The sequence below is a fragment of the Silene latifolia genome, unplaced genomic scaffold (assembly GCF_048544455.1).
Source record: "Silene latifolia isolate original U9 population unplaced genomic scaffold, ASM4854445v1 scaffold_269, whole genome shotgun sequence".
Classification (NCBI taxonomy): domain Eukaryota; kingdom Viridiplantae; phylum Streptophyta; class Magnoliopsida; order Caryophyllales; family Caryophyllaceae; genus Silene; species Silene latifolia.
In genome coordinates, this window is record NW_027413211.1 from 71,677 (window position 1) to 143,765 (window position 72,089).

At 39.1% G+C, this 72,089-nt stretch overlaps 2 protein-coding genes and 1 non-coding gene across 3 annotated transcripts; 1 reads left to right on the top strand and 2 right to left on the bottom strand.

Moving 5' to 3' along the window:
• Window positions 1-15,523: 15,523 nt before the first annotated feature.
• Window positions 15,524-17,075, top strand: LOC141639068 (peptidyl-prolyl cis-trans isomerase FKBP17-2, chloroplastic-like). Its single transcript, XM_074448257.1, has 3 exons — window positions 15,524-15,958; window positions 16,086-16,130; window positions 16,481-17,075. The coding sequence occupies exons 1-3, from the start codon at window positions 15,600-15,602 to the stop codon at window positions 16,833-16,835; spliced, it is 759 nt and encodes a 252-aa protein (XP_074304358.1). The 5' UTR covers window positions 15,524-15,599; the 3' UTR covers window positions 16,836-17,075.
• A 3,025-nt stretch (window positions 17,076-20,100) lies between these two features.
• Window positions 20,101-23,316, bottom strand: LOC141639069 (uncharacterized). The gene is made up of 4 exons (XM_074448258.1): window positions 23,139-23,316; window positions 21,153-21,337; window positions 20,908-21,051; window positions 20,101-20,787 (listed from the first exon to the last, which is right to left on the bottom strand). The coding sequence occupies exons 1-4, from the start codon at window positions 23,314-23,316 to the stop codon at window positions 20,101-20,103; spliced, it is 1,194 nt and encodes a 397-aa protein (XP_074304359.1).
• Window positions 23,317-50,767: 27,451 nt separating this feature from the next.
• Window positions 50,768-50,874, bottom strand: LOC141639073 (small nucleolar RNA R71). Its single transcript, XR_012542360.1, has one exon. It is a non-coding gene; the product is annotated as a small nucleolar RNA R71 (small nucleolar RNA).
• Window positions 50,875-72,089: the final 21,215 nt, after the last annotated feature.

Below are 72,089 nucleotides of genomic sequence, written 5' to 3' on the forward strand. Positions count from 1 at the left end.
AGATTTGTTTCTAAGCAAGAAACGATTTTGTAAACACAAGTTTTTTCTGAAATTTCTTAGATGATTTTATTCAAGCAAATGAAGGCATTATATAGCCCCCATTGAGCCGTGCAAAAGGCTAGCAAAGTGAAGAGTTAGTCATTCACTCTTCACTTAATTACAATCATTAAAACTCCTAGTTCAATGAACTTAGACAACCATAACTTAAGCTAATCATTTTATTGTAAAACATAATCTGAAATGTCAAGCTAAAAACGTCTTGTGGACTGTCCTCCTTGGAATGCGTGCCTCTCCCATCAGCTCCTCTATTCCACACTTAGCAAATTAACAAAGGAAGGATAATTGTAGTTCCTAGGCTGAAAATTACGAGCCAACATCAGACCGTCACCTTGAGTGTTCACAACTAACTTGTCCAGCTCATTACCCAACTCCAAGTCATGGTCCTTAGCTTGGTTCGCATCATCCCCTCCCCCTTGAAAAGGAATTGACCTCAATTCAGCTAGGCCATCGTCATCCAAGTAAGGAGAGAGATCACCAACATTAAAAGTGGCGTGAACACCATAATCACCGGGAAGTTCAACCTTGTAAGCATTGTTGTTGACTCGACCCACAATCTTGTAAGGACCTTCCGCTCTAGGCATGATTTTATTCTTTCGTTTGCTTGGAAATCGCTCATTTCTCAAATGCACCCAAACCAAGTCTCCAACCTCGAACACCCTTGGCTTCTTATTCTTGCTTGACTTGCATTTATAGGCTGCATTCACGGCTTCAATTCTGGCCCGGACTTGCTCATGGAGCTTCAACATTGCTTTCAACTTGGACTCGGCATCCTTATGCACCAATTCATCTTTAGGCAACGGAATTAAATCCAAAGGAAGATAAGGATTAATACCGTACACAATTTCAAACGGTGAATGACCCGTGGCATGAGTAGGCGACCTGTTATAAGCAAATTCGGCATGAGAAAGCTTGAGATCCCAATCCTTCTGTGTCTTGCTCACAAGCCCACGCAACAAGGTACCCAAAGTTCGATTTGTGACTTCGGTTTGCCCATCCGTTTGAGGATGGTGAGAGGTACTAAACAGCAACTTGGTACCCACTTTCCTCCATAATGTATTCCAAAAGTAGCTCAAGAATTTAGAATCCCGATCCGACACAATAGTCTTTGGAATGCCATGTAACCTCACAATTTCCCGATAGTATAAATCAGCCACATTAGAAGCATCATCGGTTTTATGGCAAGCAACAAAATGAGCCATCTTGGAAAAACAATCAACCACCACCATGATAGCATCCTTACCACGTTGAGTGCGTGGCAAAGCAACAATGAAATCCATTGAAACATCATCCCAAGGTCTGACCGGAATTGGTAAAGGGGTATACTCACCCGGTTTGAACTTACTCTTCGACACTTGACAAGTAACACACTTACCCACGATATTGTGAACATATTTTTGCAACCGTGGCCATAAGAAATGCTCTTGCAAGATATCCACGGTCTTTACCACCCCGAAATGGCCAGCAAACCCTCCACCGTGAGCCTCCCTTACAAGTAGTTCCCGGATAGGATGCTTAGGAACACAAAGTCGATTTCCCTTAAAAAGGAAACCATCTTGAATCAAATACTCTCCCTTAGTTCCTGATTTGCACTCAAGGTATATTGCACCAAAGTCTCCATCTTCCACATAGTAATCTTTCAAAGTTTCAAAGCCCAAAAGACGAACATCAAGTGTGGACAGCAAGGTATAACGACGAGATAAAGCATCGGCTACAACATTACTCTTCCCATCTTTGTATTTGGATGAAAAGTAAAATGATTGTAAGAATTCAACCCATTTCGCATGCCTATGATTCAACTTCTGCGGCCCATTAATATACTTCAAGGATTCATGATCGGAATGCAATATAAAATGGTTAGGACGGAGATAGTGACTCCAATGATCAAGAGCCCGAACAATAGCATAAAATTCCTTATCGTAAGTGCAATAATTCAATCGAGCTCCACCCAATTTCTCCGAAAAATAGGCTATAGGTCTTTTCCCTTGGATCAAAACAACACCTATACCTACGCCACTAGCATCGCACTCAACCTCGAATGGTTGAGAAAAATCTGGTAACGCCAAGATAGGAGCGGTACATAACCGTTCCTTAATCAATTCAAAGGCCTGTTTAGCAGCCACGCCCCATTCAAACACGCCCTTCTTTAAACACTCCGTAATAGGGCTGGTTATGGTGCTAAAATTACGAATGAATCGTCGATAAAAGGAAGCAAGCCCATGAAAAGATCGTACCTCACTAACTGTTTTAGGCTCCGGCCATGATCGAATTGCTTCGATTTTTGATTAATCAACCGAGACACCATCCTTGGACATCACGTATCCCAAGAACACCACGCTCTCCACAAGAAAAGAGCACTTCTCTCGCTTCCAATAAAGTTTCTGATTTCGCAAGGTTTCGAACACTTGCCTCAAATGTTCAAAATGCTCATCAATACTCCTGCTATACACCAAAATATCGTCAAGATAAACCACAACAAATTTGCCCAAGAAGGATTTTAGTACCTCATTCATCAATCTCATGAAGGTACCCGGAGCATTAGTAAGACCGAATGGCATGACGGTCCATTCATACAATCCATGCTTCGTTTTAAAAGCCGTCTTCCATTCATCACCCTCACGCATCCGAATCTGATGGTAACCACTTCTAAGGTCGATTTTTGAGAAGACAACCAAACCATGAAGCTCGTCAATCATATCATCAAGTCTCGGTATTGGAAAACGATATTTGATGGTTATGTTGTTTACAGCCTGGCTATCAACACACATACGCCATGAACCATCTTTCTTTGGCACGAGTAACACCGGAACAGCACAAGGATTCATACTTTCACGCACATAACCCCTCTCCATTAACTCATCAATTTGCCTTTGAAGTTCTTTTGTTTCCTCCGGATTACATCGATAAGCAGCCTTGTTTGGAAGAGTTGAGCCCGGAATAAGATCAATTTGATGTTCAATGCCTCGAATAGGAGGCAAACCAGCGGGTAATTAATCGGGAAACACATCCCCAAACTCCTCAAGCAAATCGTCAATTGGGTTATGTTCCTGCAAAACAACATTAGCACTCGAATTTTCTTTAGCAACAAGCAAATAAACTTGCTCTCCATGATCAATGGCACGCTCCACATCCCGTTCTCCAATCAACATAGCAGCATGGGCTTTTGCTTTCGGTTTTGAACCCAAAGCACGGACAGCTTGAGGTGACATTGGTTTAAGCACAATTCGTTTCCCTTTGTCTTTCAACTCATACTCATTACTCCTCCCTCTATGCAATACATCCCGGTCATATTGCCATGGTCGTCCCAACAAAATATGACAAGCATCCATGGGAATAACGTCACACAACACCTCGTCGACATAGGAACCCATAACCAAACCAACCCGGGCCTGTTTTGTCACCTTAACGCTGCTACCGTCATCTAACCAATGCAACTCATATGGGTGTGGGTGTTTAGTAGTCACAAGACCCAATTTTGATACCATTTCAGTAGAGGCCGCGTTGGTACAACTACCCCCATCGATAATTAGACTACACCACTTATCATTTACCCGACACTTGGTATGAAACAATTGATTTCTTTGTTCTGAATCAGTAGGTATAGTCTTTACTTGCAAGGTTCGCAAAACCAGATTTGTGTCATAAATTGGTGCCTCATAGTCCTCTACTAACTCATCCTCTTCCTCACCTTCATTGAAATTAAACAGTTCACCCAATTGTTCTTCCTCGGCCAACAACTCAACGGAAAAATGGGTAAAACTCAACGGAACTAGCAATATTATAATTCAATCCACGCAAAAATCTCGACATTTTCTGCTCTTCTACTTCCTCTAATTCACCCATCAAACATAAGTTTTCAAATTCATCAATATATTCACTAACACTTAATTTTCCTTGTCTCAAATCAGCAATCTTACGATATGTAGCTAACCTATGGGTCGTTGGCACATACCTTTTACGAAGTTTACGTTTCAGAGACTCCCAAGAATCTATCTTTTCCTTCCCCGCGTGCACCCTCTTGGCCTTCAACCCTTCAAACCAAAGAGATGCTCCCTTGCTTAATTTCAGAATTGCATACTTGCACCTTTTCTCATCATCCAATTCCTTGAAATCAAACATACGATCTATCTTCCGTTCCCACTCCAAATAGGCCTCGGGATCAGCCCCTCCAACGAACTCAGGTAGTTCGTTAACTTTGAACGGTTCAGCCACCCTTTCAAAATGCCTTGGCTGCCACCTATCATCCCTTTCTTGCACGTTTCTCAAGGCTTCACGGAGTTGCTGCAAAAAGTTAGGGTTATCAAAATCCATAGATAAATAAGGATCAAGAGCCGAAGCTCTGATACCACAAATGATACGAATTGAGCAGCGGAATTAAGGACGTTTTGGACAGTACTAAGGACTGTTCGTACAAGGTACGCGCAGACCTGGAATTGTTTGATTAAGACAACAAGAACTATTAAAATGACGGGCTGTTTTTGGCGAACCGAACGTACTAGGTACGACCAGTTCTTATTTTTGTATAAAAGGGATAGTGTTTTGAACAAGTAAGACCTATTACTTGATCAAAGTGAGTGAGACCAAGACCTATTGATCAACAACTCGAGAATTTTAATTAGAACCGCGTCCTAATCAAAACCAGTTTTGTTTCTAAGCAAGAAACGATTTTGTAAACACAAGTTTTTTCTGAAATTTCTTAGATGATTTTATTCAAGCAAATGAAGGCATTATATAGCCCCATTGAGTCGTGCAAAAGGCTAGCAAAGTGAAGAGTTAGTCATTCACTCTTCACTTAATTACAATCATTAAAACTCCTAGTTCAATGAACTTAGACAACCATAACTTAAGCTAATCATTTTATTGTAAAACATAATCTGAAATGTCAAGCTAAAAACGTCTTGTGGACCGTCCTCCTGGGAATGCGTGCCTCTCCCATCAGCTCCTCTATTCCACACTTAGCAAATTAACAAAGGAAGGATAATTGTAGTTCCTAGGCTGAAAATTACGAGCCAACATCTGACCGTCATCTTGAGTGTTCACAATTAACTCGTCCAGCTCATTACCCAACTCCAAGTAATGGTCCTTAGCTTGGTTCGCATCACCCTATATTGGTGAACACTCTTTGGGGGCGCTCAACTCTCTTGGCGGTTGGCTCGAGGAGGTTGACCTCGTCAATTTTGTTCGTTTGACCATAAGGGCGGGATCCGGTTGAGGTAGATCCCTGGTAGCCTCTACCACTGGTTTTGGCCAGAACACCCTTTCGGAGGTCGTCTTTGATGCGTGTTCCGAGGATTTGCAGATCCTGGAACATCTTGATGTTTTGGTACCTTAGTAAGTTGGCATATACCGGGTGGAGATTGTTGACAAATTTTTCCACCAAAGTTGACTCACTTGGCTTGCTGACCAACTGAGTGCTTACTCTCCTCCAACGGGTTAGGAATTCGGTGAATCCCTCCTTATCATTTTGAGTTAGGACCTCAAGAGTACAGGTATTGGCTTGGATTTCGACATTGTCGGCATATTGCTTAGCAAATTCAGCTGCAACCTCATCCCAGGTAGTGAGATTCTTCGAGTCAAGGGAGTAGTACCATTGGCGAGGGATCGGTTCCAAGGATGATGGGAAGATCCGGGTGAAGAGTTCCTGTTTAATCCCTTTTATGGCCATGTAGTCTTTGAAGGCTCGAATGTGGTTGAGTGGGTCCTCCACTCCCTTGAATTTGGGCACATCAGTCAAGGTAAAGTTGTCGGGTAGTTGATCCCCGACAGGTTCAAATCTTCGATTGTTCTCGAGGTGGATGTTGTTACCCCGGGCTAGGAGTTGTTCTTCCAGGAGCTTAAGCCTTTTCTCAGTTTCAGTCAAGGGTGGAGTGTTGTGCTCTCCAGTTTCCTTATTTTCCAAGGTGTCGATACGGGTCTCGACACGGTCCAGGGTGACCTTAAGAGCAGTGAGCAGGCTGGCTAGCTGAGCAGTTGTGACATCTCTGTTGTTATCGTTGTTGTTGATAGACGAAGTTAAAGACGGGGCCATGGTTCTGAGGCAGAGAAACGGCTCACATTACAACTCAATCCGACACGGTTCAAAGACTGAACGCAGACAACACGATGGACGGGACAGAGATCAGACTCAACAAGACGAGGATGACCGTGTGTGGTACCTCAGTGCTGACTCGATTTATAACGTGGCGGTGTTGACCGGACTTTGACTCGTGTCCAACATGGTGGTGTGACGCCGTTGGACGAGTCTCGTGGTGAGACGACTCATAAGTAAAGAGCCATAAGTACATTTGCTTTGACTCGATAGACACGAGGCGGAATTGGAATGGTGGACTGAAATTTTCAAAAATAGAAATTTTCAAAAAGATTCGTTTGTCGCTTTATGGACGGCTTCCGAAGATAGGGATCTCCGCAAGTCGGTCAGTTGAAAGGTTGTCTTAAGTTTGTTTGCAAAATACGGTTTGAGTTTGAGTCGGCTCGGAAAACGAAGCATCGTTTTCCAAGACGTTTTTTTTTAAATTCAAAATTGTATGTTTTGAAAATCGAGTTTGAAATGTTTGAAAAGGTCGCGGGGACGGTGCATGGTCCTCGGGATCTCGAAAGTGTCTCGAGAAAAGGGTGTGTGCTCCTCTCGGGTTTTTGAAAGAGCCCTTGTCGGCGCGAGACGGGTTAAAATCCGTGTCTTGACGCGGCGATTATAACGTCGTAAAAAAGGTGTTTTGAAATGGTTGTAAAAATCGAGTTTGAAAATCGTCATTACGACGGCCTGGAAAGGCGTGTTGAAATGATTGTAGAAAACCGGGTTTGAAAATCGTCATTACGACGGCCTAGAAAGGCGTGTTGAAATGGTTATAGAAAACCGGGTTTGGAAATCGTCATTACGACGGCCTAGAAAGGCGTGTTGAAGTGGTTATAGAAAACCGGGTTTGAAAATCGTCATTACGACGGCCTAGAAAGGCGTGTTGAAATGCAACGGTCGGCGAAAGATCGAGGTTTGAAATGGTCATTATAGCAGCGCGAAAAGGTGTTTTTGAAAGTTCGAAAAATGACACGGAAGGACTTATGATCACATAGCACATAAGTACTCACAGTTTCATTATATTATGCATAATGCTGACACGGGTTTTGGCTTAAAGGGTAGGTTACACACCAAGCAATCAAACCCCGATTTGCGAGAGAGATACCAATCCAAACAAAATGTGTAAGGAGGGTGCCCTAGCCTCGTGCTCGAAGGTGATGAAAGCTCTTTGACGAAACAGAAATGTGTAACGTCAACGGTATGCTTGACAAAATCGGGATTCGAAACGCGGGGATGAGAAAACTCACGCCGATGAGACGAGCCAATTGGTCGAGAAGGGTTAGGTTATGGGCCCGGACAAGGAACCCGACCATGACCGTAATATCAATTAATGCATTCCAACCAAGACCTCGTTCGAGTCTCACTATCTAGGGATCACAAAGGCACAAGTGTCCTAGTTCTCCCCAGCTGAGTCGCCAATCTGTGGACATAGCGACCTGCACACCAAGTCAATCTGTGGACATGCAGCGGTCTCTTGAAAGCCACGCTCGGCGGCGTAAAAATTCTTTCGACCGGATCGTTTTAGATCGGCCGGTTTTGTCTGGGTAAGGGTCTCGAAACGATTAGAGATGTTCGGAGTCACCACCAAGCATTTGTGGGGTGCTTGGAACCCGTTCAAATCCACTTTATTTCTCGGTCAAACGAAGCACAAAGCAGTGTTTGACATAGGTACTAAAGATAAGGAATCGTCCCTCTTTTGCATCCTATCTCTAGAATGACTCTCGTACGCCCTGGATAAGGTCGTCCACTATCCAAAGTTTCTGAGTATGAGGTGAAGGTACGTATTGGGAAGCCCTTTAATCAGACACCCAATCCCGCCCGCGGTAGCGGCCTCTACTGATCGATCTTGGTTGGTTGAATGCAAAAGCTGATAAAACGGTTTAAATGCATGAATGCGCATCCATTGGTTTAAACCTAACATGTGAGAGATTTCTAAGTCGGTTGATTTAATCCAAGTATCAAGTATAAGATGTCAAGTTGGATTTAATGTTGATTTGCATGCAAGACGGAAATTAAACATCCATTTACCAAATTAGGTTCATGATGCATAACGTGATCCATTTGTCTTAGTAAGGCGTTTTGTAAATGTGGTGTTTGAATGAGCAAACTAGTCATCTGATCCATCCTGTATTCGGGTTAACCGAAATCAGGATCGTCCTAGACTAGTGCAGGAAAGGGAACATGCCCTATATCAGGCAGCGAGAAGAGGCGCGAGCCTATTGGCGTAGAAGAGGGTCCCCCCTGGTTTGAAAACGGAAAAAGGAATGGCCTGTTTAGGTGTGGGTCAGTCAATGATGGAAGACGTGTTCTGACCATAGAAAAATGTTTATAAAACGTGTTGAAAAATGGGTATTTGAACCCGTTTTGGTTTGAAAGGGGCGTTTAGACCTCTTTTGTGTTGATTTGAAGAACGAGACTTGAATAATAGTCATTGTTTTAGCGATACTCGATGTCGGGTTCGACTTTACAAACTTGACATGAATAGTTTTGAAAAATAATTATGAACTAATTGTTTTAAGTTCATTTGAATATAATTTAGTCGACATTCATCATCGTACTCGGGTTGAAATCCGACATGGTATATGGAACCAAGGATGACTTTGTGTTGGTGACTAATACATTTGTTTTTGAAAATGTAAAGAAGTGATGGAAGGCTTTAAAATACCTCTCAAAATGTAAAGAAATGAAATAAAAGGCTTTAAGATACCTTTTAAAATGTAATTAACCAAATATTATCACCGAAACACGGATTAAACCGTCATGGTATTAGGAACCAAGGGTGAAAAATTGTTTATGGTTAAAAACTTGTAAAAATGACTTGGAAGTACTTGAAATGGTAAAAACCGGTTACAAATATGAAAATGAAAATAAAGGAGATGAAGAGACCAAATACGGTTTGGACTTAAGGGTGAGGCAGGCTGCTTTAGGCGCGAGCCTATTTGCTACGTAAGTAGCCTCTGCCTCAACCAAAAATCCGGTTTTGGCTCATTCTTCCCATGTTTTGGACCATGTTGTGTATGATTTAGCATGTTATAGTCATGACACAAATGAAAACATGATAAAAGAAGATTTTTACACCCTCATACTTACATGCTTGGCTTATGGCGAGAAACCGACGTAAGTGTATCAACTCGTTTGGTCGGAAAAAGCTCGGTTTAAAACCGTTTTGGTAAGTAAAAGAGTGTTTGTTAAGTTTAGTGATGGTGTAGTGGTCGAGATGGTCGGCAAGTGATTTAATGCACGATGACGGTACCAAACAATGTGTAAGGCTTGTGTTTACGATCGGTAGGTCGTAAACACGTGTCGGATTGTGACTTAGGAAGTCGAGTCAAGAATTTTAAGGGAGAAAAGAGGGGGCGGACGCTCGCGTGACCTTCAAATGGTTGCATTTGAGGGGTATTTATAGGAAAATGAGTGGTTGTGTGAGTTTTGAGCGATGTGGCCACCTGGACTACTCAAAGAGGCGCAAGCCATGTCGCACGTCTTCGAGATGTCTTGTCACTATCACACGAAGAAATCATTATTTGTTCTATCCTAGAATTTGGATGAACATGTTTGGTACTTGACTATGTAAGATTTTGGGAAATCTTAACATAGAAGCATTTTAATGGTTTTGTTTTTTGTGTTTGACTCGTTGTTGGAGTCGGGATTTGAATTTTGAGTCGGTTTCTGGTCCGGCGTCGGTTTTGACTCTAGTTAGTGTCATTGCGACCCCATCGTCATGCATTAAACACTCCAGGTACTTTTGAAAAGTTTTGAAATGTTTTATTTTCGAAATCGTTTTAAGTTTTTCGACGTAAAGTTGTACACAAACTGTCGATCAAACGCCGCGATTCCAAAGCATGTTGTAGTCCGATAATCATCGGGTGGTTGTTGGAGACTCGACAGATACTGGGTATCTACAAACTTTGACTTAGAAAATATTTCTTTCCAGGATAAAGATTAAGCACCTTTTCTAATTCTCATTCTTGTGTAACAAACACATTTATCCACACAAACTAATTTAAATCTAACAACAATGGAAGTAAAGGCAATTTTCAACATCGGCTATGATAATAATGTCAGTACTTATGAGCTGATGAGTGCGTCACTGAAACAGAAAACTTACCATATGAAATTTTCGACCAAGACGAAGACTTACCAGACGGGCTGTATTTCTCTTTACTAGACATAACCTTTGATCTAGATGTTGGTTATCAACTGACAGAGCCTTTGTTCCTAACCATGTCCGACCATGACTTCTTAAGGTATTACTCCCTTGGTCCTACCTTAGTATCTGGCCATGTTTTGAATCCTAAACCCGCGTCTGAAAACCCGCTGATTGATTATATTTCACTCAACAATTCTCAAACTAAGGACGCTGCGATGTTTGAGAAAAATGGGAGAGCGAAAGAGGAGAACGAGGGAGAAGAATGAAAGGGAAGAGGAGGAGGAGGGAGGACAAAGGCGAGTAGTACGAGGAGAAAGGGGAGAAGGAGGAATAGAGGTAATAGGAAGTGAAGTGATTATAATAAAAAGATAAAAACATTATAAAAGATCTAAACTAAAAAATAAAAATTTATTAAACGATACTTATCGAACTTCCTTTTCGTTGACAAGCAACGACACCTTCCACGTGCTTATGATAATGTCAAGGAGGCCTTTCGCGTGCTTTAACCATGAACTATATTGCGAGGCGTTAGGGTAGAATGAGATTAAGCATTACTAAGCGCGTTATGCTTTCGTTCACCAGTGTACATCTTGTCTTCTTATATTGTTATTAGGTTCTTTAGATTTGTTTGCCAAAAAAAATTTGTTTATGCCTTAATGGCACTGTCATTTCACTATCTATTTCTCGGGAATTGTTCCCTATTTAGTTAGAATTAAAAATCGTGTCTTCAAGAATTGTCGCTAGCGCTACCGGGAGGCAACCCGATTTTATTCGCATTTTATTTAATTTCGGTTGAATTTTGCCGATCGAAAAAAAAAAAAAAAAAAAATTTTTACTCGATCGACCGTTTTTCTACTCGATCGACCACTATTCCTCTCGATCGAGCCGTTTTGGACGCCCATTGCTTTGTGTGACAAATACTATGCTTAATTTATGTTTGCATTGTTGTTTATTTTTGTTGCAAATTACAAAATATGTTGAATCATGTCCATTTATGTTAATATAATTCTGATTTAATTATGCTTAGCATTTCGATAAATTGGGGCACCGCGCCCGATAGGGTGCGGTGCAACAACTATTGATAATCAAAACCCAATAACCATCGAAGTTTGTGGCATTAATAAATTGGCATAATCCATAGCAAAGTAAGGTACTTTTCCTTAACGATTTTTCTTATTTTTTCCGATATTTTGTAAATTAATTTAAAAATATTTTAAATACTATGGGACTTTCTTTTTAAAAAATAATTAAAATATCTAATTTTTAAGTAGTACTCCCTCTTATTCACTACATTCTTCCTATTTCCTTATTCGGATTATTCGGATTTTCTTCCCTATTTCCTTTTTTGGGTTGATTTATGTGGTCCAAATTAAATTGCATATGGGGTACGTGCATTTTATATAGTCTTTTATGCACGTAGGTGTTTTGTGTGGTCCAAATTCACTTTGGTTTTCTTATTTCTTGTGCGTTTAGCAAAAGGAAATTTGGGGAGAATAGCTATTTTGGGATGCGCGAAGAAGAAAGAATAGGAGGGAGTAATATGTAATACTACACTGAATCGAAGATGTACTTCGGTTGAGATATTCCCTTGAAGAGGTCCATTGATAGTACAATTAGCTTAAAAGTTTTGACTAGTTTAGACCTAACTTGACTTAGAGAGGGGATTGAAATTATTACTCACATCAATAAAAATTACTTTTTCAATTTTATTAGTCTTTTATAATGTTATCCATGTGAAATAACTCCAGGGGATCCATAATTTGAAGGGAGCGTGATTAATGCTTGGTATTGTCGAGAGTAGTCTTAGGATGGGTGACCTCTTGGAAAGGTTCTCGGGATGCGCACGAGTGAGGACAAAATGCGCTAGCAAGAACCAATTTTCAACCTTGCGCCAATTTTAAAATTCAAATTTCAGTCCATTGAAACTCAAAATACATCTTATCCATATATTAAAAGTAAAAAAAATAATTTATTACTTAAAATTTAAAATTTATATTTTCAAAATACTGTTTTAATATGCTCAGAATATGGTTATTTATCGAAACAGACAAATAGTGGACAAAAATATTTTGATACAATACTGATGGCACTACTAATTAAATTAATTTAGTGCAGTGCCAGGGATCAAACACGGGTTCGAATTAGTGATAGCTGATACAATTAGGAGTAGTTAGGACGGAATAAAACTAATTAAAAGATTAGATTTCATTAGTTAGATTATTATCTTTTAGTTATCAGATTAATTTATTGTTTTCTATTTCATTTAGGAGTCTTTTATTGTTAGAAAATTAGGGCTATTTAAGCTAATTACAAAATATGTTGAATCATGTCCGTTATTCTAAATCATTGAAACTTAATAAAAATTCAACAACTATTGAAAAATCGATCAAGGTTGATCATAGCAAAGAAACTTTTTCATTTTGATTTAAAAATATTTCAAATCTTTGATTTAAGTTAAATAGGTCTTTAACTTAAGCACCCATTGTTCGAGATATAGGTCTATTTGGGTTGAGCAAATATCTCATTGACTCAAAGTTATTTCTTGTCAAAAAGGGTAGGACTTCTAGTCAAATATCCCTACTTGAAGGAATCAAACTTGTCTCTCGGTCTTACGTGAGTCGAGAGTAGTCTTAGGATGGGTGAGTTCGATCCCTAGCATAAAAATCGTCTTTTTATTTTATTCGAAACTCAAAATACATCTTATCCATTAAAAGTAAAAAAATAATTTATCATAAAAAGACGATTTTTGTGCTAGTTATTTATCGAAACAGAGATCAAAAGATACTCGATGGCACTACTAATTAAATTAATTTAGTGCGGTGCGAGGATCAAACACGGGTTCGAATTAGTGATAGGCGATACAATTAGGAGTAGTTAGGACGGAATAAAACTAATTAAAAGATTAGATTTCATTAGTTAGAGACAAGTTTGATTGTTAGAAAATTAGGGCTATAGGGATACGTTATTCTAAATCATTGAAACTTAATTTGACTAGAAGTCAACCGATTTGAGAGACTTCAAATCTTTGAGTTAATGGGACTTATTTGCATTTGAGCAGAAATAGACTATATCTCGAATCGAACAATGGGTTGCTTAAAAAGTCTTTTTAAAGATAAAAAGATTTAACTTAAATCAAAGATTTGAAGATATTTGACTAGAAGTCAACCTCAGAGTTAAAATTTCTGAAATATATCAATGGGTGATCTATTTAACTTAAATCAAAGATTTGATCGGTCTCAAATTTCGATCTTGATCGTTTTTCTTGAATTTTTATTAACTTTCAATGATTTAGAATAACGCAACTCTAGCTTAAATAGCCCTAATTTGCTAACAATAAAAACTCCTAAATGAAATAGAAAACAATAAATTAATCTGACAACTAAAAGATAATAATCTAACTAATGAAATCTAATCTTTTGATTAGTTTTATTCCGTCCTAACTAAATTAATTTAATTAGTAGTGCCATCAGAATTGTATCATATTTGGTCTTCGTCACAAATTAACAATATACAATAGTTATTTCAGACTCATATTAAAGAAAGGAGAATGATGAATAGGGTATTAGCTATTGAAAATATAAGGGGTGAGTTAAAAGCTGAGGTGCCAGATATAGAGGAAGCATTCCTAGAATATTACACTCATTTATATTAAAGGGCATGACTGGATGTCTTACTCACCTTCACCAAATTCTAGTTAGGCATGGAGACAGAAATGCAAGATCAAGGAGATGGTTAAAGCTGGATGTAATCAGGGGTAATGGTGTTCTCCTAATGGTAGGTACTCTACTACTGTTATGATTGACTTCTGGGATCTGAACCTAAAGTCAGTTGGTACCCAGTTGTGTGAAACTCTCTTAATTTACCAAAATATAGTTTCATAGTGTGGCTGTATGCTGTGAACAGACTACAAAGGTTTCACTCCTTCAATTTGGCATGGATTTGGGTGTTCAATGTGATATGTGTATGGAACTGACAGAAAGCTGCGATCATCTGTTCTTTCAATGTAAATATAGCACGGCTTGTGTGCAGTTGCTGAATACTTGGCTGGGGATTACACTGCCTCTGTCTCATCCTTTGCAATGGTGTGTTCAATTTAGGTGTAGGTCACTCATGAAAAAGAATATTATATGCCTGGCTGTTTGTGGCCTGATTTACAAGATTTGGTGGGCGCTTAATATATGCAGGATTAATGCTTATCTCCCTACTCCTGCAGCTTTGTTGTTGAGGGTACAAGTAGATATTAGAGCTCATATTCAGAACAGGGTATGGGCGGTTAAACATAGAGTGTCAGATGATTGGCTAAAGAGAATTGGTGTGTGATTAGACGAGGGTTTCTATGGACTATGCTGTAGCATGTTTGTAGATTTGTACTGAGTCTGTAATGTAGCTAAAGTATGGTTGTAAAGTGTTTGTATGTGCTGTGTTCCTTTGATTATCAATATATTTTACATTCCACCAAAAAAAAAAATATATACAACAATTAACTATCTCAATTTGAAATCTCTAACTATAACGACAAGGTTCGTACAAATATTCTTTGAATAGTAAACGTTACATTCTGAAACTAATTCTTACTCGTATGCTCAGAACTACCATCCAAGTCGACTTAACAATCATCGACACTCAATACCACATTTTATCACTTTCGTCTCATTGTAATGTCGTTAATCAATCAATAATACGTTATAATGTCGTTTAAATGAACCATAATCGCGTTTTAACTTCTTTAGTAGTACGTTTTAAAACTGTCGCATCATCCTTTAAAACGTTATTGAAGTTATCATGTTATTAAATGTAAGCCACCGTCAAGAGCCGCATTCAACCACCGTGAGATTATATTTTATCTTGAAAAAAAAAATGACAAATATTTTTTATCAAATTTATTAACAAAAAAATTACAAGTAAATTGAGATTATTTTTAAAACAATTACCCGACTATGGGTCCGGTCGTGTCTAGGTCGAGTTGAAATAATCAAGGTCGAGTTACAGCTCAGTTCTATTCAGTTCGGGTCAGGTGCAGTTTGTGGTGAATTGGGTTTCTTGTCGTTTTGGGTCGAGTCACAAGTCAGCCGGGCATATCATTTTGGGTTCTCTCGGTTTATCAGTTGAACTTGGGTTTCGGTTCAACATATTTTTGGGTTCTATCGGGTGAATTTTTGGATAAGTCGGGTTAGTACTTCGGGCCGGGTCAAATTTTGCGAGCTCAATCGTACTTTTTTAAGTAAAGAGATAAGGTGGATTTCAGCTATATCGTCATTTATCCAACTAAACTGCCATATCTATCAACACCCGCCAGTTTTCAATCTAGTCTAGAAAAACATGGCTTCTTCATCCTTTACAACACAGCCATTCCTCTCCTTGCCACCCTCAAGAACACATCCAGTCTCACGATGCTCAAACACACCACCGCCGCAGCCATCACCGTCCCAAACTCCAAAACTAAGTTCTGGTTCCATGGAGAATCCGGCAACACCTGTTGAACTAAACAACAGTGGTAATAATGTCAGATACCCAAGTAAACCTAAAACTGTTGATAGCACAGATTGGGTAGCTTCATCATTGACGCGGCGGTTTGGGCTTGGTGCTGGGCTTGCTTGGGCTGGCTTCCTGGCCGTGGGTGTGCTATCTGAGCAGATTAAGACTCGACTTGAAGTTTCTCAGCAGCAAGCTAATACTAGGTATTTCATGCATCATTTCTTACGTTCTGATCAATTTTGACTGCTGTAGATTTTAACACCGTATAAGTATGGTATTTTAAATACGGATTAATAGAGAAATGGTCCTCAAGTTTTGTATATGTTCCAGGGATCTAGAAAAGGAGGAGGAAGTTATATTGCCAAATGGGATAAGGTACATCTCCTCCTTCGTAATCATTTATCATCTCTTGATACTCAAATGGGATCCACACACTAATCAACTACGCTGACGAATTCAAGTAACTAGTAACGCAGGCTTTCTCCCCTGCAATAATCCCCATAGCACGCACATATATACGGAGTATTTTGAACAAATGGGGCAATTCTTAAGTAATGTTTACATATATTATTGACATATATTTTCGGATATACTGAAATTTGATTGTAGCACTCAAGTTAATTATAAAGACTTGCGTAAGAAAAGAAGATAACAAAAGACCGGTTGAATCAAAATGGCACAAACTCTGATCACTTAATTAGTTATGGTTATTGTTGATGGAGCAGGTACTATGAAATGAGAGTCGGTGGAGGAGCGTCACCACGACAAGGGGACTTGGTTGTGTTAGAGTTGAAAGGAAGCATGAAAGACAGTGGGAAAGTATTTGTGGACACATTTGGTGGTAATAAGAGGTCACTTGCTCTAGTAATGGGATCAAGACCGTATTCAAGAGGAATGTGTGAAGGTATAGAATACGTATTAAAGACGATGAAGGCAGGCGGCAAAAGAAGAGTTATAGTTCCTTCTAATTTGGGCTTTGGTCAAAATGGTGCAGATTTTGGCTCCGGTTTTTTAGTACCTCCATCTGAAACACTGGAATATATTGTGGAGCTTGATAGAGTCTCCATTGCGCCCGCTTAAGAGCAATGAATATAATTGTTTTTGCTTGTTTTAGCGCGCAAAACAAGTTTTTTCTCTGAAAACCAATATTGTATATGTAAGTGTGATATCAATTGTTTGTATAATTATGAGACTAGTAGTAGATCACATTACCACCCCCTGACCCCCGCAGTGAACGGCTTATATGGAACTTTATCCATTAGTGAATAATTAGTAGAAGTGTTTTTTTAGATGAGATTTAATTCCAAAGTATTTACAAAATTAGGGTTCATTCAGGGGCGGCCCATTGGATTTGAAGGCCCTGTTCCAAATATTAGGTGGAGGTCCTTACGATGATCGCCTCGTATTTTTTTATAGTCGTAAGAAAATATGAGACCTTTAATGTATGAGGAAGCGTAATATTTAAAATTTGAAATACTATAAATATAAAATTAATCGTGTCAATGTTTTGATTTTAGTCATAAAACTTTTTTTGTTTCTTGTGAACAAATGTTCGCTCTATTTCTTCCAATTAGCGTTTTTATACTTTTATTTCTAGGAGTAAAGTAATTAGAAAAATAGGCTACAATAAAAAAAAAAATAGTCAGTAAGTGCATCATTAGCAATAACATATTCATTTCGTTAAATAAGATCACTTTTTTAACACCATTCTTATTTAAGACCGCCTTAACTTATAGACGATTTTCACACCCGATTAAATTAGAAGTAGAAGTAACACAAGGGTGTTAGAGGTTTCAAGATAATACGGTCAAAAGCAAGATCAACTTTTTTTTTTACAAACGACAAAATTATCAAGTCACTTACACTAATATGGTGGATTTGCTTTTAAATATTGAAGGGGAAACTTCATACGAAACAAGAGATAAAAAAAGAATGAAACTAAAATAATTAATTAAAGCTAACTAATGAAAAAAATAATAATGGAAAATGGAAATACAACAAAAAAAATCCAAAAATAATTAATGTAAAATGACAACATAAGGAATCAGGCCTAGGACTTCATTAGGGTTTCTTTGTTGTTTGCTATTAAGCCCATTACCACTATGCCATAAGAAGGATTGTTAATCTTATAGACCATTAATACGTACTTTAGCGATAACTCTTTCCAAATGAGTCCCCCCATCCTACCGGGGGCCCGGTTCGGTGAACCGAATTGAACCATTTAAGGGCAAAGGGTTTGATGATCCTATGTATTGCAATTGTCTGTGGATGTGTTCTTGTGTGTATTAGTAAGCTAGGTTAGTTACTTTTAGGTAGCAATGTAACTTTTGTGTAATGCACGTTGAATGAATGACAACAATTTCATTTGCACATTTATGTTAGTATGGATGTGTGCACCTTCTCAAATTGATGTGATAATTAGAAGTAGTTTGTTGCTGTAGTACTAAGGCTTGACAGGGGGAGGACCATATATATTGTTGTTAGATTTGGTGACATTTTTTAGTCATTGGCCTCACAGCAATAAAGAGTTTCACTCACTTGGTGACTAGTTGATTCTTATTCTGCCACTTATTTGACAGAGGAAGGACCATTGAAAGCACCAAATGATTTAACTCATAGCACCAAAAGCATTAAAGTTTACAGCTTCCACCACAACAGTAAAATTTTACCAAGTGCTGCAATGCTCAAATTGTACTGACAAATGTACTATTACCACCAACCATGTCTAACAGCAAATTACTACATAAAAGTGCTAAAACTAAACTGACAAATTGTTGGAATATGTGTCCTCAACAATAGTGCGATCACATGTTTAAATCTCATATTAAGAATACGTAAGGGATGATTCATTATACAGTCAACTGATCGTCATTAATCGGTAATGACTGGCTAACTAGAGTTTGACATTACTGTCGTTTGACGGTGGTGGTCAGTTGATCCCTTAAAGTCACACCTAAAGGACAATTTCCTTAATAGACAAATTGATTAATTGTATGACGATACAAGTTAATTAATTCCTTAAAATTGAACAATTCATTTGTGAGAGAGAATATTGATATCATATTGTAATGGGATTAAATAAGATTTATTTTAGTAATTGAAATACTTTATTACTAAAATTGATTATTGTTTGTGAAACAATGGAGATAAGAATGAAGGGTTAATTATAATTACAAGATGTTGTGAATTATGATTATATGACTCATTTTATTTATGTGATCAAGTATCACTAGTCAATTTGTTGTATGTGATTTAATTAATTTATGAAATGATATTTATTTGATAAATATGTATTAAATTAATTAATAACATGTGACATATTGTGTGACAAATGACAAATCGACAAAATAAAATGGAGGTCCATTTTACACAAAGGACCGAAATATTAAGGACGGTAGGCATTAGTGGGTGGTTTATTTTATGTGATAAGATCAGAATAAATTAATGAAACCTACATCATATAGCCTTACACACCTAAGATATTGATAAGAGTAAAAGGAAAAGCAAAGATGCCTTCCTTGGCCTTATGCTAGCCGGTCATACTACTCTTATATGAGTAGTTTTGGTTCTTTCTTTTGCTCTTACACACTACCATTCAAACTACATGCAAAATACTTCATCTCTCCCACATCTCTCTAAAACAAGTTTTTAAAAAACAAGAGATTGTTCATAAATTCTAATATCAAAATAAGGTTACTAGTGTAGTAATAAGTATATTATTAGAATTAATTTTAAGGGTACTAGTGTATTAATCTAGTTAATTAGTATACTAGTTTAAGGGATTAGTCTTGGGTGCAATCAAAGGAGAATCTCTACATTGGGATTTTTGGAGAATCATCCATCCTTTTTAGCTCAAGAACAAATAAGGAAGGCGGCCTTATTTGTGCCCAATATTTCGAACCATATAACAATGTAAGGGACATTGTTTTTCCTTATTAATCTCTTATTTTGTTATGCATGCACTAGATCTAAAAGAACACAAATTAAGAAGTTAATTAGTTCACTATTAGAAGAGTCTAATAATAGGTATCTGAACCTAACACAAATCTGCTATTATAAATAACACCACCTAACAAATTAAACAAGTCCTATTACATTCATAGTTGAGTTCCCGACTCCACTGTTGGTTGGTTGCCACTCATTTGACTTAGAAATGCTCGGTGTTGAGCCTTGGTTGCCATCCTCTGTTCCCTTTTGTTCCTTGCAGCCTTCACCCATTCTGAGTTACTAGGAGGTCTACCACCTTTGCTTCTTGTGATGGGGTCAGACACAGAATTCTTACATCCCTTGATGTTATGTCCTAGTGTACCACACCTACTACACTTGTTGGACTTCTTGACCCTTTTTACTTGTGACCCTTCACCAGGTTCTTTTCTCCTTTTTTCTTTGATGGTCTGCCCGGCATTCTTCTCATCAGTGGTGGGAGAGGCTCCTCTTGGTCGGCTTTCTCCCAGTGTGCTACCCCAGGCATAGGGTCTATTGCAAGTGTGTAGGCCAATAAATACTTATCCTTTGAATAGGCTTGGTCAACATAATCTTCAGGAATGTGTCTTTGTTCAAGTATACAAGCCATTGCATGAACGCAAGGGATTCCACTCAACTCCCAGTGTTTGCAATTACACACTTGGTTTATCAAATTGACTGTGAATGAACCACCCTTGTAGTCAACCTCAAAATTGGTGTTTATGGATGGGTAGATTTTACAATACCTCCTCTCAGCTATAAGCCTCTTAAAGCATTTGTCAATATATGGCATAAAGGGCTTCTCATACTTGCTAGCCCCTTCCCTTTTTTTATAGTGTCTCTTCATTATATATCTTCTCATCCACTCCATTTGAGTCAGAATTGGCTTGTCTCTTGCATCCTTCAACACAACATTGAAGGATTCACAGAGGTTGTTGGTAATCATGCTACTCTTGCAAGTGGTTCTAAAAGCATGTCGGCTCCAATGCTTGGGTGGAATGGCCTTGACATACTCATAGGCAGGCTGACTAAGAAATTTGATGCCCTCAAGAGCTGCCAAATACTCAACCTATAACATTGAATATTTTCAGTGAATATTTTCAGTAGCTATGGATGCAATGGAAGGACCACTAACATAAAGTTTCTAAAATGGTTAAATAGCAGACAACATTCAATATCATTTCCTTACCTCTGTTGTGGCCCATGCTACTTGCCAAAAGCTATCTTTGAATGCTTGGCCACCAAATTGTAGCTTGAAATTGGCCCAAATGTGCCAAACACAGTATCTAATCTCAGCTTTAGGGACAATAACATTCATTGCGTCAATAAGTCCCTGGCATCATTCAATACTAATTGATTAGTATTTGATAAATAGTTGATAAATAGTGGCCAAGTAAAAATAAAATTTTAGGATAAGAAAGAAAAGAATGTTACCTTTTGCCTATCATACATCATTGTAAGACCTTCACCCTCATCAAAGCCTATGTCTTTCACCAATAAATCAAGAAACCACTTCCAAGAGTCAGCATTCTCCACCTCCACAACAGCCCATGCAACAGGGAAAAGGTTGTTATTCCCATCCATAGCTACTACCGCCAAACACATCCCAGGGTACATTCCTTTTAAATGACCACTACTACAAATCCAGGCAACTACAACGCCCTTTTAACAACGTTTATGCACGAAAATCACAATAGACGTTGTAGAATGTATGGCGCGATTTTTACTAAACTTAATTACAACGGGTATGGTTATATAACCGTTGTTATAAGTTTTAACAACGGGTCAAATTTGCACAACCGTTGTTAATAATTTGGCGCAAAGTTAGTGAAAAGTAATCACAACGGGTATTTTTAAACCCGTTGTTAAAACTTATTTGACAACGGTTGTTGATTTACAAACGTTGTTAAAACTTATTTAACAACGGTTGTTGTTTAACAACCGTTGTCAATACTTTCAATACTATAAACCACACAAACACAGATCACTCTGACCCACAAAACACATACATAACCTAACACAAACACAAACACAGACAAACACAAACACAAACACAAACAAAGCAAACACACTTTCTCATCGTCTCTTTCTCTCTTTCTCATCGTCGCTTTATCATCTCGCCGTCCTTTGTTGGTTTCATCGTCTCTTACTTTCTCTAATTATCGGGTAAATCTCGCCGTCCTTTGTTGGTTTCATCGTCTTTCATCGTCATTGTTTTCTTTTTTTAATTATTTCATTTGCATGTATATATGATGGGTTTTTATCGATCATTATTATGTTATTATTCGCTTAATTAGCTCGTAAAACAAATTAAATAAAATAAAACAAAGAAGAAGCAAGATGATAGAGAGGAATGCAAGATAAACTTAATTAATAATTCATTAATATATATATATATATATATATATATATATATATATATATATATATATAAATACATAAATTAAAAAAGAATTACATTTCTAAAAATGCAATTCTTATATTTTCATAGAGAGTCTTATTCTCTTCTATGATATCCCTCCTCTCCTCCTTAGCTATTTGGAGGTTTCGTTCAGCAGTTGCTATATCGTCATATAGATGCAACAACTGCTGCTCTGTCAAGCCATTTCTTTTGGCATCCTTGAGTGCGGCTTGAGCATCCACAAGATAGATCCTAAAACTGTCCTCGATGTGGAGCAACCGACGGATGAAGTTGTTGTTCTCGGTCATAGTAAGAGTTTTAAGGATGTAATCGTTCATTTTGTTGATGAAATTTGGAGTTGTTTGAAAGATTAATTAGGGGTTGAAGATTGTTTTAGCAGTTAGGGTTTGAAGATAGTGAGATAATGGAATGGTGGTTGAGATAATGTATGTATTTATACTAAGTAATGTGTCCTTTGAGTTGTTTTTTAATTAATATAATATACGCATGTTTAGGAAATTGTGACATAATCATCATATCTCCCTGCTTCAAATCTTATGTAAACCCTTCTCATTCCATATATTGTCCATTCATATGCAAAGATGAGGGGGATGACAGTAATAATGCATGCATCGGAATTATAACGGGCCCCGTAATTATGCATGCATCTAGTAATATTTAATTTAATTTTTTTTTTTTTTGTAAAAACAAACAACAATGGTTATCTAGAAACAACCCGTTGTCTTTAGTTATAACGACGGTTCTTTGTAAATTAACCGTTGTTATAACTTTCCCACCAAAATTGAGTCACACTTTCCACAACGGGTTTTGATACTTAAAACCGTTGTTAATAGTTTTAACAACAGGTTGCTTAAGAAAACCAACCGTTGTTAAAACCTTTTACAACGGACGCTTTAACAACGTCCGCTATTTTATATAACAACGGTTTTTAGCCGTTGTTATAGCCTGTATCTGTAGTAGTGGACAGCCATCCACCCCAATAAGAGGCCTACACCTACTTTTAAACCCTTCCTTACAAGCAGCAAGACAAGTATACATCCTCTGAAACACTGGAGGTGGTCTGTCAACCCTATCAACCATTACATATGAGCTTGAACCTGGGTTGTATTTAATAATGGTTTTAGCATAATCCCATACTCTACTGTACTGCTCATCAGAGTTACCCCATATTATCATTTTTGCCCTACCTCTTGCTACCCAGCACTTATGATACGCAACATCAACACCTAGGTCTCATTTTACCCTATCTTGAGTAGCCTTCAATCTCCAATGTGGGTCAGACCTCCAAACTTCCAGGTATTTATCCGCCAAAAATTCAGCAGTAACCATTCTGTTTTAGGTTGTATAAACATAGATGTGCTCCAAGTTCATAGTCTTAATCTGAAAAGTCATGTCATCATCTTCCATTTTGGTGGCATGCAACCTTAATAAACATTTTCTTTTATAACCACAGGTACATCTAGGCAACCTTGACCTCTTAGCATTCCAAGGGCATTTACATCTGTGTTTACAATACATAGTCACCCTTGCACTCTCATTGTGAGAAAAGTAAGGTTCATACTCATTCTCAATGGCATGTTGCCTTATGGCCTTCCTAAACTCATACACTGATGGAAATTTTAACCCAACCCTAAGCACTATGGGTTTGCCAAAGTCTATATCAGGGTTAAATGTGTCATAAGGGTCAGCCTCTTGATCTGAACCACCCACACTATTGTCATCATCAGAAGCTAAATTAGTGTCCTCTCCTACCTGAACATTCAAATCATCAACATTAAGAATGTTACTCCTAACTCTGTTTCTTGTCTCCCTAGTTTTTGCACATGATTGATTAAGATTCTTATTCACTGTATCAATCAGTGATTCATCAATTATATTAGTGAACAACTCTTCATCCTCCACAATGTAACACCCACGGTAATTGAAGAGGTCTAGTGATAGGCTTAAATGACTAGTGCTTAAAGGGATTGGAAGTACTACTCATATCAACAAAGTGCACTTTCTTTTATGGTCATCCATGCGAAAGAACTCCAAAGTTAAGCATGCTTGGCTGGGAGTAGTCTTAGGATGGGTGACCTCCTGGGAAGGTTTCCGGGATGTGCATGAGTGAAGACAAAATGCGCTATAAAGAACCCGTGTTGATCTTTGGGCCATGTACACAGCCTGGTGAGCTATCATAAGTAACCGCTCCCGACCCGGTTTGGGCCGGAGTGTTACAGTTGGTATCAGAGCATATTTGCTCCCGACGCACGTTTATGCACCCCCGATAAAAAAAAATAACTTGACCTTAAAATAATAAACTTGAGAGATGGGTAGACTTAAGGACCTAAGGTGGTAGTCTGTAGTGTGTTTGCTCTTTGTTAAGTTCTAACATGTTTGTTGATTGTCAATCATTTTTGTACCCTTGGATCAATGACCGTGAGCTTACCCGTGTCGTGATCAAGATTTGGTGCCTATCGTCGGGCATTGGAGATTTGTTCAACTTGTGAAGAATGCTTCTTCTTCCTCGAAGTTATCCCTCCATCTTTGTGTACCTTGCCTTACTCTTTACTTCTTAATGCTTGCTTCTTCTTCTAAACTCTCTTTTCTTTCCTTAGGAGTGACTCTTGTACTCTCCCAACTTGTGTTTTGTTCCTTGCTTATCTTCCCTTAACGCCTTTTTATAGTACTCTTTCTTTTGAGGAATGTTGGTTTTGGTTGGAGAATTTGACTTTTGAGGAGATTGTTTGTGGTTAACCCATAATCCTGGTTTTGAGAGGTTGTGATGTTATAAAGACCTAGGTAGTGTGATGATACATACTTAATGATTCTTAGACCTAGATCCTTAATAAAGTGAGTATTCTTGATTGGTGGATTTTGTGTTGTCAAGTGTGAGTTGCGTTTGTTATTAAGGCTATAGAACTTGGCTTTGTTGTTTAGTTTTGGGATTTGAGAGCCTTGGGAAGTGTAGTGAGACATGTCTTGGGATACTAGTGCTTGGTACTTGACTTTAAATGGATGGAATTGAATGGTGGAATATTTGAGGAACCCTTTCTGGGAATTTATAGCTTGGTATTCGGATCTTTGATTGAGGATTTTACTATTTTGAGAAACCCATGGTTAAAACTAGTTGGATATGAGTATAGCTTTGTTGGAACTTTGACCTTGATCTTGTGGAAGTTGTTTGTGGATGTTTGAGGATTTGGAGTGGTGAAATCACACTTATAGTGGAGTACCTTGTTTTAGGGAATAGATTAGGATGAAGTAACATGAGCGTTTTGAGGAAATCCTTGGGAGTGATGTGGTTATAAGTTTTGTTGCTAAGAAGTTTTCGGAACCGCTTAGGTTGATGTTATTGTTTGAGATTTGAGTACCTGGCGTTTCCTTGTTGTCTAATTTCCTTTCTTCTTTGACCATAAGCGTTACCGTTCATACCTCCTTTCATCGCTTCATCTTGCTCATGATCTTGAATTAGCCGCCGTGGTACATGCCTTGAAGACATGAAGGCATTACCTTATTGGAGTTCATTGCCGCATTTATACCGATCATAAGAGTTTGAGATGTATCTTTACCCAGAAAGAATTGAATATGAGGCAAAGAAGATGGCTAGAGTTGGTTAATGATTATGATGTCGAGTTGATTTATCACGAAGGGAAAGCAAATGTGGTGGCCGATGCTTTGATTAGGAAGACTAGTAACTCTATGAGCACTATCCGTGTGTTACCTGATGAACTTGCCACGGAATTTCAAAAGTTAGGGGTAAGCCTTGTTGGGAAGGGCTTTGACTATCTTAGTGCCTTGAGTGCAGAACCTGACTTTTACCGTGAGATCCGTACGTGCCTACCTGAGGATGCTACTTTCAAGTCCATTCAAGCAAAAATCCAACTTGGGCAAGCTAAGGATTGTGTGGTGGATAGTGATGGATACCTTCGTTACCAAGGTAGGATGTATGTTCCGAGAGTAGCCGAGTTGAGGAAGAAGATCCTTGATGAAGCTCACCTTTCTTCTTACTCTATTCATCCTGGTGGTGACAAGATGTAAAAAGTTTGAAGATTGATGTCCTAGAGTATGTTAGCAAGTGTCTTACCTGTCAGAAAGTAAAGATTGAGCATCAGAAACCCGGGGGTTTGCTACAACCTTTGGATGTTCCCCTTTGGAAATGGGAGTCCATCTCCATGAACTTTGTGATGGCTTTACCTAAGACTGCTAGCGGAAAAGATGCGGTTTGGGTGGTTGTAGATCGATTGACCAAATGTGCTAGGTTTATACCTATCAAGGTGACGTGGAGATTAGATGTCCTAGCTGAGGCCAATGTGAGAGAGATAGTACGCTACCATGGAGTGCCTAAGGATATAGTTTCAGATCGTGACCCTAGATTCTGTTCCCGTTTCTGGACTGCTTTGCAAGAAGCCATGGGTAGTAAACTACTGATGAGTACCGCTCTTCATGCCGCTACAGACGGGCAGACTGAGAGGACTATCCAGACTTTAGAGGACCTCCTCCGTGCTTGTGCTTTAGACTTTCACACTTCTTGGGAGAAATTTTTACCTCTTGTCGAATTCTCCTACAACAATAGCTATCATTCCTCTATCAAGATGTCACCTTATGAAGCTTTGTACGGTAGGAAGTGTCGTAGTCCTGTTTGTTGGGATCAAGTCCAAGATGCTCATGTGTTGGGACCCGATTTGGTGACTGAGACCATCAATCAGGTTCAGATCATTCGAGAGCGTATGAAAACCGCTCAAGACCGACAGAAATCTTATGTCGATGTCCATCGTCGACTACTTGCCTTTGAGGTTGATGATCGAGTGTTCCTTAAGGTATCACCTATGAAAGGGGTGAAACGGTTTGTTGTAAGAGGAAAGTTGAGTCCCAAATACATTGGACCTTTCCGTGTGCTTGAGAAGATTGGCCCCGTTGCTTACCGTTTGGAGTTGCCCCCGAATTTGAGCAAGGTTCATGATGTCTTCCATGTATCTCAGTTGAGAAAGTACATTAGTGATCCGAGCCATGTCATTCAGGAAGAAATCCCAGATTTGGAGCCTAACTTGACTTTGGAAGAAAGGCCAATCCGAATCCTCGAAAGAGCAAACAAGCAACTTAGAAACAAAGTTGTTCCCCTAGTTCGTATCCTTTGGCGTTGTGGAAATGTCGAAGAAGAAACTTGGGAGCCGGAATCTTCTATGTTAGCTAAATATCCCAAACTTTTCTCGTGAGGTGATTCTCTTTCCTTTATCTAACTCTTGTGAGTTTTAGCTATCCTTTCGAGTGTTCCTCTCCTTCTCTTAAATACTCTCCGCGTTAGTAGTCCTTGCTTAGTTGTTAAAAGTCGTAGTTAGAGTTTGGTCATAGCTAGTGGAGTTATTATCCTTATTATAGAGTTTCGAACTAAAGATTTTTGAAAATGTTTTAATGTTTTCCACTGGTTTTAACGTCAATGAGTGGTAAAGCTCGTTATTGGAGACGTCCGATTATTGGTTTTCTCATTTGTTGGTGTAAAAATATATATTTTTATGCCTTTGATTTGGAATGTTGATGTTCTTGAACGGCCGACGAGGATATTCCGTTCCATTGAAAAGACACTTATATTTCATACGTTCACATTTTGAAGATTTTGTTTACTTGATTTTAAAGAGATAGACCTACATATATACAATGTTCCTTCTTCTAAATTTCGGGGACGAAACTTCTTAAAAGGAGGGATGATTGTAACACCCCGTAAATTTGAAGACTTTTATTATATTTTAAAAGTAATATTTTAATCTATTTTAATTTAATATTAATTTATTTGAAATAAAATTTATTTGAAATAAAATTTATTTGATAAAATATAATCTTATTTTATTTTGAATAAATGTAATTATTTTTGATAGTTTAGAAATGTTTAAAAGTGATTTAAATTATATTTAAACCTTTTCCTTTGATAAAATAGATTTCGGATAAAAGTGGTAAAATTGGGATTTTCCCATTTCTTACGGTCGTTGGGTAAACAAGTTTGGATATTGGGCATATGAGTACTTAATCTTTTAGTAAAATCGTGTTTAAGAACTTTAATATTCTCGGAAATCGCGTTCGATGAATATTTCTAATTACCGTCGAAGCAAACCCCAAAACGTAAACAAATGACCCATCTCCCCATGCCTTTTGGCTGGCCACCTACCCTCCATTGTCCCCTCTTTCAATTCTCATTTCCTCCATAATTCACTCTCTCTCTTCCTTTCATCAAACACCAAATTTATCTCAAAAATCTTCCTTACAATCCCTAAATCCACCATAAATCCTTCATTTTTCCACCAAATCTCATAAAAATTATATATTTGGAATCCTCTCTTCAATCCTCATCTACTAGTAAGCTTTATTTTCATTTCTCCCAATTTTGTTTTAAGGCTCATCTTTTAGGGTTTTCGAATTTAAGCTTAATAATTGTGTTTTTGTTGTTCTTATAGGTGAAAAATTTGAAGATGAGTTAGGTGACTCATATGTGGTTGAAGATGAAGAATAATTTTGGGTTTTAGAAGCTTTCTCAAGTTATTACTTGTCTCTTTGCTAGCTTAAGGTAACGAGTCACTCGACGAATTAATGTCACATTAGTTGTTGTATTTGTTGTTTTTTGTTGTTTGTTGTCGTTTGTTGTTGTTTGTTGTTGTTTGAGACGATCTTATTGATAAATGAATGAATAGAGTAAGATGAGTATGCTTATGTTTAATTTATGTTACCCATTTGTATATTATTATTTGGAACAAATTTGGATGAGGAATTATTTGTTGTGACAAGTCCGTGTTTTGGCTGGAACGCGTCAGTACCAGACCGAGACGGTTTCCAATGTTTCCAAAAATATGACAGATTGAACAGCATCGAAAAATTAGGTTGTTTAGCCACTTGAATCACTCAATTCGGAGTCCGTATGAGTAAATGGCGTCGTTTTATCGATTAAAAATTTATAGAAAAGTTTACCCTTGTGTGAGACGGTTATTTATGCTATTTTATTATGCGAGAATTTTGTGGAATTAGTTATTTTGTAAGTTGGAATGTTTTCTTTATGTTGATAGTGTTCACATGATAGAAATTGGAATATTGCATGAGAATGATATTGTAATGAATGTTGTGATTTGGGCCAAAATGGGCCAAGACTCGGTGGGCGGTTTGACCGAATGAGTTTGGTCAAACTAGGTTTAAACCGGTCACCTCGATTTGACCAATGACCCGTTGCGGGACTCGGGTCGAGGGTTTGTCTTTGAGGTGAGATTGGTTGTTATTGGATGTTTTATGTTATGCCTTGATATTTGTAATTATCATTTCACATGTTGGTTGTTGGATGCTTTGGATGCCTTATGCTTGAGTCTTGTTGCCTCTTTGCCATTTTAGCTTGTTCTCATGGATTATGGTACTGTTGGTTAGCTGGAATTTGGATTATTATTGATATTGGAGATATTGTTGGATTGTCAGCTGAATATGCTCTTGCGTAGCCTTTCATATACTAGGGTGTGTATGATCTTTTGTGTGTGCAAGTTTGGACTCTTTGCCCCTCTTATGGTTAATTGGGTGTCCTACTTGTCTTGTGTGGTGTGGGCTAAAGTATTCAATCTGGGACTAGGTCCTAAGTGAGTATTTTGGCCTTCATCATAGATAGGCCATTATAGTCTTTGACGAGTGTATGTTCACCGCTTAATAGCCTTTGTGTCTTAGCTTGGTGGGTTTATATCCAAGTTAGGGCATGACCTCCTGACGTACTCTTAGAAGTATGTGGTCAGCTTAAGTACTAGCCAACCCTTTGGTGGACTCCTTAGGGGTACTCATGTGTTGTTATCATGGGTCTTGGATGCGGTAGTTTTCCGCATGCCGCTAGGTCTGCGCAGGTTTAGGAATAAGGTGTTTACCTTACCTCGTGGTATAGACTCGAGTTACAGAGTGACTATTGACTGTCCTAAGAACTTATGCCTGTCTCTAGATATATTGTCCTTTCTTGTTCTATGATTCTATAAATCATAGAAGGTGAGATGCAAGCCGGCTATGGTTGATAGAGTTTGGATTCCTGGATGTTATGTGATTCACATGATAGTGTAGTATGAGTCGGTCTAGTATTCACATGCTAGGACTATGTGTTGTTATATTGTTGTTCACATGATAAGCACGATTGTCTAGCATCTATATGCTAAGGCTATGTGTTATTCATATTCTTATGTTTACATGTTATATTAATTATGACATTTCGTGGCTGGGAGAACTCGGAGTTACTCCCCACTGACTGTGGCTTTCGTATTTATATAAAATGCGATTGACAGGTAGGTGATGCATATATGGGGTACATGGACGAGCTAGCGAGCAAAGTAACCTTGGGACCTAGATTGGCTTTATTTTATTGTGATTCTTAAACACTTTTTATGTCATATACTTTTTAGGGACATATGTCTCCCTTTTTCATATTTGGGTTGTATAACTTTGTTTCGCGACTTTAGCGATATTTTATTTATGAGATTTATTTTAGACCTTGCATGTTTGACACCTTCCCATTTGGATATTTTTATAACAGGTTCAGGTTTCGTTTTCGGTTTTAAAAATTACAGGTTTTTACCCAAATGAATCTATTACAAACATATCCATGCAGTTTTTATCTAGAATTATGTATTTACTTTTCTGCAATGAATGAGGGTGTCATAGTGCCGGTGTTACAAGGCAATATGACACCCTCATTCATTGCGGAAAAGTAAACACATAATTCTAGATAAAAACTGCATGGATATGTTTGTAATAGGTTCATTTGGGTAAAAACCTGTAATTTTTAAAACCGAAAACGAAACCTGAACCTGTTATAAAAATATCCAAATGGGAAGGTGTCAAACATGCAAGGTCTAAAATAAATCTCATAAATAAAATATCGCTAAAGTCGCGAAACAAAGTTATACAACCCAAATATGAAAAAGGGAGACATATGTCCCTAAAAAGTATATGACATAAAAAGTGTTTAAGGGTCACAATAAAATGAAGCCAATCTAGGTCCCAAGGTTACTTTGCTCGCTAGCTCGTCCATGTACCCCACATATGCATCACCTACCTGTCAATCGCATTTTATACAAATACGAAAGCCACAGTCAGTGGGGAGTAACTCCGAGTTCTCCCAGCCACGAAATGTCATAATTAATATAACATGTAAACATAAGAATATGAATAACACATAGCCTTAGCATATAGATGCTAGACAATCGTGCTTATCATGTGAACAACAATATAACAACACATAGTCCTAACATGTGAATACTAGACCGACTCATACTACACTATCATGTGAATCACATAACATCCAGGAATCCAAACTCTATCAACCATAGCCGACTTGCATCTCACCTTCTATGATTTATAGAATCATCAAACAAGAAAGGACAATATATCTAGAGACAGGCATAGTTCTTAGGACAGTCAATAGACACTCTGTAACTTGAGTCTATACCACGAGGTAAGGTAAACACCCTAGTCCTAAACCTGCGCAGACCTAGCGGCATGCGGAAAACTACCGCATCCAAGACCCATGATAAAAACACATGAGTACCCCTAAGGAGTCCACCAAAGGGTTGGCTAGTACTTAGCTGACCACATACTTCTAAGAATACGTCAGGAGGTCATGCCCTAACTTGGATATAAACCCACCAAGCTAAGACACAAAGGCTATTAAGCGGTGAACATACACTCGTCAAAGACTATAATGGCCTATCTATGATGAAGGCCGAAATACTCACCTGGGACCTAGTCCCAACTTGAATATTTTAGCCCACACCACACAAGACAAGTAGGACACCTAATTAACCATAAGAGGGGCAAAGAGCCCAAACTTGCACACACAAAAGATCATACACACCCTAGTATATGAAAGGCTACGCAAGAGCATATTCAGCTGATAATCCAACAATATCTCCAATATCAATAATAATCAAAATTCCAGCTAACCAACAGTACCATAATCCATGAGAACAAGCTAAAATGGCAAAGAGGCAACAAGACTCAAGCATAAGGCATTCAAAGCATCCAACAACCAACATGTGAAATGATAATTACAAATATCAAGGCATAACATAAAACATCCAATAACAACCAATCTCACCTCAAAGACAAACTCTCGACCCGAGTCCCGCGATGGGTCATTGGTCAAATCGAGGCTGACCGGTTTAAACCTAGTTTGACCAAACTCATTCGGTCAAACTGGCCCAGCTCAGAGTCTTGGCCCATTTTGGCCAAAATCACAACATTCACTACAATATCATTCTCATGCAATATTCCAATTTCTATCATGTGAACACTATCAACATAAAGAAAACATTTCAACTTACAAAATAACTAATTCCACAAAATTCTCGTATAATAAAATAGCATAAATAACCGTCTCACACAAGGGTAAACTTTTCTATAAATTTTTAATCGATAAAACGACGCCATTTACTCAAACGGACTCCGAATTGAGTGATTCAAGTGGCTAAACCACCTAATTTTTCGATGTCGTACAATCTGTCATATTTTTGGAAACATTGGAAACCGTCCCGGTTAAGATCGACGATTGTTCCAGCCAAAACACGGACTTGTCACAACAAATAATTCCTCATCCAAATTTGTACCAAACAATAATATACAAATGGATAACATAAATTAAACATAAGCATACTCATCTTACTCCATTCATTCATTTATCAACAAGATCGTCTCAAACAACAACAAACAACAACAAACAACAACAAACAACAAATACAACTACTAATGTGACATTAATTCGTCGAGTGACTCGTTACCTTAAGCTAGCAAAGAGACAAGTAATAACTTGAAAAAGCTTCTAAAACCCAAAATTATTCTTCATCTTCAACCACATATGAGTCACCTAACTCATCTTCAAATTCTTCACCTATAAGAACAACAAAAACACAATTATTAAGCTTAAATTCGAAAACCCTAAAAGATGAGCCTTAAAACAAAATTGGGAGAAATGAAAATAAAGCTTACTAGTAGATGAGGATTGAAGAGAGGATTCCAAATATATAATTTTTATGAGATTTGGTGGAGAAATGAAGGATTTATGGTGGATTTAGGGATTGTTAGGAAGATTTTTGAGATGAATTTGGTGTTTGATGAAAGGAAGAGAGAGAGTGAATTATGGAGGAAATGAGAATTGAAAGAGGGGACAATGGAGGGTAGGTGGCCAGCCAAAAGGCATGGGGAGATGGGTCATTTGTTTACGTTTTGGGATTTCCTTCGACGGTAATTAGAAATATTCGTCGAACGCGATTTCCGAGAATATTAAAGTTCTTAAACACGATTTTACTAAAAGATTAAGTACTCATATGCCCAATATCCAAACTTGTTTACCCAACGACCGTAAGAAATGGGAAAATCCCAATTTTACCACTTTTATCCGAAATCTATTTTATCAAAGGAAAAGGTTTAAATATAGTTTAAATCACTTTTAAACATTTCTAAACTATCAAAAATAATTACATTTCTTCAAAATAAAATAAGATTATATGTTATCAAATAAATTTTATTTCAAATAAATTAATATTAAATTAAAATAGATTAAAATATTACTTTTAAAATATAATAAAGTTCTTCAAATTTACGGAGTGTTACAACAAAATCACCACCAACTTCATTATTGCCAATATCAGGTTCACTTAGCTGACTACCCTCAGTCCAAAATTTTTCATCAAATCCATTACCACCATCAAAGTCCTCATCAAACTCTTCATCAACTTCATTCTCAAACTCAGACACCACTTGTTTACCCTTTTGCTTATCAGACGGCAACACAACACAACATCACCATTACTCCCCTCATTTTCCCTCTTATAAATTTCACTCAGTTTTCTCCTAGTTGGTAGTTTCTCTAACCTTCTAACAGGTTCCAAAATAGGTGAGGTTGCAAGTCTAGGTGACCTCCTAAGTGGGTTAGCACTGCTTGCAGACATAGGGATTCTCCTTAATGACATAGGGCTGGCCATCATTTGAACACTGGGATCAGTTACACTGTCCAAAGAAAAATTTGGATTCTTGGTCTTAAGGGTCTTTGTAACTGACCCTTTTCTAGCACCAATGAAGTAAATGTCAAGTTTATTATCTTTATCCCTTGATTTCAACAAGTTTATCATTTGGCTTTCATTATACAATCTCTGCATCCCGGTTGCCAAGCTCTTACCTTTTAGCTTAAAATAAGCTTCAAAAGGCTGACCACCCATAAGCTTTGACCCAGTGTTCATTACATCATTATAGGAGAATCTATTAGACACAAATCCAAATTGCAAACTTGATATCCCCTCAGCATAAACATTTTTCTCCTTTTTATTAGTCTCAAATTTACCATCATGGTAGTATCTAATATCAAATGTGAAATTATCAATAGAATCACACATCCTACATAAACAATAAGCATCAGTGTTAAAAGCTAAGATTAATTACAATTAAATATTGTACTTTCACAATTTTTATCTTTTACCACCTGCTTGTCTTTTGTTCGTAAATCATAATTATTTTATGTATTGCTTGTAAACAAACTATCTTCTTCTTCTTCCCATGATTAGTTTAATATTTTCATTGCTTAAGGTTGAGCTATGTGGACGAAAATCAACTGCAATGTTTTAGCCAAAAAAAAATCAAACTATAAAGAAATACCTGAAAATTATTCAAAATTAAAATCCCTCTTTCGCAAATGCTGATTTGGGGTCGTAGAGTTCTTCGCAAATGTTGATTTGTTTGATTTAGTAGTTGTTTTGGTTGATTCAAGAGTTGTTGTGAAGATGAAATTCAATTAGGGTTCATATTTTCATTTAGGGGTTTTGTCGATTTGATTTTAGGAGTAAAATGAATGTTGTTGTTAGTTTGGGGGAGAGGGAGTTAATAGATAAGGTAAGGGTAGTTTAGGTATATTGTAAAATTTTAAGACGGAATGTCGTATATAGATCGGGTTTTATAAAATTCGTTAACGGAATCAACATTTGGTGGTAATTTTTGGGGATTAAGTGATATTTAAGGTGGTAATTAGTAAAAACGGACATAAATGGGGGTTATTCGTAAAAATTAGAACATAAATGAGGGTTATTTACAAAATTCACTATATTTAAGCATATGGGGCTGGAAGGCATTCAGTTGACATCCTTGATCTTTGCTACCATCATCAAAGCGTGTGCTAACATGCTGGATATAAGGCCTTCTATAAGCAATTACAACCTGTTGGACCATATAGCCATATAGCTTTATGTTTTGATGATGACAAGAGTGTGTTATAAATTGTATATACTTGTTGCTCGTAATTGTTTGTTAGTCTTTATAGATTGGACTCAATTACAATTTAGTAATATGATGATTTGTGATCCAAATGAATTCAAGTAAACAAGCTAAGTTCCTAAGTAAAGCTACTGGTTGATCAAGTTCACATTACAGAAGATTTCATGATCAAGTAGCAAAGTCAACGATCAAGTTTGAAGTTTATGTTCTCAAGCATTGATCAAGTGAAGCTTAAGATGAAGAGTTTAATATAAGCTCAAGATGAAGAGTTTATGATCAAGATGGAAGAGATGAATCCTACATTGAAGATCCCCAGGAAGATTAGATAGCATAGGTCATCGTCTTATAACGGTATTTAAAGAAATGATTTTGGTAAGTAAAGTTATAGATGTTTTGGTTATAACATTGCCTACCAGACTCAATGTTATAGGTGATTTAGCTATAAAATTCAGCTACAGTAATGAAAACGCACGACTTGAGTTTTAAATTGTTTTGAAATTAGTTTTTCAAATCTTATTTTTATATTTTTTAAATGAAAAATCTATTTTATAGTAGATTGAAGTTTGTACTTAAATTGGGTTATGAATAGATAATTACCTTTTAGTTTGGTCGATTTATGTGACAATTTATGGGTTGTTGCTTGGTAACTAACTAGGGATTTCTACTTATTTTGATCCAAACCCTAATTTATTTAATCTAATATCTTACTAGGGGTTCACGTTGGATGTAGTAGGCTTATGGGCCGTCTCCTACTCGTGTGATACTCCTTGTGCAAGTAAAGATTAGGGTAAATCTAAATAAGATTATTATTAAAGATATTTTATATATTTATGATTATTTAGATTTATTTTATTCCATATCTTCTACTAAGATATTGATAGGTTAAATAATAAGATTTTATCTCATACTTACTATATACTTCACATGTGATCTATATAGTATCTAGAGTTTTATGGTTAAGATCTTAAATAAATATTTATTAGAGATATTTTATCTCCTTATATTTATTTTATATCTTTTATCTAAAATATTGTTGGATTAAAATAGGAAAAAATAGATCGTATTCCTTCCTTAACCTATACGAGATCCTCACCATATCTAGGATTTAGGTAAAGATCTTAGATAAAATATTTGCTAAAGATATTTTATCTCCTTATATTTATTCCATATCTTTTACTAAGATATTATTAGAATAAATAAATGTATTAAGATCTTTTTCTTGCGATAAGAATCATGGTAAATCAAAATAATATTTGTTAGAGATTTCTTATCTCCTTATATTATTTTGATTTTATTCTTTCTTATCTTTCAAGATTTTATGAGTTGTAAATGTTTAAATAAGATTCCGTCTCTGAATAAGAACTCGAACCTGAATTTGCTCCTCTTGAATAGGCATAGGATTTCCTTGGTTTATCATGTTTCTCGAACTTTAAGGCCAAATGACAAACATCATCGAATCCGTCATAATTCTGAATTTCGACCCTAGTAGCAATTGACGGAATTAGTCCCTTGATGAATCTTGCCACCCTGAGTTCTTCCATTTCTTCAAGATCACAAACAATCGTCATCTTTTCTAATTCTTTGATATACTCGCCCACGGACAAATTATCTTGTGATAAAGCTTGCAACTTTAGGTAATTTTCTTGCTTATAGTCTTTATGCAAGAATCTTCTCATAAGATGCTTCTTTAGTTTTTCCCAAGTATCAATCTTGCTCTTTTTGTCTCGTTTCCTTTGCTTTTTCAATTTTTCATACCATAACGATTCATACTTAGTAAGGTTTAAAATAGCTACCTTGAACTGTTTATGCTCATTATACTCCTTATATTCGAAAACTCTTTCAGCTTGCCTAATCCAATTCAAGACTTTTTCGGGATAAAAATCACCTGAAATCAGGTATGTCAAGCTTTAGGCCTCGATCATCATCGTTCCTACTCCCTTTAGCCTTGGAACTCGCCTCATCCTTCTCTGAGTAAGAACCACCAGCCCTGTTTGATCTCACGCTTTGATCTCTACCATGGCCCTTTGATGTATCGACCATTATCTTTGAAAAATTCTTCAACATATAATTCATTTGAGCCTTCGTGACCTTCATCTCGTTCAATTGACTTTGAATACTAGAGTTGTCGTCGCCTCCTTTGCTAGTTTCGGCCTCCCTTGCATCTTTACTTCCCAAGATTAATTTGTTAATTAACCTTGCTCTGGTAACCAAATTGATATAAAACTAGTGCCATTTTTATGGTAGTTTTAGATTAATGAAAACGCAACGAAATTTGAGCATCTTTGTGTTTTAATTTTGTATGAAAGAAATGAAAAACAAAGGATATAAAGTGAATTGTTCTCCTTCATCGCAAGAAATCCGTGACAACTCACAACTAGCATTCAACCTCGCAAGGATGGATGTGTATTATCTCACCCTCGCAAGAACGAAATAATAACTCTAATAACTCGCAAGCAATTAGAACAACAAGAAAGCATGTATTAACCTCTCCAACTTGAATTAATAAAACTGAATACAAAGCTCTCTATTTATACTAAACTAGATGGCTTAGAGACTCCTAAAAACTGATTAGGAAATAACTTCCTAAGTTCGACTCTTACCATAACACAAATTACCTGTAATACTCCGTATTTTTAAGTCAAAGTCAAACTTGGTCAAAGTCAAAGTCAGTGTTGGTCAATGTGAATTGGAAAATGAGAAATATATGTAAAATAGGTAATGTAGTTATTTATAATGATTATGATCTTAAATTAAATACAAAAAACAAACGAAGGGGGAGGAGTATTTGGTAACTACCTTATTATAATAATAGTATTCTAATTTCCTATTACATTCCTAATTTCCTAAAAGTTTCCATTATTATTATATATACCCAACTCAAACTTTTCACCATCACTTTTATTATTCAACACTTTTATTATTCAACATAAACTCAAACAAAACCTAGAGAGAAAAGAGGGGAGAAATAATTGGGCAATCAATTTGGGGATTTTGCATCTACTTCCATTGAATTCAATCTTTTATTATGTAAACTCATCTTTAATCTTTCAAAGTTTTAATCTTTAATCCTTATAATCATGTTCTAAGTTTTAGTTCATTACCAAATCATGTCTAGATAATTTAAATTATCAGACCGTTTTAAAGTTGTTATCTTCGCAAACGTAAAAAATAAACTTAGATTATTTTCAAGTCTAGTTTATGCCTGTAACATTTCGTAGCAATTGGCCTTGTAGATTTTTCAGAATAAATTCGTTATGAACATTTCGACTGAGAATCCACAAATGCACTAGTAGTCTAAAGGTTATTTCTTAAACCTAATTTATAAATTGAAATTTAGTTGAGACTTTTGCGTACATTAACTTTGAAGAGTCTAGATGATTCTAGGCATTGAAATTTCTCAAAAATCAGATGTCAAACTTGTTTTATGAATCTATACTTTTGATGTGACCAATATTTGAGCATATTTACTCCCCGTATTAGCCTCATTCCTATGCTTTTTAGTGCATAATTGGGTCATTTACTATCTTTAGTCTTTCGTTTTGCATATTCTTTGAGGTTTTATTTCCTTGGTAGGAGAGGAGTGCAAACCTTGCATTTTCATGACAAAATGGAGCTAAATTGATCGAATCTAATGACCAAGCATCAAAGTGAAGACAAGACTAGAAGGCCTATGTAAATAATGAAGTAAATGGGCAATGATGAGAAGATCCTTGCATCCCCAACAAAATCCTTGAGGATTGTTGGAAGAAGAAAAGAAGAAAAGAAGAAGAAGCCTTGCTGAGCTACTATCCGGGCGTCTTGGCCGCGGGACGAGCGTCCTGGCTGGCTACAATCCGAGCGTCCCGTAGCCAGTCCACTCGTCCTAGCCCTCTACGATCCGAGCGTCTCATGCACCAGGTGTAATACTCCGTATTTATGAGTCTTTGGGTACTCTATCGAGTAGGCCTTACTCTGTCGAGTAAGGGTAAGTTGCGCTTTAAAATAGTTTCTGACCTGTTGGGTACTCGATCGAGTAGCTATGATACTCGATCGAGTAAGGGGGTACTCGATCGAGTACCTTAGATACTCGATCGAGTAGCCGGTTTACGGGGAGTTTTTCTCGGGTTTTGTTAATTATGCGATTAAGATATATAATCTTTTTCGTCATCATTCTAAACACTTTTGCAAAACCTAATTTACTGTCAAAGAGAGAAAGCAAGTACGTTCATCATCTTAATCGCATTGTTAGCAAATCCCGGAGTTTGGAAGGTCGGTTTTCATCGTTTGTTATACCGTTGAGATCCTTGCGTCAAGGGTAAGATCTATGTACCCTTTTTGTTGTCTTTCCTTTAAGTTGGTTAAACCCTAATCTAGGAATTTGGGGTTTTTGAGTAGTTTGTGATTTGGTAGCATTTGTATGTTGTATGATAGGAGGAGGTTTCGTAGAAGAAGCTTTTTGATACAAAATTTTTGTAGAGACCGTCTCGATAGTTGTGCTTTCCATGTAGGATTTCCTACTCGGTATTAGTCCCATAATGAGATGATTGTTGATGTGTTGTGGTTGATTGAATAATATAGTAATTGTATTGTGACGGTTTTTGCGATTGTGATTGTTTGTCTCGGTTCTCGAGGCGTGTCCTCGGCTGAGTGGGGTCACTTGCGGGAGTGGCTTCACGCCCTAGTTTTGCCCTTCGTGGAACCCGCCACGGAAGGGGATGTGCACATTAATGGACAGGGTTATCGCTCATTATGACGAGCGGGGATTTGGTGGGTACGGCTGCGGTCCCCCACTAGTGGTCTTTTTGGTCCACTGGGACGATCGGTGATTGAGATTGTTAGGATTGGTGTGGTTGTGTGTGTGTGACGGTTAAGGTGTCTGTTTATCTTATTGTTGATATATTGAGTTGTGTGATTAGTCGACCCGGTTGTTGTTTTGTAAACTGCGGTGATCCATTCGGGGATGGTGAGCGATGAATTGAGCGAGTTTGAGTTGAGTCGGGATAGTGGGATGTGCCACCGTCCGACGATAGAAGTCTTCATTTGTAGTCTTTTAGTTTTATGACATTTGAGTATTTCAAGAGAGAGTTGGTTTTAAGAGCTTGTACCCGTATTTTGGGATTTGGTTTTGAGTTGTAGTTTTCACTAAAGTTATATCATTTAAGTTGTTTCGTTATTGTCTTATGAATATCATGCCTCGGGTAACCGAGATGGTAATATCTTCATACCTGAGTGGTCCTGGTAAGGCACTTGGAGTATGGGGGTGTTACAAATGGTATCGAGCGACGATCCGAAAACTGTAACCAATGAACCTAATGAACATAGGGAGTCAATTAAAATGAACCCGGGGTAAAGGTTGTAGGAGCTAATGCAAAGGCTTGGGAGACGTCCTGAAGTCGCGAACTCGCCCTACAATTTTGAACCGGTCACATGGGGGGTGTATGTCAAGGTCGTATGCGTTGTTTGGTTAGCTTGTGTGTGAATGTGATGAAGTGTGTGTAACCGTTGGATGTTTGCAGTAGAAAGTTGAGAATATGAAAGAAAGGTTGATGATATATGTAGAACTGTTGTTGGAATGAGAAACATGATGGATGTTTACAATGTGGCGTTTAATAACATGATATAATGATTTCGTAGATCGTATGAAAAGATGCGTAGCATTATATGCTTAGTTATGATATAACGTTGGTTTTATAAAGTTTTTAGCATGTTAGCATATGATATAGCACGGGTAGCGTTTCTGAGTTAGCATGGCTCGATCAAGTGGGACTGACTTGATCGGGTGGGTTTTTGACGATTTTGAGTCCAGAATCGTGTTTTTGGGCACTCGATCGAGTACCTCGGGCACTCGATCGAGTAGGGGTCACTCGATCGAGTAGCCTAGCTACTCGGTCGAGTATGTTAGAGATCAAAAGGTATGTTTGGGGTCTGATGTTGGGGCACTCGATCGAGTATAGTGGGCACTCGATCGAGTAGCCTGTTACTCGATCGAGTATGTTTGGGAACTCGATCGAGTAGAGTCCGGGCAGCTTGTTTTCTTGTTTTGAGGTTTTGGCGCGTATGTTTATATCCACCCCTTTTTCTGTTATAGTTTCAAGATGCCGCCCAAGAAGAATGCGTTGTATGCGAGAGCTGAGCTTATGAACATAGATGACATCGTTAAGATGTTGGAGCATCAGGATGCTCTTACTGAGGCTTTAAAGACTGTGGGGAAAGATAAGGATAAGGATAAGGAGAAAGAGGTTGATCACTCTAAAATCGGCCTCTATATAGCGAGGTTTAACCCGAAGGAGTACAAGGGGGTTGGGGAGCCGAACCTTCTTGATAGTTGGCTTAGAGAGATGGAGAACATATTAGATTTGGTTCACTTTGTCCGATTGAGATGAGAGTGGAACAGCTGCGTTGCGTTCTATCCGAGGGAGGCGGTGGCAAGTGGTGGGATACGGTGAAAGTGAGTGCTAAGGAGTTATATGCGAACCAAGGTTTACCTGCTATACCTTGGGAAGAGTTTCGTAGGGCTATGAGAAAAGAGTTTGTACCGGAGCATGTGAGGAGTAAGTTGAGAGAGGAGTTTGTGATTTTAAGATGATTTGAGATGTACGTGGCCGAGTACTACAGGCAGTTCAATGAGAAGTCTAGGTATGCTGAGGATATGTGTTTGAATGAGGAGAATCTGGCGCTGAGGTTTGAGAGGGGGTTGACCCCTAAGATTATGGATAAGTTACCCGTGGGAGTCCTTATTGATGTTAAGCAAGCTTATGAGAGGGCTGGGAGAGATGAGAGGTTGGTGGAGATGGCTCAGGAGAGGTTAGGTGGCGAGAAAAGGAAGTCTGAGAGCGAGGGTGGTGGCCAATCTAATCACAAGAAAGGCAACCACAATCAGTCTAGAGGGTTTTCTTCTGAGTCAGGGTTCAGTGATGGGGCTTCCTTTGGGCGTGGCCGTGGAAGTGTTAGTGGTAGTTGGGGAGTGACCTGCTATAGTTGTGGTGGTGTAGGTCACAAGAGACATGAGTGCACAAGTGCACCTGGAACTTTTCAGAGACCTGCGCAGAGCTATGCGAGCAATAGACCGACTGGATCATGGGCAAACCGGGGAAGTCAGAGCTATTAGAGTGGAGGTAACCGCAACGGCGATAATTCTTATAGAAACTACCGACGAACAACAACAACAATCAAGGGTCGGGTGCTAAGCCGACCACATCGCCCAAGATCTTGTCCGGGGAGGTGGACGAGAAGACCGTGGAAAGTTATTCATGATGGAGAAGAAAGCAGCTGAGGAGGATGCACACGTTATGACCGGTACTTTTCTTGTTAATGGTATTCATACCTTTGTTTTGTTTGATTCGGGGGCTTCTTAGTCGTTTGTATCTTCGAGTCATGTTAAACGGTAGGGTTTGAGGGTGTATGAGTCTGTTAGTGAGCAAGTTTTCATACCTTCGGGTGAGTCTGTATCTTGTGGGAGGTTATATAGGGATGTACCTATGATAGTTGGGCAAGTTGATTTCCCTGTAGACTTGCTAGAGTTTCCTTTTGACGGTTTTGAGATGATAGTTGGGATGGATTGGCTGGGAAAGTATAAAGCAAAGATAGACTGCCATCAAAAGAAAGTGTCTTTAAGAGGTCCTAAGGGTGTTAGTGTGTCTTATCGTGGGTTTCTAGTCAAACCCAAAGTTAAGTTGATTGCAGCTGTCACTTTGAAGTCTTACCTGAGGAAGGGATGTCCTTTGATCTTGTGCCATGTGAGAGATGACCGGATAGAGAGTCCGACAGTTGATCAGATACCGGTGGTGGGAGAGTTTGCAGATGTTTTTCCATAGGAGATTTCGGGGTTGCCACCGAAGAGGGAGATAGATTTCACCGTTGAGTTGAAACCGGGGACGGGGCCAATCTCTAAGGCACCGTACCGTATGGGTCCTAAAGAGATGGAGGAGCTCAGGAAACAGTTAGATGATCTGATAGAGAAGGGATACATTAGACCTAGTGTATCGCCGTGGGGAGCACCAGTTCTTTTCGTGAAGAAGAAAGATGGGAGTTTGGGGTTGTGCATAGATTACAGGGAGCTGAACCGAGTGACGGTGAAGAACAAGTATCCTTTGCCAAGAATAGATGACCTGTTTGATCAGTTGAGTGGTGCATCGGTCTTTTCCAAGATTGATTTGAGGTCGGGGTACCATCAGGTGAAGATTAGAGAGGTGGACATACCAAAGACAGCTTTCACGTCGAGGTATGGCCATTATGATTATGTAGTGATGCCGTTTGGGTTATCTAATGCACCGGCTGTGTTTATGGATTTGATAAACAGAATCTTCAGACAATTTTTGGACAAGTTTGTTGTGGTATTTATCGATGACATCTTATTCTACTCTAAGACTAAGGAGGAGCATGAGGAGCATCTGAGGATCGTGTTGCAAACTTTGAGGGAGCATGAGTTGTATGCTAAGCTGTCCAAGTGTGAGTTCTGGTTAGAGAAAGTTGCTTTTCTGGGGCATGTGATCTCTAAGGAGGGAGTAGCTGTGGATCCGGCGAAGATTGAGGCAGTGACAAAGTGGGAAGCACCAAAGAATGTTGCTGAGATTAAGAGTTTCTTGGGTTTAGCTGGATACTACAGACGGTTCGTGAAGGATTTCTCCAAGATAGCTAGACCTATGACAGCGTTGATGAGGAAAGAGAATAGGTTTTGTTGGGATGAGAGTTGTGAGACGGCGTTCCAAACATTAAAGGAGCGTTTGACCACAGCTCCTATCTTAGCATTGCCTGAAGGGATCGAGAACTTTGAGGTTTATACAGATGCCTCAAAGAATAGGTTGGGATGTGTGTTGATGCAGAACGGTAAAGTGATTGCCTATGCTTCTAGGCAATTGAAGCCTTATGAGGAGAACTACCCTACTCATGATCTGGAGTTGGGTGCAGTGGTGTTTGCTCTCAAGATATGGAGACATTACCTTTATGGAGCAATCTTTAAGGTATTTTCTTATCACAAGAGTCTCAAGTATATTTTCACTCAAAAGGAGTTGAACATGAGACAGAGGAGGTGGATGGAGCTGATTGGCGATTATGACATGGAAATTATCTACCATGAAGGGAAGGCCAATGTAGTTCTTTGATGCTTTGAGTAGGAAGAGTGTACATTCTCGTCGTGTACAGCTCTATCTTTGATGAGGCTGAGAGATGAGGTAGCGAGGTTTGGGATACATATGATGCAGAAAGGAGATGCCATGGGTGATCTGACAGTGCAGCTTGAGTTTTATGATGACATTCGAGGTAAGCAGGCATTGGATCCTAAGATAGTGGAGTGGAGAGCTGGAGTAGAGAAAGGGACAGTGTCTCGATTCTCCATTCACACAGATGGTAGTTTGAGGTTTGATGGTAGGTGGTGTGTTCCTAATGATGAGGAGTTGAAAAAGACTATTATGACAGAGGCACATTGCACACCGTATTCAGTACATCCAGGTGGTGACAAGCTATACAAGGATTTGAAGAACACGTTTTGGTGGCCTGGGATGAAGAAAGAAACAGCAGAGTTTGTGGCCCGTTGTTTGACATGCCAGAGAGTAAAAGGGGAACAGCGACGACCACAAGGTAAGATTCAGTCTTTAACGGTACCTGAGTGGAAGTGGGAATCCATTTCCATGGATTTTATCGTGGGTTTGCCAAAGAGTCAACAAGGTAACAACATGATTTGGGTAATAGTGGATCGACTGACCAAGTCAGCTCACTTTGTTCCAATGAAAGATACATGGACTAAAGCACAATTGGCTATGGCTTATCGAAAGAATGTGCTTAAGTTACATGGAGTCCCTAAGGACATAGTGTCTGACAGAGATGCGAGATTTATATCAAGGTTTTGGAAAGAGTTGCAGGAATCGTTGGGAACAACTTTGAAGATGAGTACAGCATTTCATCCTGCGACAGACGGACAGACTGAGAGAACAATCAAAACACTTGAGGATATGTTGCGAGCTTGTGTGATGGACTTTGGTGGTAGCTGGGAACAGAGGTTGGATTTGATAGAGTTCTCTTACAACAACAGCTATCACACTAGTATTGGTATGGCACCGTTTGAGGCTTTGTATGGGAGGAGATGTAGGAGTCCGATTTGTTGGGACGATAGTGCTGAGGCAGTGGTTTTAGGACCAGAGATGGTGCATGAGATGGTGGAACAGATTACGATGATTAGGGAACGGATGAGAGCAGCTCAGGATAGGCAAAAGAGTTATGCGGATCTACATCGCCGGGACATAGAGTTTCAAGTTGGGGACAAGGTTCTTTTAAAAGTGTCTCCTATGCGTGGGGTTATGAGATTTGGGAAGAAAGGCAAGCTAAGTCAGAAGTTTATTGGGCCTTATGAGATCGTAGAGCGAGTTGGGGAAGTTGCATATCGTCTGGCTTCACCAGCTGCGCTAGAGAGAGTGCATAATGTGTTTCATGTATTGCAGCTGCGGAAGTATGTGAGTGACCCGTCACATGTGTTAGAGGCATAGAGCTTAGAGCTAGATGAGTCCTTATCATATCTTCAAGTGCCTAAGCAGATTCTTGACCGAAAGGTTAGGAAGACTAAGAGTGGTGAGACAGTTTTGCTTAAGATCCTTCGGTCTAACCACGAGACTGAGGAAGCTACATGGGAGCCAGAGGAAGCTATGAAAGAGCGTTACCCTTTTCTTTTTGATCAGGTATGTATGGTTACGGGGACGTAACCTTGTTTCTTTTAGGGGGGTAGGAGATGATCGCGAAGAGTTTTTAGGAGTTTTATACCCTTTTTTGTATGTCGTGTCGGTATGTTTGTCGGAATGAGTTGGGTTAGTAACATGTTTTATGTTGAGTTTCGCTTTGATTGTTGAGTCGGAGGTGTTGTGGGAGTACCTTTGTTTAGTTGTGGTTGGAACTTCGGGGACGAAGTTCTTTTTAAGGAGGGAAGACTGTAATACTCCGTATTTATGAGTCTTTGGGTACTCTATCGAGTAGGCCTTACTCTGTCGAGTAAGGGTAAGTTGCGCTTTAAAATAGTTTCTGACCTGTTGGGTACTCGATCGAGTAGCTATGATACTCGATCGATTAAGGGGGTACTCGATCGAGTACCTTAGATACTCGATCGAGTAGCCGGTTTACGGGGAGTTTTTCTCGGGTTTTGTTAATTATGCGATTAAGATATATAATCTTTTCCGTCATCATTCTAAACACTTTTGCAAAACCTAATTTACTGTCAAAGAGAGAAAGCAATTACGTTCATCATCTTAATCGCATTGTTAGCAAATCCCGGAGTTTGGAAGGTCTGTTTTCATCGTTTGTTATACCGTTGAGATCCTTGTGTCAAGGGTAAGATCTATGTACCCTTTTTGTTGTCTTTCCTTTAAGTTGGTTAAACCTTAATCTAGGAATTTGATGGTTTTTGAGTAGTTTGTGATTTGGTAGCATTTGTATGTTGTATGATAGGAGGAGGTTTCGTAGAAGAAGCTTTTTGATACAGCTGTAGAGACCGTCTGATAGTTGTGCTTTCCAGGTAGGATTTCCTACTCAGTATTAGTCCCATAATGAGATGATTGTTGATGTGTTGTGGTTGATTGAATAATATAGTAATTGTATTGTGACGGTTTGTTGATTGTGATTGTTTGTCTCTGGTTCTCGAGGCGTGTCCTCTACCGAGTGGGGTCACTTGCGGGAGTGGCTTCACGCCCTAGTTTCGCCCTTCGTGGAACCCGCCACGGAAGGGGATGTGCACATTAATGGACGGGGTTATCGCTCATTATGAGGAGCGGGGATTTGGTGGGTACGGTGCGGTCCCCCAGCGGGTAATGGGTCAAGTGGACAATCGGTGATTGAGATTGTTGGGATTGGTGTGGTTGTGTGTGTGTGACAGTTAAGCTGTCTGTTTATCTTATTGTTGATATATTGAGTTGTGTGATTAGTACTGACCCCGGTTGTTGTTTTGTAAACCTGTGGTGATCCATTCGGGGATGGTGAGCAGTAATTGAGAAGGTTTGAGTTGAGTACTGGGATAGCTGGGATGTGCCACCGTCTCGACGATAGAAGTCTTCTTTGTAGTCTTTTAGTTTTATGACATTTCGGTATTTTCAAAGAGACAGTTGGTTTTAAGAGCTTGTACCCGTATTTTGGGATTTGGTTTCAGTTGTACTTTTACACTAAAGTTATATCATTTAAGTTGTTTCTTTATTGTCTTATGAATATCATGCCTCGGGTAACCGAGATGGTAATATCTTCATACCTGAGTGGTCCTGGTAAGGCACTTAGAGTATGGGGGTGTTACACCAGGCCGCTCGGATTCCTTCCCAGTGCAAGCCGTCTCCTCCTCAGTCCACTCGAGATGCCCATATTCCTTGAAGACTAGCGAAGCGGAGATGAGCATCTCCTTCGAGAGGAGCACTTCCTCAACTTTTCTTAAGGGTCTTAATCGTCATTTAAGCCCTTAGTTACCCTAATTTATGTACCTAATCCTTAGTATAAATACCTCATTGTACTAATTAGATTATCATGTTCTTCTTATGCAATCTTAATCTCATTTTAATCTTGTAATCAACTTTTAATTAAGCATTAATACAAATCTCATTTCCTTAATTTCTCTATTGTTCATCATTTATTTTGGGTAATTGAAGATTTTTTTTTTTGCAAAAGATTATCATTTCATTTCAAAGAAGAAAGAAATTACAAGTAATTTTTTGCAAGAATATCACACTAGTGAACAACTTAAGCCTAATACTCAAGCAAAACCAAGCTCTAACAAATGAGCACACACAAAGAGCAAACTAAGCACAAAGCCTATCAACAAAAGTAGAAAATCTAGGATTCATATACAATCTTACTGCAACATTGTACTTGACTCTATTTACCACTGACTGAGCAGAGCATTCCTGATTCATGAATATTCGCCTATTCCTCTCCATCCAAATACCGTAAATGGCAGCAGCAAGAGTCGTTCTAAACCAAGCTGCTGCCCAACCAACCTGGGAACTAGAATCATAACTCTATTTCATTTGTTCAATCAAATCAAAGTTACTGACAGGTAAATGTTGCCATTATTTCAAAGCTGTCCAGACTTCCTGAGAAAACGAGCAGCTGAAAAACAAATGCTGGTGAGTTTCCAAATCATGCTTACAAAGAGTGCACCTGTTGACAAATTGGAGGCCCCTATGCTGCAAATTATCCACTGTTGCCAACCTTCTTTGAGCAGCAAGAATGGCTACAACTCTATGACTAAGGACAATGCTCTGATGAAAAAAAGACAGAAAACCAGTCCTCCTGCTGAGGTACAGCAAGCAAATACTCATATATTTTGCTTATAGTAAGTTTTCCACCTTTAACCCAAGAGTCAAGCAGACCCTCATCAACTTGGCTAGAACCTGATTTAGTAAGAAAGACATCCCTAGCAGCCAAAATTCCATTGAAGCTAGAAGAAAACTGATCTTTGGATGCAAGAGACCAAATGGTATTGGTTTTCAGAACATACTTTTTATGCCAATTAACCCACATACTAGTAGAACCATTAGAGAACTTCCAGATCCATTGAAGCAACAAGGCAATATTCCATATTTTCACATTCTTTATATTAAAACCACCTTTATTCCAAGGAGCACAAATATTATTCCAGCTTTTAAACTGCATCTTTCTCTCCCCATCCTTAATGCCCCAGAAAAAATTCCTACTTAAATGATTAATCTGCTGCAGCATAGTTTTAGGCAGCAGAACACTAGAACACCAAAAGTTCTCAATACCAAAAATAACAACATCAAGTAGTTGAGCCTTACCAGCATAAGTAAGAGACTTGACTGACCAATGCTGCAGCTATTATTGAGAGATTGACAACCTTCCATCAATCATCAAGTACTTCTATTATTCTTTGCTTATTATTTTGGAATCATCATTAGGTATAATTCTCTTAACCCTTATTTTAATTATTGTTAATCATTTCCATTCATTCATCATGTTTTACTTTGTTAATATGATTGACAACCTTGTTAGCATGTTAAACTTGATAATGAGTGAGTAGTCTCTTAGCTAGGGTTAATGGGGAATTAGGGGAAACCAACATGGGGGATGATTCATGCTTAATCTAATATGTCCACATAATTTATTTGCTTGCTTGTTGTGATCTCAACTTATGCACATGTTATGTTTGATGAAATGCGAGCCTATGAATCCTTGCATTTTTTACCCATCACTTACCTTTTCAATGAGACTTGTAAGACATAAACCAACTCGAGTCTCATTAGACCAAGCATATAGTTGAGTAGGGAGGATTAATTCGACTTGTTGGTGTTGTACAATCTAATCGATTCGGCTCCAGGACCCAAACCTTCCTAGGATTGTAAGATATAAACCAACTCGATCCTATCACAACAATAATTGCTTGCTTATAATTTGAGAATATGTTTGTATGATCAATTCCCATGAATCCCCTATGAACCCATGACACCCTAGTTCTTTTAATCAATTGTTTACATCTCATTTTAATCATCTTGCTTGTTTATTTACATTGTTATTTAGTTTAGTGATCTTCTTATCTCAACCCAAATTGTGACACCCTTAGACACCACTACTTGCAATCGAAAATCCTAAATCAATACCCGTCCCTTGGGATCCGACCTTTACTTACCTCTTTACTAATAGTAGAGTAGTTTGTAAAGTTATAAATATTGTTTTGGTCTAGGTGCTCCTAACGACAAGTAACCGAAAACAATAGTCCGACCAAAAATGGTGCCGTTGTCGGGGACGGTGTTAACTTGATTTGATTTTCTTTGATTGTTATTAATTGTGTCTTTCTTTGCCTTGGGGAAGTAAAACTCCTCAAGGTTTGTTCTAATTGTTTTCAAGTTGTTTGATATTTTGCATGTCTAGAAGATCACAAGGTAACTTGTTACCCATTGATCACGAAATTGAAAGAACTTTGATAACCAATAGAAGACTTGCTAGAAATACTTTAAGAGGTATTGGTGAGGTTGTAGATATTCAACCAAACAGTATTGAGTTCATCAAACCTTTTGCAAGAGAAGGAGAGGAGAACCCAACACAAAATCCACCACAAAATCAACCCACAATGCCTAAATTTTCATCACATTCCGTACCAACCGAGGAGAACCTACCAAATGGTACTCCCACACCACAACACTTGACCGGTAATTTCATTGCAAAATCCGCATTTATCCAATTAGTCGAAAGAAGCCAATTTAGGGGGATGCCTAGTGAAGACCCTCATTCTCACATGGAGACTTTTTGTGACTATTGTGATGCGATTTCACAAACCGGAGTTACTCAAGACCAAATTCGATGGGTCTTATTTCCTTTTTCTTCGATTGGTACCGCGAAACAGTGGCTAAAGAGCCTTGATAAGGCTACTCTTGGTATTGACTCTTGGAAGAAATTGGCTCTTGCTTTCTACAAAAAGTTCTACCCTCCGGAAAAGACTAACATGCTAAGAGCGAAAATCACGGGGTTTAAACAAAGGGACGAAGAATCTTTGTATGAAGCTTGGGAGCGATTCAAAGGAACTTGTCGCTCATGTCCTCATCATGGACTTAGCGAGTGGTTCTTGGTACAACAATTTTGGAATGGTCTTTATGAAGACTCCCGAAACATTCTTAACATGGGATCAAATGGTATGTTCACCGAAGTTGATAATAATCAAACATGGAACAAGATTGAGGAAATAGCGGTCCATAACTCACAATAATCAAGCTCGGAAGGCTACTAGAGGAGGAAAGCATGAAGTGGACTCTATTACTCAATTGGGTGCTCAACTTAGTGCTCATATTGATACCATCAACTTGAAGTTTGAGAAGGTTATGGCTAAACTTGAAGAAGCCTCCAAATCACCAAAGCAACATGTTAATGCCATGGTGGCATCTTCATCAATTCCAAGTGGAATATGTGAGAATTGTGGAACTTTGAGACATGACCCAAGTGAATGTAGGGGAACAAGTGAGGAAGTGAATGCTTTTCAAGCATACAAGAGTGGTACCCATTATTCCAACTATTACAATGAAAACACCAAATTCCATCCAAATCTCTCATACAAAAGCTAAAATGTTCAAAACCCTCAACCAACATACACCCCACCTCCAATGAGAAACCAAAATCAAAGACCCTTTTACAACCAAAACCAAGGTTACCAAAATCAAACTCCATACACTCAATCAAATGACCAAGGTTTTGATGTTCAAAAAGCGGTCCTCCAAATGCAAAAGAACCAACAAGAGTTTTTCACTCAAATGCAAAAGGATAGCCAAGCAAAAGACATCACCATTAACAACATACTAGCTCACAAAAAGATGTTGGAGACCCAAATGTCTCAATTAGCATCTTCAAGTTCACAAAGACAAAAGGGGCAATTACCACCTCAAGGTAATCCCCCAAGACAAGAATCGGTGAGTGTCATCCATTTGAGGAGTGGTACAAGGTATGAAGGGCCGAAAAGGCCCATTGATGAAGATGTTGTGAATGCTAGTGACAAGGAAAGAGTTGTTGAAAACTCTAAAAAAGAAGAACCCATCATTCAAGAAGTTTCAAAGAAGGATGAAGAGAAGGCCAAAGAAAAGGAGCCTATTGTGATTAGACTTCCATTCCCGAGTCGTCAAGCTAAGCCTAAGTTTGATGACCAACTTGGAAAATTCATGGAGATTGTGAAGAATTTAGAAGTCTCGATTCCATTCACGGAATTGATCAATCATGTTCCGGCCTATGCAAAGTATATGAAAGATATTCTTACGAAGAAGAAATCAATCCGGATGCTTGAGACTATTGCTTTCACTAAAGTAAGTAGTGCCATTCTTCAAGGAAGTTCACCTCCAAAGCTCAAGGATCCGGGAAGTTTTTCTATTCCATGCACTATTGGTGACACTACAATCAACAAAGCTTTATATGACCTTGAGGCAAGTGTTAGTGTCATGCCATATTCGGTAAGCAAGAGGCTAGGAATGGGAGAACTCAAATGCACCAACATCACGCTTCAAATGGCGGATAGATCAACAAAGACACCTTTAGGGGTATGGGAAGATGTTCCTGTAAGAATTGGCAAATTCTTCATCCCGATGGATTTTGTTATTGTTGACATGGAAGAAGACTCCAACATTCCTATTATTTTAGGAAGACCTTTCTTGCACACCGCGGGAGCGGTGATCGATGTAAAACATGGAGAGCTCACCCTTGAAGCGGGAGATGAAACCATCACTTTCAATCTTGACAAGACTATGAGAGCTCCCCGATTGCATGAGCCATGTTTTATGGTTGATCACTATAGCCGAAAAGATGATAGGAAGAAGTTGGCATTTCAATGGAAGAAGAAAGTGGATGATGCTCCATCAAAAGAGCAAGGAAACTGCAACAATGAGAGCTTGAAAAGCTCACCCATGACAAGTGAAGAAGAAGGCCTCATTGGCCAAGAAAAAAAAAGAAGAGGAGTTGTCTTCATCAACTCAAGACATTTTTAGTGATCAAGTGGACGAAGTATGCGGTCTTTGGGATGATGAGTTTGAAGGGATATTCAATCCCTATATCGGTAATGCTATGGCTCAAGACCATCATGGAGAACAACAAGTGCAGAGGTCTATTGAAGATCTTTATCATGACAATGAACAAGCTTTCGACTACTTCTTCAAGGTGTTGAGAAACATCAACAACACCTTGAACATTCCCCCTTGACATCTCATTATTGGATGAGAGTTTGGTGGAGTCCTCCCTAAACCACCATTTGTAAATATTCTAACTCCCTAACTTCCATTTTAATTATCGTATTGCATTTTTGTCATTTTTGGATTTGCATTTCTATGCCTTGATCAAGATTATCATCACTTTGTGAGAAGTGAGGGAGGGACTTATGAGTTTATTGATGTGTAGTGTTTTGCCTTAGTGTGGGGATAGCAATTGCCTAGGCTATCCATGCCTTTGTAGTGCCCTCACAATGAAGAACACAAGAATTGAAGAATGAAATGACACGGGTTACGAAGCACCCATGGATGGACCTGAATCCGTGTGGAAGAGGAAGAATCCGAGCGGCCCCGAGGCGAATCCGCTCGTCTTGAAATGAACCCGAGCGTCCAATGCATAAGACGCTCATCTTGTGAAGCTGGAGAATTAATTTTTGGGTCTGACTGAAAATTCGAGCGTCCCAGCAAGGAATCCGCTCGTGGGCCAGGACGGTCGTCCCAGAGGAAAAGACGCTCGTCTTTGCACTGCCAATTTTTGGGATTTCTCCCTGGAAAGGAATCCGAGCGTCTCAAGCAGAAGACGCTCGTCCCAGCTCAAGAATTCGCTCGTCTTACCTTCGAGACGCTCGTCCCCAGGCATTTTTCCTGAACCCAGAAACTGAAGAATTCGAGCGTCCCGAGGCTAAATCTGCTCGTCTCCCTCTGCTTTTCAAAATATAACGGGTCTTTAAACCCCTCCTTCCCAATTCATTTTCATTATTTCAAACCTCAAAACCCCAAAACTCTCATCCTCTCCATCAACAAAAATCAAATTTCTCAACCAAAATCAACCAAATCAAATCCAAACTTCCTCAAAACAAAAATTAATCACTCCTTTAGCAACAACAAGTGATTAAAACACCAAAATCTTCAAGTTTTGAGTCGATTTTTGGGATACAATGCAACATTCATCTATCCTAAATCGATTTGGGCATTACTAAAAATTGAAGATTTCAAGCTTTCATTGGTGTTACTAAGCAAAGGAGTATGACAAGAATAAAAGGTGGAAACAAGGCACCCCAAAAGAAGAACCTTTCTAAGAGGCAACAAGCTCTTCAAGACAAACAAGCATCAAAGGCATTGGTAGTCCATAATGCAAGGTTGGAGATTCAAGAACAAAATCCTCCTATGGAAGCTACTACTTCTACTACTCTGGTCATTGAACAATTAGCCGATTATCCGGAGGTAATTTTTACTTCCGACTCCCATAGGAAGAAATTTGTTCTCTTTGCTAAGAAAACCATCATGCATACCAAGTTCATTTGTCAAGATACATTGTCGAAATTGGGTGTTCTTGAGCAAACAAAGACTTTTTTCGAGTCTATGGGATTGAGTAAATTGTTTGAAATGCAAGAATTGACCTACTCCTTCCTCACCTTAGAGTTTTTGAGCTCTTTGAAAGTCACCAAGGTGGAGACCCTAACCAATATTGAGTTTCGTCTCGAGAATGTTGATAGAAAATTGTCTTATGACGAGATTGGTAAAATATTTGGCGTTAGTGATAGCCCAAAATACACAAAAAAGCCTACCAAGTATGACCCCGCTCCTCTATGGAAGGCCATTTCCGGAAATAAATTCACATCTTATCATGATTGTTGTGCTCTCTTAGTCCATCATTCGGGCATAAGTGTAATACTCCGTATTTTTATATAATAAATTAAACGGATATTATTATATATTAATTATTATACATGTCATATTACTAATTATGTCGGGATAATAGTTGAGTTGATAATTACATTAAGCTATCGTAAGTTATTTAAGACGGTTTTATATAGAATTCGAAAGGTGAACTAACCCAGTTGAGCTGGCCCAATAACTGTCCAGCCCATTTAATCCTAACCCTAACCCTAACCCTAACCCTAATAGTACTACCCAGCCGCCTCCCTCATTTTTCACTCCCTCAACCCGCCTCCCTCCTTCCTCAACACCAATCATCACGAATCCGCATAGAGAGAGAGAGAGAGAGAGAGAGAGAGTGGCCGTGGGTGGTTGACGGCATAGCAAGGAAGAGCTAGGGGTGATTGGCGACGACCATAGACGACCGTGGTGGCTGTTATGGCGGCGGGAAAAGGTAAGAGCAACCCTTCTCTGTTTTCATTGTTTATGTCGGGGTTTTGGGTGGTTGTTCGTGTCTGATAGGGGCGTTTATGGTGGTTGTTGACGGGGTAAGGGAAATGGGTGGTATGTGACGAATGTAATGGTGGTGGTTATGGTGGCATTAGGTGGTGGTGGTGGCTGAAATAGGTGGCAGCAACAGGGGTGGCAAACGGGTACAAATGTGCGTTTTCAGGCGAGTTTGAGTGATTAGATTTGGGGTGGCGCCACCGTAAACTAGGGGGAGGTCGAAACGGTGGCGCCATGTCGTCTGGGTTCATGGGCTTGCGGCGAGTAGGTAGGTGGTGGTTTGGCAGGGGATGGGTGAGAGCCGCGGTGGTTGCAGGTAGAGAACAAAGGGTGTTTGGTGAGGCGTGGTGGTGAACCAGGCCAAATGGCGGCCATGGTTTGACGCGCCGACGAGGGTCGACCCCAGTGGGGGTGGTTGCTGGTGTCTGGGTCAGAGTGGGTGTTGGGGCTGGTGGTTGACACGGCCTCACAGTGGCCTGTGGTGGCGGGCGAGTGCGTGTGAAGGGGGTGGTGTAGGTGACGAGTTGTTTTAGTTTTGAAACGGGTTTCGTGATAGTTAATCGTTATATTTCGATAATGGGTCACATGCTTAATTAATTAATTTAATTCCAAGTTATTTAATTAAAATGATTAAAGACGGGTTTTAAGTCGGGTTGTTGAATTGTTTTATGTTTGATTCGGGTTTTCTTAAAACGTTTAATTCGTTTAATATTTTATTATCATATTAGTTATTTAATTTAATTCCCGAGTCATTTAAATAAATTATTCCCTAGTCAATTAAATAATTTATTTAATTTAATCCCCGAGTCGTTTAAATAATTAGAGATGGATTTTGAGTCGGGACTGGTTAAAGTGGAAAGTTACTATATCAGGAAAGTTTCCATTTTGGGAGATTTCTATATTTAGTAGTTAGTAATTATAAATATTATAATTGTTTTAGGTGACGGATTCGTGAAGGATCGATAATCAAATTCATTGCTTTACTTTCTGGATCGCTTAATCGCTTAATTGGAATTCTTTGGCACTTTGAGGTAGGGAAATACACTTGACTGATTATCGTGGTTGTTGAATTGTGTTGACTTGTTTCATGGTTGTTGATTTACGTTATCATTTATATTCGTAAAGGTGATTGACTGATTTGATCGTATTGAGTATGATATCACAACATCGGGTAAGCGGCATGACTTTATGATTCATCGATTCGATGATTTATATACATATTGCATTGCATTAATTCTTGTTGAGCATTTCATATGCATTGGAGTTGGAGGATGATGTGGTAGTAACGATGTTGAGATACGATGTGATGTTGTGATAAGGCCCGGGCGGGTTCTCGCAGACTTGCCATGGTGTCCTCAGTGCGAGTGGGCAGATCGGCTTCGGTCGATATATAGTCTCGGGAATCGGTATGGTGGGCGTTCGGGGTATGAGATGTGTGTGATGAGTTGAGATGGAGATGGAGGTGACGGAGTATCATGCATATCATATTTTATTGTTTTATTGTTTTCCTACTCAACCTCGTGGTTGACCCTGTGTATTCGTGAACACTGTGTGATGAACCGTTTTATGGGAGCAGACTTGAAGGTGTAAGAGATAGAACGGGAGCTGGATGGGCGTGAGACACTGGATCAGACGACTTAGTAGCTAGATCATCATCTAGAAGACTTTCACTTTTAGTTATGTCAGTTCTTGTAATTGAGTTGAAAAGAGGATTTGTAATAATTAAGTTAAAATATTATATAAATTGCCTTGGAGTTTAATTTGTTATTCACTACCTCGGAAAACCGAGATGGTAACAATCCGTTTTATTAGGGAATGTCTTGACGAGGACTTCTTTTATAAACCGGGGTGTTACAAAGTGGTATCAGAGCGAACGATCCTCAGGCCTAAACCAATGAGCCCAATGAACATAGGAAGAGTCTAAATAAAATGAACCCCGGGATAGAACTGTTAGGAGCACACTAAGGTAAGGTATGAGTTAGGGGCCCCCTCACACCGAACCTGTGACCCTCTCAGTTGAACCGGAAACCCCGAGTGTATATGAGTGAAAGGGTAGAAAAGTCGCTTGAGGTTGAACAGGAAATTCATCTATCGTTGCCTAAGTGTTAATTGATTGATACATTGATTATTGCAGGACAACGCTACGGTAAGTAAGTTGTATGAATAATGTGTTGATAGCACTACTATGACTAAGTAATATGCGGTTATGTGATCCCAAAGCCATGCTAGTATAGTCTTGTGATAATAATTAGAAACACTATCGAATTGCATGTTTATAGTCATAACAATCGTGAGTTAGATATACGGAGTAGATCGAGATGCGAAGGGATTCTATGGGGTAGATGTTACGAATTGTACAGTGTGAGATTTAAGTTAGGATGGATTAGTATCGATAGTATAGTTATAAGAATTGGGACATAGAAAATGAATGACATAGTGCTGAAACTCGTTTAGTTAATGTTACTCTTTAATTGACCTTACTGCCATTTCTTTTCTGTTTATTGCCTATGGATGAAAATTTTAGGAGAGATAGTCTTGGGAGTTAGTGATCGTTTGGCGTTTGTTTCACGCTTATAGGATATACAGACTAGGATTAATAAATATTTTAGTGAGCTGTGGTTAGGAAGTTTCTGTGCAGTGGTGTTTTGACCAACGATTTTGTAAAAATCCTCATTTAAATGATATTAATAATTTTTACATAATTCCAACTCTATCGATCAAAAGAGTCGCATATGTTTTCAAATTAATAAGCCATGAAAAATCTTGATGTTTCAATATTAAATAATAAATTTTGCAAACTGACCCAAGTTTTTGAACCAATAGCTGTCACATGTTTGTTTGGACCAACTGAGTTGTAAAATTCTTTAAAAATGAAATTCTTGTGCTGTAGACCTAATTATTTTTCCCATGTGTTTTTAACTCTCTGTGTTTTATAAAAATAATATGAATCGAGTTTTAATCGAACGGTTATTTATTCGTGATCTTTGAAAGTTACAACGTGAATCAAAACATTTAAGATGTGCATTCTATGTTAAAATTTCATACAATTGTTTGGTTAATTCATGAGCTTTAGTAATGTGAATTTATAATGTTTCATATGGCGATAGTAGCACGCATGTTCAGTAATTATGTATCTTAACAAGTGACAAAAATTTAAAACTTAGTTGATAACATTGTTGGCATGATAGTATGAGTAAAAATTGAATAAGCTTAAATCGATTTCTAATCAAGGGGTGAAATATTTTATACGAGTCCAGTTGTTTGCATATTTTATATACATTTGGCATGTTGTAATATCTCTGGTGTGTTCATCATATTTGCATAGTGGTCGGATATATATATATAAATATAAAACCATATTGTCATATTCGTGTAAGTTGATGACGTTAAAAGTTAATTTGATTTTTCTAATATAGTCGCATGAATATTTACAATAATTTTGTTAAAAAGTTTACACATGGGTGGTAGTAATGATTGTGTCTAAATGATCACACGTGTAGGGTGTCATCTGAGTTCTAATGTCTTTCATATGAGTTGTGTGCCCATAGTTATAATTATTATCTTCATCGCATTAAATGATTTCAATTGAACTTAAACCTATGACACGATAATAAACAGTGTTGTTGTTTCTTATTGGGTATATTCGTTACTACATTGTCATAAAATGCTAAAGTGATTTTTGCAATTGTAGCACGACATTTGACATATCTATATTCTCGAGTCATTACTATCAATTATATTTTAATAAAGATTGTTTATGATAATTATATTAGCAATTATAATGGGATAACCCTTGATGATTCACATGATATGCGTTGGTTTAAATGATAGTCGTTATAGTTACGTTTAATTGAGCCGTGAATATAACTGAGTAAAGAAGTGCAACTAAAATCCTGATGATTGAGGTAATAGTCGTTCATTAGTAAAGATAGGACTGAAATGAATAAGATGAACCTGTAAATTACGATATATGAGTCGACACCTAAACTTGTTTTGTTTAAAGGAATTGAATTAAGTTCTCTGATTTTGAGTTTCGTAGTAAGCTGTAAATGGATTCTATGACGGCCCTGTTATAAGATTATGTCGAGAAAATTTTTCACCGTCCAGTATGAAAGTAAAAGTTTTGAAAATGAAGTTAAAATTTTGTCGTATGAGTATAAATTCGGAATGAGACTTCCAGTCAGTGTCTGGTGGTATGGTTCCATGATAATTGCTAGTCGGAGGAATGGAACTAGAACGGAGTCATAAGTAGTGGGATAATTTAGTCATGTTGTTCGTTCATATAGCAAATTGGTGGGTTGTGGTTAATTACGAATGTCAAAACGGGAAATGGAATGTGGTGATCTAAGTGAGTTATGTGTTAACACGGTATGTTGATATTAGCATGAGATGTAAGGGATAATTGTAAAATGGGTGTAGTTAAATAAATTTAATCTTTTATGTCACGGTGTTGGTACAGTTTAAATATATTTAAAACCAAGAACGAAATTTTATGTATGATAGTCTTGTATGTTAACTTTCCAATATCGCTGTTTACTCGCTTGTTTGACTCGACCAATAAGTTTGTAAAATTTGCCAATCAAGGTGCATTCGTCATTCGTGAATAAATCCCAAACCTTCGTTACGAGGATTCAAAAATATGTCTAGGATGATAAGTACTGCGAAACTGGCTGTCTTCATTTTATTAAGGATTCTGTGTCTTGACCTAAATCTGTACAATTAAGCAAAGGAAAGTCAGACTGGACCTATTAGGCTATAAATTTTCATAAATCGATTCAGTAAGTTTTGACCCTAATTCTTTTCTCATGTTGATTGATTCCCTATGTTTCCAAGGTATGAGATTACAATGATTGGTAACATAAATAATTACTAACGATTTTACTGGTAACGGTAGCTTCCTTGAGAGAGTTTGTATATTGATTGTCTTTGGTAAGGATTAGTTAACGTGAACGTGAATTGTGAATCTTTCATCCTCTTTCTGTTGATAGCAGTAGTTTGAGAACTTTGGTTATAATAATGAAGGTTACGAGGACGTAACCATGTTTTTAGTTGGGGAGGATTGTAAAATCTTAAGGCTTAATTTGCACTTGTTTGTAGATTGTAGTTTTGATCAAGTCGATGTTTCGTGGTGGAGTACCTATGCAAATGAGTTCTATATGTTTTGTTCCTACTTCTGGTAGTTGGTTGATGTGTAAAAAGAGTGTAGTTAAACTACTGATAACGAGTTATGAGTTGGCCTATGAGCCGAGTGATGATTACGGGAGTTATGTTTACGGTCCAGTGCGACCATGATTAATGAGTTTATGTTGAGTTTGAGATCGGAATTTAGATGGAAGATGACGGTGTTCTCAGGTGATTATTTAGTTGTTATACAGTTGTGTTCTCAGGCAGTTATTAGTCGTAGTTAATTGGGTTAAGTAAAGATGAGTTAAACTTCGGGACGAAGTTTATTTTTAGGAGGGCAGAATATAACATTCCGTATTTGTTAGGTTTAATTGATGTGTCAAAAGTGGGTGTTAACCATGTTAGAAATGCGTGACGTCTGTAAGTACGATATACAATACCCTTTTGAGGTTTGAGTATGGGAGCGAACTTCGGGACGAAGTTCATTTTAAGGGGGGAAGACTGTAATACCCCGTATTTTTATATAATAAATTAAACGGATATTATTATATATTAATTATTATACATGTCATATTACTAATTATGTCGGGATAATAGTTGAGTTGATAATTACATTAAGCTATCGTAAGTTATTTAAGACGGTTTTATATAGAATTTGAAAGGTGAACTAACCCAGTTGAGCTGGCCCAATAACTGTCCAGCCCATTTAATCCTAACCCTAACCCTAACCCTAACCCTAACCCTAATAGTACTACCTAGCCGCCTCCCTCATTTCTCACTCCCTCAACCCGCCTCCCTCCTTCCTCAACACCAATCATCACGAATCCGCATATAGAGAGAGAGAGAGAGAGAGTGGTCGTGGGTGGTTGACGGCACAGCAAGGAAGAGCTAGGGGTGATTGGCGACGACCATAGACGACCGTGGTGGCTGTTATGGCGGCGGGAAAAGGTAAGAGCAACCCTTCTCTGTTTTCATTGTTTATGTCGGGGTTTTGGGTGGTTGTTCGTGTCTGATAGGGGCGTTTATGGTGGTTGTTGACGGGGTAAGGGAAATGGGTGGTATGTGACGAATGTAATGGTGGTGGTTATGGTGGCATTAGGTGGTGGTGGTGGCTGAAATAGGTGGCAGCGACAGGGGTGGCAAACGGGTTCAAATGTGTGTTTTCAGGCGAGTTTGAGTGATTAGATTTGGGGTGGCGCCACCGTGGACTAGGGGGAGGTCGAAACGGTGGCGCCATGTCGTCTGGGTTCATGGGCTTGCGGCGAGTAGGTAGGTGGTGGTTTGGCAGGGGATGGGTGAGAGCCGCGGTGGTTGCAGGTAGAGAACAAAGGGTGTTTGGTGAGGCGTGGTGGTGAACCAGGCCAAATGGCGGCCATGGTTTGACGCGCCGGCGAGGGTCGACCCCAGTGGGGGTGGTTGCTGGTGTCTGGGTCAGAGTGGGTGTTGGGGCTGGTGGTTGACACGGCCTCACGGTGGCCTGTGGTGGCGGGTGAGTGCGTGTGAAGGGGGTGGTGTAGGTGACGAGTTGTTTTAGTTTTGAAACGGGTTTCGTGATAGTTAATCGTTATATTTCGATAATGGGTCACATGCTTAATTAATTAATTTAATTCCAAGTTATTTAATTAAAATGATTAAAGACGGGTTTTAAGTCGGGTTGTTGAATTGTTTTATGTTTGATTCGGGTTTTCTTAAAACGTTTAATTCGTTTAATATTTTATTATCATATTAGTTATTTAATTTAATTCCCGAGTCATTTAAATAAATTATTCCCGAGTCAATTAAATAATTTATTTAATTTAATCCCCGAGTCGTTTAAATAATTAGAGATGGATTTTGAGTCGGGACTGGTTAAAGTGGAAAGTTACTATATCGGGAAAGTTTCCATTTTGGGAGATTTCTATATTTAGTAGTTAGTAATTATAAATATTATAATTGTTTTAGGTGACGGATTCGTGAAGGATCGATAATCAAATTCATTGTTTTACTTTCTCGGATCGCTTAATCGCTTAATTGGAATTCTTTGGCACTTTGAGGTAGGGAAATACACTTGACTGATTATCGTGGTTGTTGAATTGTGTTGACTTTTTTCATGGTTGTTGATTTACGTTATCATTTATATTCGGAAAGGTGATTGACTGATTTGATCGTATTGAGTATGATATCACAACATCGGGTAACTGGCATGACTTTATGATTCATCAGTTCAGTGATTTATATACATATTGCATTGCATTAATTACTGTTGAGCATTTCATATGCATTGGAGTTGGAGGATGATGTGGTAGTGACGATGTTGAGATACGATGTGATGTTGTGATAAGGCCCAGGCGGGTTCTGCAGGACTTGCCCTGGTGTCCTCAGCTGCGAGCTGGCAGATCGACTTCGGTCGATATATATTCTACCGGGGATCGGTATGGCTGGGCGTTCCGGGGTATGAGATGTGTGTGATGAGTTGAGATGGAGATGGAGGTGACGGAGTATCATGCATATCATATTTTATTGTTTTATTGTTTTCCCTACTCAACCTCGTGGTTGACCCTGTGTATTCGTGAACACCTGTGATGAACCGTTTTATGGGGAGCAGACTTGACAGGTGTAAGAGATAGAACGGGAGCTGGATGGGCGTGAGACACTGGATCAGACGACTTAGTAGCTAGATCATCATCTAGAAGACTTTCACTTTTAGTTATGTCAGTTCTTGTAATTGAGTTGAAAAGAGGATTTGTAATAATTAAGTTAAAATATTATATAAATTGCCTTGGAGTTTAATTTGTTATTCACTACCTCGGGAAACCGAGATGGTAACAGTCCGTTTTATTAGGGAATGTCTTGACGAGGACTTCTTTTATAAACCGGGGTGTTACAATAAGAGTATGGCATAAGGTTGTTGAGAATACCTTGATAGCTAGGAAAGGCACAAATCATCTTACTGAACTTGATTTTGTTCTTCTTGAATCGGCTTTGAACATTGGGAGAGAGTTCACAAAGCCATACAATGCTTTACGACTTTTAATTGATAGATGGCTTAATGTTGGTTGTGGCAAAGAAGGCACGGCCTTTATTGTCAATGGAGGATTAGTGACTTATTTGGCTAAGCACTTTAACCGGGATTTCAACAAGAATGACACTATTATACACCGGTAAAGGGGGGCCCTATCATTGATCTAGCCACCATGATTCTAAAGTTCAAATGGGTCAAGAATGATACTCTTGATAACAAATTTGGGTAGTTGACAAATGAAGCTAAATCCTTCACATTGCCTAGCAAGATTTGCCGCTTGAATGTTTATAGACCGAATTACCTTCTCCCACTCTCCGAAGAAGCAGAGTACATCATTTAACACCAAGGGGAAGAAGTTGCCGAGCCCTCCTCCTCCATTAACACCCCACCTTATCCATTTGTCTACCACGACTTCAACACCGAAAATGCCAAGGCGGGAAACGATTACTTGACTTTATTGATGAGGGAAATGCATAAACAAGCTTATAATGATAGAGTTGATGCTTACAAAGCACAATATCCGCCCCTCTTACATCTTTCTAGGCAAGGACTTCTCGATCCATCTTGTCCTTTGCCTAGTTGGGCGGATAAGGAGGTATTCTTTCCTAGCACTTCTAGAGGTGGTAGACCGGGTAAAGAGGAGATGGTTGTTGATGAGAGTGATGAGAAAGAAGGTGAAGATGAAGAAGTTCAAGAAGAAGAGGAAAGTGAGGATGAACAAGAAAGTGAAAGTGAGAGTGGAAATGACTCCTGTGGACACAACCACCTAGACTCCAAGCCAATATGTGGATGTATAGCGGTCTTTTGAAAGCCATGCTCGGCGGCGTAAAAATGCTTTCGACTGGATCGTTTTAGATCGGTCGTTTTCGTCTCGGTAAGGGTCTCGAAACGATTAGAGATGTTCGGAGTCGCCACCAAGTATTTGTGGGATGCTTGGAACCCGTTCGAAATCCACTTTATACCTCGGTCAAATCGAAGCACAAAGCAGCGTTTGACATAGGTACTAAAGATAACGAAATCGTCCCTCTTTAGCATCCTATCTCTAGAATGACTCTCGTACGCCCTGGATAAGGTCGTCCACTATCCAAAGTTTTTGAGTAAAAGGTGAAGGTACGTATTGGGAAGTCCTTTAATCAGACACCCAATCCCGCCCGCGGTAGCGGCCTCTACTGATCGATCTTGGTTGGTTGAATGCAAAAGTTGATAAAATGGTTTAAATGCATGAATGCGCATCCAATAATTTAAAATCCAAGTATCAAGCATAAGATGTCGAGTTGTATTAATGATTGATTTGCATGCAAGACGGAAATTAAACATCCATTTACCGTATTAGGTTTAGGGTGCATAACGTGATCCATTTGTCTTATTAAGGCATTTTGCAAATATGATTTTGAATGAGCAAATAGTCATCTGATCCGTCCTATATCCGGGCTAACCGGAGTCGGGATCGTCCTGGACTAATGCTAGAAAGGGAACATGCCCTGTACCAGACGGCTACATGAGGCGCGAGCCAGCCGGCGGTATAAGGGGGCCTCCCCTGGTTTTGAAAATGAGAAAGAAAAGGGCATGTTTAGGCGCGAGTCAACCCACGGCCATATGCCGTATCCTGACTATTTGAAAAGCGTTATAAAACGTATAAAAAAATGGGTATTTGAACCCGATTTGATTTGAAACGGTCGTTTAGACCGCATTTGTTGATTTCAAGAACTAGACTCGAATAATCATCATTGTCTTGATAATATTCGGCGTCGGGTTCGACTTGACAAACTTGACATGAATAGTTTTGAAAATAATTATGAACTAATTATTTTAAGTTCATTTGGATGTAATTAGTCGATACTCATCATCGTACCCGGGTTAAAATCTGGCATGGTATGTAGAACCAAGGATGACTTTGTGTTGGTGACTAATATGTTTATTTTGAAAATGTAAAGAAAATGATGAAAGGCTTTAAAATACCTCCCAAAATTTAAAGAAATGGAATAAAAGGTTTTAAAATACCTTCTAAATTTCATTAACCAAATATAATCACCGAAACACGGATTTAACCGTCATGGTATGAGGAACCAAGGGTGAAAGATGTTTTATGGTTAAAACAAATAAGATGAAATAAAAAGGGTTTGAAAATATTTGAAATGGTGAAAACCGATGACAAATATGAAATTGGATTGAAGGGAAATGACGAGAACAAACACGGTTGATCTCTGACCTGGACATCCCATTTAGGCGCGGGCAAGCCGGCGAACCAAGGGGCTTCTGTCTCAGGCCAAAAATCAGTTTTGGCTCGTTTATTCCATGTTTTGGTTCATGTTATGCACGTTTTAGCATGTTATAGTCATGAAACAAATGAAAACATAATAAAAGAAGATTTTTACACCCTCATACTTACATGTTTTGTTATGGCGAGTGACCGACGTAAGTGTAACAACTCGTTTGATCGGAAAAAACTCGGTTTAAAACCGTTTTGGTAAGTAAAAAGAGTGTTTTAAGTTTAGTGACGGTGTAGTGGTCGAAGTGGTCGGTCAAGTGATTTAATGCACGATGACGGTATCAAACAATGTGTAAGGCTTGTATTTATGATCGGTAGGTCGCAAATACGCGTCGGATTGTGACTTAAGAAGTCGAGTCGAGAATTTTAAGGGAGAAAAGAGGGGGCGGACACTCGCGTAAGTCTCAAATGGGGACATTTGAGGGGTACTTATAGGTAAATGAGTGGTTGTGTGAGTTTTGAGCGGCGTGGCCACTTGGGCTGCTCAAAGAGGCGCGAGTGAAGTCGCGGTTCTTCGAGCTGTCTTGTCACTTTCACAACAACCGCAATCATGATTTGTTATATCCTAGGTTTTGTAGTCATATGTTTGGTACTTGACCAAACATAAATCCGGGAAAACTTAAGGTACAAGGTTTGAAATGTTTTGTTTTTGGTGGTTGACTCGGTTTGACTCGTTGTTGGAGTCGGGATTTGAATTTTTGAGTCGGTTTTTAGCCCGGTGTCGGTTTTGACTCTAGTTAGTTTCATTGCGACCCCGTCGTCGTGCATTAAACACTCCAGGTATTTTTGAAATGTTTTGAAATGTTTTATTTTCGAAATCGTTTTAAGTTTTTCGACGTAAAGTTGTACACAAACTGTCGATCAAACGCCGCGATTCCAAAACATGTTGTAGTCCGATAATCATCAGGTGTTTGTTGGAGTCTCAGCAGATACTCGGTATCTACAGAGCCCCCACTTTGACTGAGGCTTGGACAGGGCGAAAGTCAAAGTAGATCCCCCAGGTCAATCGAAGATTACAACCTGGAGACCCAAGCGACGTCGAGGCGGCTCGAAAGGATTCGGGCCAAAGACCTGCCGTCGAGAAGGGCGACGCCGAGGCGACTCGAGGGTACGAGTCAAGGACCTGTCGTCGGGAATAGTTTAGGGTTTGTCGACTGTCCGTGCGAGTCGTTTAAAGTCCATTAGACTACGTACAAACGCTCGCCAGCCATATGAAGGAGTCATACCTGAGGCATCTTCGGATATGTCCTTGCACGTTCGCGGACAAAGGCTCGCCAGCTGTGATAAGGAAATGTACCCGAGGCATCTTCGGGATGTGTCCTTGAGTGTTTGTGGACAAAGGCTCGCCAGCTGTGATAAGGAAATGTACCCGAGGCATCTTCGGGATGTGTCCTTGAGTGTTTGCGGACAAAGGCTCGCCAGCCATGACAAGGAAATGTACCCGAGGCATCTTCGGGATGTGTCCTTGAGTGTTTGCGGACAAAGGCTCGCCAGGTGTGATAAAGAAATGTACCCGAGGCATTTTCGGGATGTGTCCTTGAGTGTTTGCGGACAAAGGCTCGCCATCCATGACAAGGAAATGTACCCGAGGCATCTTCGGGATGTGTCCTTAAGTGTTTGCGGACAAAGGCTCGCCAGCTGTGAGGCAGTCGGTTAATGGACCGTGAGCATAGTCGCGTCGAATGGGCTTGCTTTGAAAGTAGCGAACTCATGATGCCGCTGTGGAAATAGTGAAGTCGAATTTTCACTATCACTGTTTTTGAAACGAGCGGGTTCTGCGAGGAAGCCCCCTGCTGGTATTTGAAGGAATAGTGAATTTAGAATCTTCACTATTAATTGAAGTGATGGTTTATGTGCCGCCGTTGACATTTTGAAAGAAATAGTGAATTTGGGATCTTCACTATTAATTGAAGTGACGGTTTATGTGCCGCCGTTTCAAATTTGAAGAAAATAGCGAATTTTGGATTCTTGCTATTATTTTTGAAATTTTTGAAGGAAACTAGTGAATTTTGATTTCACCATTATTCTTGAAATCGGCGGTTTTGATCGCCGTTTGTTTGAAATTTTCGAAAATAGCAAATTTAAATTTTTGCCATTAATTGGAGTGACAGTTTATGTGCCGTCGTTTGAGATCTTCGAAAATAACGAATTTGAATTTTCACTATTTGTTTTTGTCTTTGAAAAAATGACGACCTTTAATATCGTCAATGAAAATTCGAAGTTTAATATGTGAAATTGGGCCAAAGCCCAAATTTCGGTGGAAAAGCAAGGGGAGGCCTGATTGAGGCGCGAGCCACCTTGCGAACCAAAGAGGCTTCCCTTTTTTCTGTAAAAGACGAGAGTTCAGGCTGCATTTCATTCCTCATCCGTCTTCAACCTTCGACAAAATAAACGCAAGAACGCCATTGTTGGTTCTTAAGCTTGTTTCCATTCGTGCCATCAACAACAATGTCATCTCAAGGTATGCATTTCCTCTTGAATCCATTTAAATTTGTTGGCCTTTTAGCTTAATTGAATTAGGGCAAAATTTACCCTAGAAAACCGAATTGGGTGTTTTTGATTGAGCCCATTTTGAGTGAAATTGATGATTGCATTAGGTTAGAAACCTGTTTAGGAGTATATGAGTGCTTTTAGTTTGCATTTTGGTCCCCATTCCTGCTCCCTATGCTCGAAAAACGTGAATGAGGTGAGAAACCGTCTCATCTCGCCATTCCAAGTTTATTTGCTTGGATAGTGGGTCCCGCTAGGTTGCATTTTAGTCGGGAAAGACCGTATTCGCCATTATGGACCTTCGTTGGGTATTGTGGGCAAAATTGGATTTTTTGCCTTTTGTGACGGTCTTATGTCTGACAAAATAAGCGCTTGTTTGGGCTTGAATTGAGTCAGTTTTACTTGAAATGGACCTCATTGGTAGTTTAGGTCGCTTTGAGGCGTGATAAAATCACGTTTGCCTTTTTGCGGCCGTTTTTGAATTTTTGACCGGTTTGTGCTCAAATTAGCGTATGAATTGCCTTTTTGAGCCGTAGAAAAATACCCCATCGTGTCGGGAATGTATTTTGGTTTGTTGGCGGACCTTGTAGGGGTCTTGAAATGCCGATTTTTTTTTGTGGTGGTTTTGACTCGTCTTTTGCTTGAAAAGATGGGCGAGTCGTTTTTGTGCTCTTTTTTGAATGGTTTTGTTTGGTTGGATTTTGGGCGGGATTGCCCTTGTTTTGCTTTGCAGGATGCGTTTTTTTTTTGGACTTGTCCGATTTACGCTGTCATAATGTCGAAATTTCGGCTGACGTTCTTTGTTTATTCTTCTGATCGCAGGGCATCATTTGGGACCTATGGGGTCTGCCGTGGAGGCCTTGGAGGAGGAAGACGATCCTGGAGAGGGAGAGACGACTGTTTTTTGTTACAGGCTTGGTTATGTTTCTGCCTGGCGGCCTTTGCCTGGCCAATGATCGGGTATTGATCGTTGGTCGTTGTCTGCAGAGGTTCGGATGACCGATGAGTGGGGTTCAATGCGGGCGTGTTATCTCATGTTGCTGTTTTCGATCGCAGTTGAATTCAGCTGAGTGGGGTTCAACATCGGGGTAGTATCCGTTGTCCTGGTCCCTTTTCACCCTCGAATTCTGTTGATTGGAGGCCAACGTCGGGGTAATGCGTTGAGCTACGATCCTCGGTTATCGCATCGTCCAAAATCTGCAAGGCATCTTTTTCCTTTTTGTCGTGGAGCAGGAACGAGGTATTACCGTAATGGTAACCACCTCTGCTTCCTTTGTTGCTCCTCTGTCTCTTGTGTTGCTCCCTTTCTTTTCTGTTTGAGAGGATAGAGAGTGCTTAGTTCGGTAGGTGGCAGATAGCCTCCAGTTCGTTGTCTTAGGCCAGCGTCTGTATGATAGATAGGTTTTTTTAGGCCAGTGTCTGTATGATAGATGTTTGTACTGGATCCTGTTTGTACGGTCAGTTGTCCGTATCAAACGTGTGTCGATGTATTTTGCGTGAGGCGGTTTGTATATATGTGTTTTTGGATTGTGGTTTATTTTGTGATTTTTGGCTTTTTTTTGTTGTGTTTCGGAGGAGCGTTGTCGGCTGTTGATTCTCCTTTTTGCCTCACACCAGTTCCTGCATCGTTAGTGTAGAAAACAGGCAACAGGTAGCACGTATGCATAAACGTAAACACGTAAAAGCAATTGATTGAAAACAAAATTAACCAAGATGACTTGAAGTTAAAATTGAAGTTTGAAAAATTGAAATGAATTTTGAAAATTTGCGACGAGTCGTCACGTATGGATTCCAAAAGGAATTAATTTGAAAACTTGAGCTATTAACTCGTGTCGTGAATTAAATTGCATCGAAATTATTGAAATTGATTTGTGACTCAAAAAATTCAAACTCAAACCGTCAGGATGAATATTAGAAATAGATTTTTACGAGTATATTTGATTTTTGATTTTTGAGGTCAAGACTGGAATTTGTGAGTGCTTGAATTTTTGAGCAAAACTGATGTCGTTCTATCAATTTTCGAAAAAGCGAAAAATTTTCGGAATTTCGATTGACATGGATACGATCCGTCGCGGATCGGGGCGACTAGCCCTTCCCCCCTTAAAAAAAGAAAGAAAAATCCGTATGTTTAAAGCTGCGTCATGGAAACCGTGTCGGATTTCGTAAAACACGAAAACAAGGAAATGTGAGTGTGAGGCAACACAAAAATGTCCTGGATCATCCCGAAGAGGCGCGAGCTTCCTGCCGGGATGTTTGAGGTGTCAGGAGAAAACACAAATTGAAAGAGACAAGTCAATAGCGGGAATCTTGGGGAAGCCTCAAAGAGGCGCGAGCAGCCCGGCGATGGAAGCCGGCTCTCCCCTTTTTCTGAAAAACGCGCTGATCATTTTGTATAAATAGGGACGTTTGCGCTTCATTGTTTCATCATCCGAAACACAAAATCATCTCTACAAAACCTCTTCTTCCTCTTCCACAAAAATATTTCATGGATGCTTTTGAGAACGCATTGAGACAATGGTGCCGGGATTTGTCGCCTCCCGTAAAGTATCAACTCATTTGCATGGGAGTTGGTCAATTGTTGGTGCTTCGTCAAGTCAAGGTGCAACCTTCATTTCTTGAAGCATGTTCTCGGATTTGGGATTCGAAACATCATGTTTTCGTTTTCCCGAAAGGTGAGATTTGTCCTCTTGCCGAAGAAGTTGGAGCCATTGGTGGGTGGCCGGGTTGTGTTCCGGTGCTTCCTCCGACTCGATTGTGCTACAAGGAGAAATTCCGTTCCATTTTGGGCTTGTCAACAAGCCAAATCAACTCCCTCCTTGCTCCTCATGGTGTGGACATGTCGGCTCTTATCAACATCTTTTCAAACCAATTAGATGCTAATGTCTCGGAGGTGGCTAGGAGAAGGGCTCTTGCCTTTTGTCTTGTTCATGTATACCTCTTTGTTGATGTTTTGAAGAAGGAGGGGCCAAAATGTTATGGTAGCATGACCCTTATTCATGTGATTGAGCAAATGGAGCATGGTAGAGATCCATCATGGTTGGTGCTTGGCGAGATCATCCAAGCTTTGGACAAGGAAGGCTCTTGTGGAGAAGCTCCCTCTTTCGGATCCCCTAGGATCCTCCAAGTGTGGCTATTGGAGAGGCTAAGGTATGTAGAGCCTCCGGTTAATTCTTCTTCTTATTCCTTCCGTCACCTTACCATGAGGAAGAAGTTGTACCCGGATAGCTTTGCTTCCACCGAGGCTTATTGGGCCGCGAGATTGGAGGAGGAAGGTGGTCCTCACATCCGTTGGGTGGTGTCGTGGTGGCACTTGAGGTCCTTCACGGGGTTGCCCGCTTCGGGTGCTAGTCCTCGTTCTTTGATGGTGGTGGGTTTGAAGGTTGCTTTCTTCATATATCCCAAAAGGCTCATGAGGCAAATGGGGCGTCAACAAAAGGTGCCCGCTCAAGATACTCTTGTCCAAGAGAATGTTTTCCGGAACTCCGAGCTTGTGGAGGTCTTCGAAAGGTGGTGGGCCACTCGGCCGCTTTGGGAGGTACCAAATCCCGTTGCCACGACATGGGTGACTCCCTCTTATGTCAAGTGGTCACGAGCTCCGTCCTTGGAAGAGAGGTCCAAGTTTCGTAAGGACGAGGTTGTCGACTTGAAGTATCGAGAGGTTGACAAGGCCAACCGTGCCTTCTTCGAGGAGTATGTTGATGGAGTTAGCCCGGATGTGATGAGACCACCGAAGAGGATGAGTTCGGGTCCCAAGAATACGGTGGGCCGTGCATTGGCTCTTTTTGGGTCGAACATGGGGTCTTGTGCTAGACCGGAGGCCGTCACCGTCTTAGATCCATTGAGGATCCGTTCAGAGGAGGAAGTCCATGATAGGCGGGCCAACAAGAAGAACAAGAGGAAGATGTACCCCGAAGGAAAAGGCAAGGGTAAAATGGAAGAGTGAAGACCTCCATTACCCATTTTATTATTATGTTGTATTATTGTTGTGAGTTTTTATTATGTTGTACTAGCTAGTTATTGTGTTTTTTGTGCTAGTTTT

Bases quoted from the DNA above. Each gene is read 5' to 3' on its own strand.
- LOC141639068 (XM_074448257.1), top strand. From the start codon at position 15,600: ATGGCTTCTTCATCCTTTACAACACAGCCATTCCTCTCCTTGCCACCC. The intron at 15,959-16,085 runs GTATTTCATGCA...TATATGTTCCAG, and splicing joins CAGCAGCAAGCTAATACTAG to GGATCTAGAAAAGGAGGAGG. The intron at 16,131-16,480 runs GTACATCTCCTC...TTGATGGAGCAG, and splicing joins ATATTGCCAAATGGGATAAG to GTACTATGAAATGAGAGTCG.
- LOC141639069 (XM_074448258.1), bottom strand. From the start codon at position 23,316: ATGATAATATGGGGTAACTCTGATGAGCAGTACAGTAGAGTATGGGAT. The intron at 21,338-23,138 runs GTAGGTGTAGGC...GTCATTTAAAAG, and splicing joins TTGTAAGGAAGGGTTTAAAA to GAATGTACCCTGGGATGTGT. The intron at 21,052-21,152 runs GTAACATTCTTT...GAATGATGCCAG, and splicing joins TGATGTATGATAGGCAAAAG to GGACTTATTGACGCAATGAA.